Here is a 72089-nt window from a genome sequence, read left to right on the forward strand (position 1 = left end):
TGTACCTGAATGTAACTCACCTTGAGCTACTGTACTGAAAAAGGTGTGAGCAAAATCTAAATAAATAAAAATACATATGGGAAGCTTTCAATTAAATTAAAAAGCTGTCCAATAAGTAAAAAGAAAAAAAATCTTTTGTCCTCCACCTTTTAAGGCACTGCCTATGAAATTGAAATAGCTTTAGACTTGTTACAGATGAACGACAACGTGGATGCAGCAGCTCATAGGTTTGCTTGCTTTATTTTGATTGTACTAGAGAAGACGGCTGCGCAGGGGAGTGGAAACAGAGATTAACCAAATTGGCTTCCTTGCTTACAGCGGACAAGATAGGCTCACTTCCACTCTTGTCTATTAAACCTCCTTGAGGTATACAAAAGAGCCAAGCTTGGCTGACAAAGAGAAGAGGGCTTTGCAGGAGAATAGACCAATAGTGACAGACTTTAAACAGACAGGCAAGGGTGACTGCATTATGTGTGAGACTACATTACACACAATGCATTGCTCATATATCTTTGCAGTAAGGACTGCAGCAGTAAAAATCCTTAGAAGTGAGATTAACAGTGAAGGCATTAAACACATTTTAGGGACATACTATAAACTGGTGTAAGGGGGACAGAACAGGAACTATTGCTTAATTTGTTAGTAAAGTAAATTGGCCTTTAACAAAATATGACAAAAATTACTGGCAATTTGACATAATACATGACAAATTAAAAGAGAAGCCCCATTGGGAGTCAGGCTATTCAGTAGGGTTTGAAGGGCTCCCTACACAATATAAGGGAATGACGTTGAGATGTGTACCTGGGTCCTTTTATGTGAAGTCCACTGCAGCACCCCCTAGGGTGCCCCACTGCTCTGCTGGGATGTCTGTGTGGCCAGTCTATAAGAATTTTGGCCCTCCATATATCCCTACAGCTTGTTTTTGTGCATTTTTCCCTTGGACTTTTTTAATTTTTTTAATGGTTACAAAAGAAAATCGCACTAGCACAAAATGTCTACAAATGTCTAGGAAATGGCTATTTTTGAAACAAAAAGGTAGACATTTTTCATAATGTTCCCAACTTGATTTTTGGACATTTTCAGCAAAATGTCAAAATCGAATTTTTGATGTTGAAAATTACAGAAGTCAGCACAGCTCTCAGGGAGCGCTTCCTGCAAGGAGTCTGGAATGCATTCTCATCCTGCTTGATAGAAATACATGCAATTAATGCTGGCTTTGCTTAGTGCAACCTCTGATCTGGCTTCAGGAATATTTTCCTTGGAATCCAAAAGTGGAATGAGGTAGGGAGAGTGTGTGTGTGTGCGCGCGCGCAAATATTAGCATCTGTGTACAGTTCAACATAGATTGCTATATGGAGTTTGTGTATGTGTGCAAATGTACATTTCTGAAGCTGAATATTATAGATGAATGTAATCAGCGGGGGCAATTCAGTCTATTCAGCTTCACACAGTTTAACAACCCTGTGCTGGAATTCTCTTCAAACATACATGTAGGAAGTGGGTAATCTTATATATATTTTATTCAAACATTAGAACAATCGAAGAGACGCTGAAGAAATATGGAGTCCTAGATAAGGACCTATTGTCCTGACATAGCATGGCAAAACATGGCCCATGTTGGTGTGGGTCCGAGTACAATGTCTTGTGATTAAGAATAAACTAAAGACAAGTTTAATGATTTATATGAATGGATATTAAATGATGTTTGAATAAAATATATATAAGATTACCCACTTCCTACATGTGTGTTTGAAGAGAATTCCAGCACAGGGTTGTTAAACTGTGTGAAGTTGAATAGCATGTGTGTGTACAGCCGACACTGGTGTGTTTTTGTTTTATGTTTTTTTTTTTTTTTAGCCATGGTAGCATTATTTCTGGATATTCAATGCTGGGCCCTGGCTCTGACACTAGCATTGAATATCCAGGTTTATTTAGCTGGCTATCTCTTAAGTGCAATAGTCAGAACTTAACCACCTAAGTGACACAGTACAAAGATATGACTGTGTTGTATGCAGTCCAATTTGGCTGCTTAACTTAAGCGGTTAAGTGCTGAATATTGGCATTTAACAATATTAAGTGCTAACTTTGCCACTGGATTGCTCACAAAATAGCTGGCTCTCAGTTTAGTGGTCTGTGGTGATATTCAGTGGCATTAACTGTTGTGCCACTGAATATCAGCAGATAGCACCGTACAAGCGATTTAACCAGCCAGGAGCTGTTACTGGTCAGTTAAATGACTTTATATCAACCCTAAATTCTGCACAAAATGTTGAAAATTTTTTCCATAAAATATTTTAAAAGTCTGCATAGTTTCAAGTTTCTTCATAATTATTTTGCAGATTTCTCCCTTCTTAAGGCCTGATTTCTCCCCCAAACTTGAAATCCCATACTCCTACCATTTCCCTCCTCGGGCACCATCCTCCTCAGTTCTCTCTCTCTTTCTCTTTCTCTGTCTCTCTCTCGTTCCACTCATAGTGCTCTCGCCATACCCCTCAGCCTTCCTTGCCTCCCCCTTCTCTATCTCTTAACTCCCAGCGAGATCCTTAATTCTCTCTGTCCCAAGGTCTCAGGGGCGTAGCCATGGGTGGGCCCAATTTGGGCTCAGGCCCACCTAGAACAGAGGGGAGGCTTCCGGTTAGGCATGGGCAGCGTATGAGAATCACTGCTGCTGCTGCTGGCAACCCTTTGATGTTTTTGAAGGGAGAAGGTGGAAAGGGGAGATTCAGACTGAGGATCACACATGAAAAGAAATCCATAGGCATAGAGGGAAGGAAAGAGGTGCTGCACATGGAGGGAAGAGAGATGGTTAATTTTTTGAGGAGAGGAAGGGAGAAATGCTGCATGGGGTCTAGGGGAAGAGAGAAGAATTGCTGGACATGGGATGGGAGGGAGAGATGCTACATGGGTTGGGGGAGAATGGAGTATTATTGGGAGGGAGAGCTGCTGCATGGGTTGAAGGGAGAGGGAGCATTATTGGAGGTGGGGGTGAGAGGGGGAGATGCTGCTTAGAGGGTAGGGTAGGAAGAGAGGGAGAAATGTTGGACATGGGATGGGAGGGAGAGGTGCTACATGGGTTGGGGAGATGGAGAATTGTTGGAGGTGAGGTGGGAGAGAGCTACTGCATGGGTTGGTTGGAGGGAGAGGGAAAACTGTTGGAGGTGGGGTGGGAGAGAGAGATGCTGCACAGGGAGGAATAGGGGTGAGAGAGGGAGAAGTGATGGACATGGGGGTGGAGGGGGAAGAAAGAGATGAACGGGGAGGGAGGGAGAGATGCACAGGGAGAAATGTTGGACATGGAAGTGGGAGGGAAGGAGAGATGCTCTGTGGGGAAGGGGGAGGAAGAAAGAGAGAGATGTTGGACCCGGGGCACAAGGAAGAGAGAAAGAGAGTGATGTGGACAATGGGAGAGAGAGAGAGAGGAGGGAAGAGAGGTTGGACATGGGGTGGAGGAGAGAGAGGGAGAGATATGCATAGGGGGGAAATGTTGGATCCAGGGACAGAATGGAGTGAGGGAGATATACTGAACAACTGGAGGGAGGGAAGAGAGAGGAAGAAATGCTGGACCACAGGGGAGGAGAGGCAGGAACATGCTGGGAGGGGGAGTGGAAGGGACAGGGAGATATCAGGCTACAAGGGTGGGGAGGGGAGAAAAAGGGAGAAGGTGCTAAGCTAGAAGGTTGGAGGGAGGAAGAGGCTACAGATGGTAGAACTATTTGGGAGAGGCCAAAGGGGGAGTGGCAAGAAAACAAATGAGAAGAAGGTAGTGATTGGGGGGGGGGGGGGTTAGAAATATGGTAATGGGAATTTGATTAAAGATGAAAGAGAATGGAAGACTGGGGGAAGGAGTGAGATAAGGAAATGGAATTTGATAGGTAGCTAAAAAGTAAAAAGGAGAAAGATGAGAAAGAGAGTGAAATCTGAGTGAAGGAGGCAGTAAAGAAAACAAAAGAGGAAAGAGTTAAAAGGAAATATCAATATGAGTGCCTATATGTGTGTGTATAATTGAGTAGGGATATTAATGGATTTTGTGTGTGTGTGTCTGCGTAAAAGTAAGTAGGGATATGGAGGGATGGATGTGTGTTTGTATGTGAAAGTGATTAGGTATAAGGATGTATGTGTGTGAGCATGGGTGTGAAGTTGAGCACAGGTGTGTGTGTGTGTGAAGCAGAGTTGGTGTGTATGTGTGGGTCTGTGTGAAGCTAAGTAGGGATAGGGATGTGTATGTGAAAATGAGTTGTGTGTGTATACGTCTGTGCGTGAAGTTAAGTAGGGATAGGAAAGAGTGTGTGTGTGTGATATTCAGTAAAGGTAGGGATGTATATGTGTGGGTGGGTTTGTGTGTGTATGCATGAAACTGAGTAGGAATAGGGATATATTTAAGTGTGTTTTGCGTGTGTGTATGTGTGTGAAGTTGACTAGGGGTAGGGATGTATGTATATGTGTGTGTTTGTGTGTGTATTGAGTTGTGTATGTGAAGCAGAATAGGGGATGTGTATGTGCGTGTGAACTGAGTCGGGGTACAGAAGTGTGTGTTTGTGTATGTATATGCATTTGAAATTAAATAGGGGTAGGGTGGGTTGGGTGTGTTCTTGTGTGTGCAAGAAGTAGAGGTGGGGATGTATGTGTGGGGGGGAGGGGAAAAACTAGGGATAGCGATGTGTGTGAAGATAGGCACAGGAGGGGAAAGGGAAAAGGAGGGAAATGTTGAATCCAGGGACAGAAAGAAGTGAGGGAGAGGGGGGTTACATAGTTACATACATAACCGAGTGGGATGAAAGAAGTTCAGATGTGCATTGCGTGCCTTCTTGTGATTGCCTCACAGCTCTGACTATGTTGTAATCCTGGGAAGAAGGGAGGGTAGGGGAGGACTCCCTGTGCATCAGTAGCCAATTCTGCTGCAATGAAAACAAATATTTCCCAACCCAAAACCTAGCAACTAGAAGTGGTGAATTAGTACTTTCCTTTGGTGGGTCCTAGGCAAACAAGCATGTTGAGTCCCCACTGTAATGTATTACATTAAACTCCATAAACATATGAGCCTTAAGTGAGGAAAGGGAGAGAAGTTTATTATACCAATATGACCTTAATAGCTCTCTGATATGATCATCTCCCCTCCCTATCCCCTCTGTCTGGCGCTATGAAGTGATATGGAGTGCAGTTGTCTATTTTACTGATGCCATCCAGCTGATAACCTCTGTTCCACAGGACCAACTCGCTGCCATTTCCAGTTTGAAGAACTGCTTATACACTGTGTTAAATTGATTATTTCAGCACAGATGATGACTTCATGCTGATAAATCTAATCCTTTGGGAGTTTCTCAGTAGAACAGCTCTATATATCCTCTGCCAGACAGCCATTAAAACTAATTCAGCCAGTTTTAAGGTTAGGGATATGTACTAATGATCAGAGTTTCACCACGCTCAGATTTCAGCAATTGTAAGATTATGTTGGCCACAGACCCAGCCACTGAAACCATATCTTCATTACTCAGATTTGGTTACTACTTATGCATTAGTTTCGGCAAAATTGGAATATTCTAACACACTATCCCTTAGAGCTAAGTGTTTTTTTCACAAACAATTATTGACACTAATTATATTTAATTGGCATTTACATGAGTAAATTTAGGCTTGGGATCTTCACCTAAAATTTATTTGCAATCTGAAACAGGGGGCATGGAAATGGAAGGGTCTTGAGCCGGTACAGGGGTGTTCCTAAAATTAATGCGTGTTATAGAATAATGGGGATACACGCCTAATGTTGGCACATACATTTGCACCACGTTTCAGTTGGTGCAAATGGCCACGCCTAAGGTGTGTTTCCTGGCTTAAGTGCTATTTTATAAACTGCACCTAACTTTAAGTGTGGCGTATAGAATAGTGCTTTTTTCAGTGCCATCTAGCCGTATATCAGGCTCTGAAAATGGTTTGAACATCAATGATTTATTAAAGACTTTTTTGATATACAACCACATGGTTGATTTTGAATATGTTGCAGTCCATTGTATGTGTTGTGTGAGCTGGTATCATCCAAAGAACTTTATATATATTTTTACATCTTATTGCTTTGAACATTTATTGTGAGTTTCCTGTTAGGCAATTTTTTTATTTGGTTATCTTTATCTCCCTAGACAGGATTCTTGTAAAGATGCATAAAAAGCCATTGGTAGAACCGGCAAACATTAAATCGCAGCAAAAAAAAAACCCCGTAGCCCAAGTGGTTGCATCCTCTGTTGCTATTATTATGGCAGAAATTCTGATCTTAGTGCAGAAACATTACTTTTTCTTCTCAGCTCACTTTTCAGATGGTAGACTCCTTTTATCAGAGGAGGATCATCATCTATACCACTCTGGCAGGTCTCTCACAGTCACTGAAGAAAGCTGATACCCTTCTGCTTATTTTCTTCCTAAAGAGAAGTAGACTAAATGGAGAGGACCCTGGATGATGAATTGCACACCACTGACCTACAGCACGTCCAACAAGCAGCACTGGTGCATTATATTCTGACAATCCCAATAACAACAAGTAGGAATATTATGATTATATCATTACAGAATAACTGACATATGCCTACTCTGTCAATTTACTACATTTATAAGGATATTGTGCCTGGTACTTTGTATATATTTATTTATTTGTTACATTTAAAAAAGAGAGAGAGCAGCTTTTAAACTAGGAACGGGGGGGGAAGGCCGACAGTCGCACAAAAGCGTATGGTTCTGAATAAGGTATCTTGCAAAGATATCGCCCAAACAGGGAAGACAGGGTTTCTTGATAGTGAGGTTGCAAAAGATACTGTAGTAGATTCAATGTCCTTAAATAAAAATAATAAAAACCAGACAAAAGATAGTAAAATATTACTGTCAAGTAAACAATATGATGTGATAAGGAATAACAAGTCTAGATTGAAGTGTCTATATGCAAATGCTAGGAGCCTAAGACATAAGATGGGAGAATTGGAATATATTGCACTGAATGAAGAAATAGACATAATAGGCATCTCTGAGACCTGGTTGAAGGAGGATAACCAGTGGGACACTATCATACCAGGGTACAAATTATATCATAGTGATAGGGTGGACCGGATTTGGGGAGGAGTAGCATTGTACGTTAATGAGAGGCTTAAATCAAGTAGATTGAAAATTCTGCAGGAAAAAAACGACCTCTTGGAATCATTGTGGATCGAAATTCCATGTGTAAAGGGGAAAAGGACGGTGATAGGGGTGTACTACCGTCCACCCGACCAGGATGAGCAGATGGACGCAGTCATGTTAAAGGAAATTAGTGAGGCAAATAAATTAGGCAACGCAATAATAATGGGTGATTTTAATTACCTTAATTATGGAATATGTAGAATATAATCACCACAATCTTTAAAGATTCTACAATGACAAAAATGTTCAAGGGTGAATATAGACTACCAATTATGAAAGATGGTGGAAAAAAAAAGATCTCAGTGAAACCGGACACACCTCTTTTTAAAGGACACGCCTTTTAGTTAGAGAGGGGACCTCTTTAATCATAAGTCTTAAAAAAACTCCACTTGAATTACTTTCATACTGTATCTGTCATAGCACCCTTTCAAACACTCTAGACATTTGGGTGGACTTTCATGAGGGTCAACTGGAGACCTCAGTGTTTACTAAGCCTACTGATAGAAATACTACTTTGCAGTTTAACAGTATGCATCCAGATCATTGTAGGACGAACATACCTTTTGCGCAATTCTTGAGACATAGAAGGATTTGCTTCTCTAAAGAGAGATTTCAATATCTTGCTAACAATCTGGAAACAAAGTTGTTAGATCGGGGTTACCCAAGAAAATTGGTGTCAACCGCAAAAAGAGAGCGCGTCACAATCACAGGGAATGGCTGTTACTTCCGAGAACAGATTCTCAGGATATAAAAGAGGTATTGACTTTTGTAACCCGGTTCAACTCTCATTCCAATATCATGACAAAAATCATTAAAAAGCATTTACCATTACTACAGATACATCCTTGCTTGCAAAACCTCAGGATCTTATTTGCATTTCAAAGAAACAGTAATATCCAGACATATGGAATATACAGAGTTTGGGGTACATTAAGGAGGGTTCACATACAGCATGTGGGAATTGTTCTGTATGCGACAATATGACTGAATCGAAGGAATTTGTGGATCAGAGTATAGGGAAGGTGTATGCTCTCCATGCAATTACTAATTGTACATCGAAGAATGTCATATATATTATAAGCTGCCCCTTTGGATTAAATTATGTTGGACAGACTTCTCGCCCGTTGAAGATTAGATTGATCGAACACAGGCATTGTATTCAGTCGGGGAAAACATATGAACCCATGGAGGCGTATTTTCAAAGCACTTAGCCTCCCAAAGTTCCATAGAAACCTATGGAACTTAGCCTCCCAAAGTGCTTTGAAAATATGCCTGATGGTGTCACACTGCATGAGCAAACATCATAATTTTTCAGAATTGAAATGCATTGTGGTAGAGCAGATTAACATTACAGAACGAAACGGAGATACCAGGAGATTACTAAGACAAAAAGAGCAACGATGGATATTCACTCTGCAGTCCGTAATTCCGAGAGGTTTAAACGTGTCCATCGAATGGAAAGCCTTTCTGTAAAGAAATTTACATACTACAGAGTGACGTCACACGCTAAGTATTTAAGCAGCGTTGTTTGAGGAAGAAGCCGGCCGCCATTTCAACTTTGATGCCAGAAGACACATTGAAGGCGCGCTAGTTACTTGGAGGTGCTCAAGAAACAGTTTCCCCTGACTCAGCCATTTAGTGGCGAAACAGGGCTTCCCTGTCAGGAATTGAAGAGAGTGCAGGAATGGAATAAGAAACTGCACAGATACGTGGAAGAAGGCTACGTTTGTTTCACCATCCAAGATAAGTAACGGGTTTTCGTTACATTGTATTTAGTAGCAGTGTCTTCATCTATAAGTGTTTGAAAGGGTGCTATGGCAGATACAGTATGAAAGTAATTCAAGTGGAGTTTTTTTAAGACTTATGATTAAAGAGGTCCCCTCTCTAACTAAAAGGCGTGTCCTTTAAAAAGAGGTGTGTCTGGTTTCACTGAGGTCTTTTTTCTCCACCATCTTTCATAATTGGTAGTCTATATTCACCCTTGAACACTTTTGTCATTGTAGAATCTTTAAAGATTGTGGTGATTTTAATTACCCCCATATAGACTGGGTTAATGTAACATTAGGGCACACTAGGGAGGTAAACGTCCTCGATGAAATAAAGGACAGCTTTATGGAGCAGCTGGTACAGGAGCCGACGAGAGAAGGAAAAATTCTAGACTTAGTCATTTGTGGAGCGCATGATCTGGTATGGAAGATAGCGGTCCAGGGGCCGCTTGACAATAGTGATCATAACATGATCGCCTTTGAAATTTGCTTTCAAAAAGGTAAACCTAGGAAGTCAAATATGTTAATTTTAAAAAAGGAAGCTATGATAAAATGAGAAGAATGGTAAAAAAAAAAAACTTAGTGGAGCAATTGAGAGGGTAAGAAACCTACAACAGGCGTGGATGCTGTTCAAAAACACTGTCCTGGAGGCCCAGGCCAACATATTCCACGTATCAGAAAAGGAGGGCGGAAAACCAAACAACAGCCGGCGTGGTTAAAAAGTGAGGTAAAGAGGCTATTGGAGCTAAAATTGAATCCTTCAGAAAATAGTAGAAGGAACCGAATGAGCAAAATAAGAAGTGGCATAAGGAATGTCAAGTCAGCTGTAAAGTGCTGATAAGAAAGGCAAAGAGGGATTTTGAAAGAAAGATAGCGTTAGAGGTGAAAACTGATAGTAAAAATTTTTTTAGATACATTAAAAGCAGGAAACCGGCAAAAGAATCGGTTGGCCCGCTGGATGACCGGGGTGTAAAAGGGGCGATCAAGGAAGACAAAGAAATAGCAGAAAAACTAAATGAGTTCTTTGCTTCGGTCTTCACTGAGGAAGATTTGGGTGAGATACCGGTGCCGGACAGGGTATTCAAAGCTGAATAGTCGGAATAACTTATTGAAATATCTGTAAATCTGGAAGACATAATGGAGCAGTTCTGCAAACTGAAGAGTAGCAAATCTCCTGGACCGGATGGTATTCACCCTAGGGTACTGATAGAACTAAAAAATGAGCTGGCAGGGCCACTGTTATTGATTTGTAATTTATCCTTAAAATCGAACATGGTACCAGAAGATTGGAGGGTGGCCAATGTAACGCCGATATTTAAAAAAAGGTTCCAGAGGAGATCCGGGAAATTATAGACTGGTGAGTCTGGCATCGGTGCCGGGCAAAATGGTAGAGACTATTATCAAGAACAAAATTACAGAGCACATTCAAAAGCATGGACTAATGGGACAAAGTCAACATGGATTTAGTGGCCACTACCTCATGGACTACCGGAAACAAAACAGGGCACACTCTGACCCAGTAAGCAGAGGGAAAAGCACCATGGGAGTAGGGCCTACCAACTACCAACATCGTGAGCATTTAACACAAGCTAGTGGAATCACGGAGCCCAATACCCTACACCCACCTCAATGTATTGCTGATGTGACTCTGCAGTGCGCATAACAGAAAAGGTGTCACACTCACCCGAGAGCCACATCACAACCAGGGAAAGGCTGTCAGAGGATAGAACACATTCTGCTGTCATGGAGGTGGGTATGGCATTTGAGGCTGGCATACAGGCTGGCAAAAAAAGTTTGTAAAGTGTTTTTTTTTTTTGGTGGAAGGGGGTTAGTGACCACTGGGGGAGTCAGGGGAGGTGATCCCCGATTCCCTCCGGTGGTCATCTGGTCACTTGGGGCACTTTTTTGGGACTTGGACCTGAAAAAAAAAGGGTCCAAATAAAGCGGACCAAATTCTTGTCAAAAACACCCTTCCTGTTTCGATTATCAGCTAAAGATGCCCATCTCTCCTCGGCCGATAACCACGCCCCAGTCCCGCCTTCACCACGCCTCTGACACGCCCCCGTCCACTTTGTTCCTGCGACGGAGTGCAGTTGAAGACGACTAAAATCGGCTTTCGATTATACCGATTTGTTCGCCCATGGGAAAAAGATGTCCATCTCCCGATTTGGGTCAAAATATGGGCGCCTTTCTCTTTTAAAAATAAGCTGGTTGGTCTGTCCAGCATGGCGATACTTATGTACTTATATCTCACATTTTCCCACCTATTTGTAGGCTCAATGTGGCTTACATAGTACCAGAGAGGTGTTACAGACTCCTGTGTAAACAAATACAAAGTGATGTTGTGGTAAGATAAAGTTCATGTGGCACAGCCACACTAAGGAATCGTACAGCGGAAGAGTTGTGTTATGTCTGTCCATTACGTTCTTTAGTTTTGTTGTGTTGCAAAGATCATGCATTTATGTTGGATCAGTAGGGTATGCCATTTTAAACAGGTTAGTTTTTATTGTTTTCCAGAAGTTTAGGTGGTCATTCGTAGTTTTCAAGGCTTTTGGTAACGCGTTCCACAGTTGTGTGCTTATGTAGGAAAAACTGGATGCGTAAGTTGATTTGTATTTGAGTCCTTTGCAGCTTGGGTAGTGCAGGTTTAGGTACGTTCGTGTTGATTTGGATGTGTTTCTAGTTGGTAGGTCGATCAAGTCTGTCATGCTTCACCGTAGATGATTTTGTGAACCAGAGTGCAGATTTTGAAAGCAATGCGTTCTTTGATTGGGAGCCAGTGTAGTTTTTCGCGAAGGGGTTTTGCAATTTCAAATCGCGTTTTTACGAAGATAAGCCTAGCTGCCGTGTTTTGAGTGGTCTGAAGTTTCTTTAAGGTTTGTTTTTTGCATCCCGCATAAAGTCCATTGCAGTAGTCTACATGGCTTAGTACCATTGATTGTATCAGGTTGCGAAATGTTCCCCTTGGGAAGAATTGTTTCACGCGTTTGAGTTTCCACATTGAGTGGAACATTTTCTTTGTTGTGGATGTCACTTGGCTCTCTAGTGTTAATGTAAATATAGAGAAGAAAAGAAGCTTTTACCTTGTCCCCCCCCCCCCCCCCCTCTTTCCTGGGAAGGGGGCATCTTGCAGAGAGCAGGGAGACACAGAGGACAAGCTGAGAGCCAGCAACAATGCTAGCACCTTTTGTTAGAATGCTTAAAATGTTTAGAATGCTCCAGCACTGCTATAAAACAAAGAACTCAGGTGTCCATAAATGCTAGATGTGTGTTTATAAAGTTTCAACAGTTTGTAACTGTGAGAGAAGGGCAGACTTGTTACAGAGCTCCCGATTGGCTGTCTGAGAGCACAGTACAAGGCTCCTGATTTGCTGTTTGAGAACTGGAAGTAGAGGAGGGGACAGTGTGTGAGATAGCCCAATAGGAGACAGGATCTGCAAAAAGGCACGAATTTGGACCAATGAGGTGGCAGGAGGCAGTCTGATCCTTAGATTGGCGTGAATTTTGAGCCAATCCAGGGGGCAGGAGGAGTGGAACAAAGAAAAAAAAAGTTTTTACAGTGCAGAGCAGTGTTGCCAGGTGGGCGGTTTTACCGCCCAATTGGGCGGTTTTCCGCAACCCGCCGCGGGAAATTTTTGCCCGCGGCGGGTTGCGGTTTTTTGGGCGGCTTTTTGGGTTTCTGGGCGGTTTTTTGGGCGGCTTTTTGCCTTTTTCGGCCGCGGGGGAGCGGGGTTAGTGACGTTTTTTGGGCGGGGTTAGTGACGTTTTGGGCGGGCCGATGACGTGGGAGGCGGGGCCGATGATGTGGGAGGCGGGGCCAATGACGGGGAGGCGGGGCCGATGACGTGGGAGGCGGGGCCGATGACGGGGGAGGCGGGGCCGGTGACGGCGGGGGCGGGGCCGGTGACGGCGGGGGCGGGGGTGATGACGCGGGGGTGGGGGTGTCAGGGGCGGGGTTTGTGTTTGGGCGGGTTTTGGGCTGGTTTTTGGGCTGGATTGGGCTAGAAAAAAATTTTCCACCTGGCAACCCTGGTGCAGAGGCTGCCAGGGAAGAAGGCAATCGAGGCTACAGACAATGGAAGCTATAAGCATGGTCTGAGGGAAGAATGTGCTGTAAGCTCTTGCAGAAGCAGGGCATGCTCAAATAAGAAGAGGCAGCTGCAGGCTGGAATCCACAGATGAAGAAGGAGAGAGATGGTGAGTGTGGCCGGGCATTGAAGCAGACAGGAACAGAAGAAAGGGGGGCTGAGGTGAGCTGAGCAGAAGATTTGCTGTTACAGTGGTCACAGGGACGTGCTGGGAGCAGTGCATAGCTGGATAGAACCCCAGAGGAATCCACCCAGGGTAATCCGCGTGTGTGTATGTCTGTCTGTCCAGAGAGCAGAGGAGAAGACCAGCCATGTGACTGTCCTGTAAACAAGAGGCTTATCCAGAGAGGAAGAGACACCCCCCTTGCACTGAGTGCCCTGATAAGAAAAGGAACTGTGCATTTTGAGTGCCTGCCTCAGGAGGGAACTAGCCCAGAAGCTTGCTGGTTTGAGCATCCACAAAGAGAGTGAGAAGGGGCATCCCCCTGCACTGAGTGGCCAGACTAAAAGTGAACACTGTTTTTTTGTTTATGCCGGCCTCCGGGGATCCAGACCAAAGCCTGCCTTGGGGAACAGCTGCCATGCCTAAGCCTTGAGTCCTGTGAGTGCCTGCCTCTAGGGGAGTTAGTGTAGCTGTCCATCAGTGAGATTTGGGGTGGTTGTATAACAGAACAAAACAAAAGGGGTCATGTTTTGGGCGGTTGAGATAGAAATTTTCCTTGCTTATCTTTTATTTTGAATTTAGTTAGTCCACAAGTTCCACAGAAAATTAAGGTTTTCCTTTTTTGAGTTTTTTGAGTCAGAATAGTAGGTATCGGGAGTCCCTGAACCAGTGGGCTGACCTCCCCAACCGAGGAGACATGGAAGTGAAGAAGACTAAGGTACCCAACGCAAGAAAGCAGCGATGCTAGCGAAGATTTGGTATACCGGTAATATTATTGTGTGCACACAAATTGAAAACTATATATATATCAGATCTGAGTACACTAATTAGTGCTGTGTACATGTGTGGGATGTTTTGGGTTACTGCAGATGTGGAGTTGGGGTCTTGATAGCTGTGATCCTTGATAACTGTGATTCTTGGTAACTGTGATTGTAGTTTTTAAAATTGTTATTGCCTTTATTTCCTTTGTAACTTATCTCAAAGCATTTAACATCTTGCACTAATTTTATTTAATACCATCAACCTGTAAAAATAGGTACCAACATTTAAGAAACATAACCAACAAGTGTTTCTATTTACTTTACCCTCTATTCATTTTACCCTTTAATAAAACCTTTAATATTTTTTTTCTTGCTAAATCCCTTGGTTGTGTGGAGTTTATTTGGGAACCCTATTTAAAACTGTGACACTCATATATTTATTTCTTCAACTATTCAAATTTACCTGCTCCACGACTAGGGGGTTTACATTAAGTTGCAGTCCATTGTAACGTCGAGGATTTTCAGGCTGTCTGAGATAGGGAGGGTGTAATCTGAGGCGTTGATAATAGTGAGGTTGTCCGAGCTGTGTAGGGATGAGAGGATGAGACAGAGTGTTTTTTTTTTTTTTTTAATTATTTATTTATAGTTTCAAACAATAATATACAAGATATCCTTGCTTAAGTAATACAGAGAGATGAGTCCTATGTAAAGTCAATTAAGTAATTAGTAAAAAAAAAGGGAAAAAAAAGGAAAACAAATCTCCCTTTCTTAGACCACAAACATTAGAAAGGGGGGATCAGAAAAAATGAGGAGAAATTTAACACAATCAGGTTTAAGGGAAATTAAGGCCTGGACCTATCCACGGGTATGTTTAACATTGTATTGAACCTTAATCCTAGAGAGTTATTTAGCTAATTTTTTTCAATTCAACAAAACTTCTCAATTGTTCCGGTTCGAAAAAGGTATACTTATTATCTTGGTACTTTATAAGACATTTACAAGGATAAGCCAGTAAAAAGCTGGCTCCTAACTTTTTAACGTCCTCTCTCAATAACAGAAACTTCCTTCTCTTTTCCTGAGTAGATTTTATAACATCTGGATAAATCCATATTCGAGCTCCGTAAAATAATTTTTGAGAATTCTTGAAGAATAATTTCATAATGGAGCTAACATCAGGCTCAAATATGAAAGATACCAATAAAGTAGCTCGAGATTGAATCTCAGTCAACGAGTTCTCAAGAAATGCTGTCAAATCCTGTAATCCTGGAGATTGTAAATCCTGTTGAGCCTTTTTTCTCTGCTGTTCCTCATTTTTCCGGGGTATTGGGAGATAATATATTTTATTAATCGGAGGAATATTGTCAGAGGAATAATGAAGAACTTCACTTAGATATTTTCTAAATAACTCCATTGGACCCAGTTCTGTCATTATTGGAAAATTTAATATCCTCAAATTGAGGCGTCTATTGAAATTTTCAATTTGGTCTAATTTGTTATGTAAAATAAGTTTATCCTTCATCAAACTTTCAGTTGTATCCTTTAATGAGGTAAGTTCTTGCTGAAACAGAACTTTTTGCTTTTCAGAATCCAGCTTAAATTTTTCAAAGGAATCATGCAATAAATCTACCTTAGTCACTAATAAAGCCGTGTCCAAGGCAGCTTTCGAAGTTGTCTTCTGTAAATTCTGTAGAATAAGCCAAATACTCTCCAGGGAGACCTCCACACGGGCAACTGGCTCCAGATGAAAGTTTTCAGCAGTTTCTCCGGGGGTGGCTCCAACCGCTACAACTTCGCCGACGCCAACTCCGGACGCCTCCGAAGGTTCCGCCTCCCGCCGGAGTTCTGCTGGGCATGGAGGCGGGTTCAATTCAGGCGAGGATAGCGTCGTCTCTAGCCCCAGGGAAACCGCCGCTCCTCCGACCGCTTCCGCAGCAGGGCTCCTCGCCTCTCTGCTCCGTGGAGTACTCGTCGTAAACCCGTCGAGGGTCCGCTGAACTGCTTGGGTGGCTCTTGGCGCAGTTGGTAAGCCCTTAACCAAACCCTTCCTTTTTGTATGAGGCATGTTGAATCAAAAATATGTTGAGGAAATAGGATCAGAAGTCAGCAGAGCCTCGGTGAGCGTTCGCGAGCAGCGTCCGCCATCTTTGATCTCCCCAGAGTGTTTTTTCTTCATTTAGTTTTAGTATGTCCCTGCCTGTTGAACATTTATTTGTCCACTCTAGTTGATTTATCAGACTGGGCTCTGGCATCCTTCTCCTTGGCCTCCTTGCAGGGGAGACTGAGCTCTACTCTCGCTTCCCTCTTTAGTAGGGCAGTAGACTCACAGATTCTACTCGAAGGGCCAGAGGACCTCCCTCGGACTGTCATGTGATCTCCCTGTTCTAGCTGTTTCTCTGGGAATTGATCTTGTGTTTCACATGGCTGGTGAACTTGCAGGACTGAAGCTGGTTCTTTGGTTTTGGTCCCCACCTTCACCTTCCTCCCAGGTCGGAGGTTTCTTGTGGGATGGGACATAGACTCCTTAACAAAGACAATGGGGCCGATATTTAGACCGCAGAAGTTAGCCTGGCTAACTCCAATGGTCACCGCTAAACCTGGATATTCAATGCTGGGCCATTTCCGGTGACTGGCATTGAATATCCAGTTTATTTTTGGCCGGTTAGAACATAACCGGCTATGTTGATATTCAGACTTAGCCAGTTATCTTCTAACTGGCCAAAGATATTCCACGCATTAATGTGGCCAAATATAGCCGCTAAATTGTGTCTGAAAATTGGCCGGTAGCCGGTTATGTTAGCCGATCTAGCCGACTGGCTATCTGCTAGCCGCTAACCGGTGATATTCAGTGGGAGATAGCTGGCTATCTGCCACTGAATATCACTGGATAGCTGGTTATGGGGCATTAAACAGCCAGGTGCCACTCCTGGCCGGTTAAATGCTTTTAAATATCAGGGGAATATCTTTAAAAATATGCCTGTCTTGAATAAAATAGGATACCAGACTGCCTCTCCATAGGAATCATGCTATGTTCCTTACATATAGGACCAGGTCTAGCATATCCTTTTAAACAGTTTCTGCAATTTCATTTCATTTTTATTGTTTCCAACCCAGTGGAATGTTGGAAAGAAATTCTACATAAGGGATCAAAAAATGTCTTTCTCCTTGTCTTGGGACAAAATAACCTATGAAAATTTAAAGAAGCAGGACCAAATTGTGCCTGGAGGGAAAATCAGTGAAAAGACACATTGGGGCCGATATTCAGACCGCGGGAGGCAGGCCGGCTAACTATTGGACTGCTTATGTTTAAAGAATGCGAAAAGAGACATGATCTCCATTTTAAAGGTTAATCTACCATAATCTGGTGTATGTTGTTCACCGGTCAGGATATTAATATAAAGCTGAATATCTTTCTGATTAAAAAAAATCATTTGTGTCTTGCTGTCTTCCTGCAGCAAATCTTACTCTTTCACTCAAATTTATACAACACTTCTTTGTACTTGGAATTTTTCACATACACAATAGTGATTCTCACAGTGTCCAGTCCTTTAGGAAAATTTGATCACTCCAGTCCATTCTTCCAAGTGCTCAGACAGCCACAGTAGAAATTACCCTTGAGAATCATTCACAAATTATATAATTCCTCATAGAACCCCTGTTGGATGCCGTGTTTCAGAAAATTTACTTTTTCTTTCCTGTAGGTGGCGATGGAGTCCTAGATAAGATATTATACAGAGTTGTGCTATAAATTTTGCTGCTGGGTTTTGTTTTTTTTCTTTTTGACTATCTGTCCATCTGGGGGCAAAAAAGCTCCTTGAAAATTAAATTGAATGGAATGAAATTTAGCATGGGGGAGAAACAGCGAAAGACACATCAAATTCAAAAATGGGCCAGATTGGTCCAAAGGTTCCAGAAAAAAAAATGGACCAATGCATTTTTATGGATGAAGGAGTTCTGCATCTGTACCATTGAAACTTATGTACAGTGAAATGTAGCAGTTAAAGAATTCCTCTTTTCAAACTTTCTTTTCCTGTCCCCATCCTCCAAAACAACAACTACTACTACTACTACTTGACATTTCTAAAGCGCTACTAGGGTTACGCAGCGCTGTACAATTTAACATAGAAGGACAGTCCCTGCTCAAAGGAGCTTACAATCTAAAGGACAAATGTACAGTCAGTCAAATAGGGGCAGTCTAGATTTCCTGAAAGGTATAAAGGTTAGGTGCCGAAAGCAACATTGAAGAGGTGGGCTTTGAGCAAGGATTTGAAGATGGGTAGGGAGGGGGCTTGGCGTCTACCCCACAAACTGCCAGCACCTGTCAAAAACAACTGACATGGCAAGTCACATTAATTAGGTGTGTGACACACACATTCAGACCCCTTCTCCAGCTCACATGTGTATCTGCCCTGATCTCATGCATTGGCTTCCTGCCAGCAATTTGGCATTTCTTTCACTTTCCTTCCATTACTTCCCTGGCTTGGCATCTTTCACTTTCTCCTCCTTCTACCCCTGTGGTCCTTCAAACTTTCTTGTGCCAGTAGTGCTGACACATGTGGCTTCCATGCAGTGTGGAGCCTTTCTGCTGCACTTCCCGCCTTCTCTGATGATACTTCAAGGGGGCGGGGCAAGGCAGTGCTACCAGCACAAGTAAGTTTTTTTTATTTTTTTTTATTTTAACATTTTTATTGATGATAAACATATATTATCACAACAATAGTCAGGAGTACACACAGTGTTGCCCCAAGACTTCCAATCTTACAAAACAATAATAACATCCATCAACAAACTTTTTAAACATTTTCTCCCCTCCTCCCTCCCACCCATCCCATGTATCTCCCAGCCGAGCCTTGTGTTCTTATAGTCTCGGTGGTATCCCTCCCTTTCCCCCCCTCAGAGTTACATCTAATGCTTCAACGCTTTTTCCCCATGACATTACAAAATAGTTACCACATTCCATTTGAGAAAATACCTTAACTTAATCATGGAGAAACAAATAGCTAATACATTTGGTTATCCTCTGTCATCAAACTGGTATCGTTTCCCCCCCCCCCCCCCCCTTCCTATGTCCATTCACTCGTTATCTTTCTTCAATTAGTAATGCTCTGCCACTGTGCATCAATTAAATTCCAGAGCCATTGATCATACCATAACACTTCTGATATTTAACTATTCATTATCCGTTATATTGTCGTTTTGGGCTTTCCTCTCTTCTCCCCTTTCCCCATGAACCCCCATCCTCCCCCCCCCCTCTTATCCCCCCCCCTCCCTTTAACCATTGTTGAAGGGTACATGTTTTAATAACCGGTATCATATCCCAAAAAAAAAAAAAACACCTTAGAATCATATAAAGTTCCTAAAACTCACAATTTAGAATAGTAGTGGTAAGAGCCTCAAATCCGTTGTTGATGTCTACCCCCTCCCCCTCTTTACCAGGGAGCTCATCCACCCATTAATGATGTCTGACTTTTGATTATATCTCATGTTTCTAATTATATACTTTCCATATATACAGACTAACCCAATGTGTTCAAAACGTGGCTCCGTGCTCGTGGTGATATTTTGTGCAGGTATGCCCCCCAAATTTTTATGAATCGTTGACGCCTCTTTGGTGTATTACGGGCGTCCTGCATTTCCCATAACATAAGTTCATGGAGCCTATTTCTCCAATACCAATATGAGGGTCCTCTATCTGTTGTCCAGCAATTTAGGATACATTTTTTCCCCAAAATACAAAGTTTACTAAGGAACATCTTTTCTTCTAACGTTCCTTTGTGCCATGTCGTCGTGGAGCTCAGTATCACCCTTTCAAAGGACAGGTCCACCCGATATCCCAAAACCCAACCCAGAAACCTGGAGAGAGCTGTCCAAAACCCCCGTATCTCTCTACATTGCCACAAACCATGGCTAAATGATGCATTTACTTCTGCACATTTGGGACACTTATGTGTTTCTACCACTCCTGCGTGCCATGCCTGCTTAACTGAAAAATATGCCCTATGTATGATACGAAAATGGCACTCCTGCAACTCAGCACTATGCACCACCCTTACCCCTCCTTGGAGTGCCGCTAATATCTTCCCTTCTGTTATTTGGTCTTCCACCTCCCGACTCCATCTTTCCACGACCATCTTAACATCTCTTTGTGGTTGCTTCCCCTCCAGTACCTTGTGGAACCCTGACACCGAGAGCTGTCCTACTGCATCCCCAGCTAGAAGCTCCCTAATGTCCTTCTCAAAGCCTGGTAGGAGACTTACGGTGGGGAGCTCATGTATGTAATGTGAAAGTTGGAAATAGGCTAATTTCGCCAACATTCCCCCCGCATAGTGCCTCTCAAACTCTGAATAAGCCATAATGGTCCCATCCGCTTGTAGAAAGTTTTCCAATAGTATGACACCCTGCTTCCCCAGGTCTCGAAAAAATTTACTTTCTCTCCCAGGTGAGAACTCCGCATTACCCGTAATTGGCAGCAGCACACTACTCTCTGAGCTGTGCTTCCAAAGTTTTGTTATCTCTTTCCACAGATATCTTAAAGGCTGTAAAAGTGGACTATGCTTTACTTGCTGTGGAAGATTTCTGACCTTTGCATGTAATAAATAATTGAAATGCCAGGGGCTGAAATGCAGTCTCTCTAATTGTACATCTGTGTAATTGTTTGTGCCCATGACCCAATCTCCTAAATGCCTTAAGAGGCATGCTTGATTGTATATACGCATATTAGGGATCCCCAAGCCTCCGTTCGCCTGGGCCCCACTAAGATACTCCCATTTGAGTTTTGGTTTCCTTCCAGCCCAACAAAATCGTGCCACCTGTCTCTGGTGTACCCGAAGATCTTTTTTCCTTAGCCGTATTGGTAATACCTGCAGTACATATAACCATTTCGGGAACACCAACATGCGGTATAAATGGATCCGGCCCAAGAGTGTCAATGGCAGAGAGCTCCACCTGTTTAACTGCTCCCTCGTGTCTCGCAACAAGTGCGGAACATTGGAAGCATATATCTGAGCCGGGTCCAATGTCAATTGAATACCTAAGTATCGGAATGACCCCGTCGCCCACCGTAATGGGAACTGTTCCCAATCTGCCTTCCTAATGTCTGGGCTCGCTAAGGCCTCCGATTTTATCAAATTTAAATGAAATCCAGAAAAGTCCCCATATTCCTTTATACTTTCCATTAGGTGCCCCAGAGAATTCTTGGGATTTGTTATTAACACCAGTAAGTCATCTGCAAAAGCTGCTATTTTAAATTCCCGGTCTTGTATCTGTACACCCTTTATGTCTACGTTGTTACATATTTCCCGTATCAACGGGTCAAGTGTTAGGACAAAAAGTAAGGGTGAGAGAGGACAACCCTGGCGTGTACCTCGACCAATGGGGAACCAGTCCGAAGCTAAACCATTGACAAGGACTCTCGCTCTAGGTTCGGTGTACAGGGTTCTAGTCGCCTGCATGAAGAACCCAGTCATTGCATATGCTTTTAGTGTTTCTAGGAGGAATCCCCAATCCACCCGGTCAAAAGCCTTTTCGGCATCGAAACTAATTAACATGGTTGGCTGTCTTTCCCTGTGTGCTTTCTCTAGCGCTAGAAGTATTCTCCTCATATTCTTTGCTATTTTCCTACCCTGGACAAATCCTGCTTGTGGCTCTTCTACCAAAGAGGGGAGGTATCTGGCCAATCTATTAGCTAGCAATTTGGCCAAAAACTTGGCTTCTGAGTTTAAAAGCGAGATTGGTCGATAAGACTCCGGGTGTAAAGCTGTTTTACCAGGTTTAAGCAGTACTGTTATATGGGCCTGGTTCATATATAGTGGTAAAGATCCTCGTTGAACAGTTAAATTAAATACCTCAGTCAGCACCGGGCTAATTTCTGCCTGCATTAACTTATAAAACTCATTCCTCATTCCATCAGGGCCCGGTGCCTTCCCCAAAGGACTTTGCTTGATCACCCACATAACTTCATCTACAGTAATATCTGCATTCAACACCCTTAACTCCTCAGCCTCCATTTGAGGTAAATCAACGCTAGCCAAGTATGTCTCGCCAGGCCTGACCAGATCCTCCTGTGGTTTATACAACTGTTCAAAGAAGTCTTTAAATACTCCCGAGATTTCACTGTCCTTGTGTACTAGTGACCCACGGTGATCCCTTAGTGAGAGTATCTTTTGATTACCTACTTTTCTGCCCATGACCTTCGCCAGGAAGCCCCCTCCCTTATTTGCAAATTTATAGAGCTGGTATTTATAGTAAGCCTGGGATTTTTTAACTGTACGGTGCAACAACTCGTTAAGGCTCTGTTGGGCCTCTAGTAATTGCACTCGGAGGCTCTGAGTATGTCCCGCGCTGTACTGACGTCGCAATTTAGTCACTCTCCTTTCTAATCTAAGAATTTCTTGTCGCCTCATTTTCCGCTTAAAGCTTACATAAGCTATAATCTCCCCTCTAAGCACTGCTTTAGCTGTTTCCCAATAAAGCACCGGGTCTGTCCTATGATTCTCATTATTGATGCCAAATTCTTTCCAACACTTAGTCAAATGGGGTAAGAATTGCCCATCCCTATAAAGCCAAGTTGGGAATCTCCATATGTAATCCTCTCTTTTCCCTCCGTCCAACTCCAACCTCACCATTACCCAGGCATGATCGGAAACCACTATTGGCCCTATTTTCGCTGTGTCTACCTGTGTGAAGATGTCTCCAGTTACTAATATATAGTCGATACGGGACAAAGTGGCATGGGCCCTCGATAAATGGGTATAGTCCCTCTCAAGAGGGTTCAAAGTTCTCCACACATCTACTACTGCAAAAGCTTCCTCCAGTGCTGCTATTCCCTTCCCTGGCCTAGCTCTCCCTCTCCCACTTGAGCCAGACCTGTCCAGTGCCGGGTCCGCGACTTCATTAAAGTCGCCCCCCATTATAATCGGAGCTCCTCCTAACCCTTGCATAGCACTAGTGAGCTGTGTATAAAAGCGCTGGTCAAACGTATTTGGCGCATAAATATTGCAAAGCAAGATTGGTTGTCTGTCCAATACTACAGATGCCAACACATATCTACCCCCAGTGTCTCCTACTACCTGATTAACTTTCACATGTATACCTTTCCGTACTAGTGTAATCACTCCTCCTTTCCCCCCCCCCCCCCCCCCCCCACTGCCGGGGATTCAAAAATGTCTCCCACCCACCATCGTTTCAGTTTAGCATGTTCTATACCTGTCAAATGTGTCTCCTGCAAAAATGCAATTGATGTCTTTTGATCTTTAAGGATTTTTAGAATTTTCTGTCGTTTAATGGGCGAGTGGATGCCCCCTACATTCCAAGTTACTACTTGTAATGGAGTCATGTAATCTCTACTAGTTCGTTAATACTGCCCTGCATTCTTCCCACAATCTTTGTGGAGAGGTGTCCCAGCCACCACCCCTCCCGCTCCTCTTTCCAATCTGTCATTACTCTTGCACCACACCATATGTCAATCATACCATCACTACATGTATACAAACACCATGTTCCCTTCCCAAATCTTGTCCCTCCCTCCCACCCAACCCCCCCCCCTCCATCCCTCCCCTCTCCCCCTCCCCCCTCTACCCCTCCCCCCTCTACCCTCTTTGTCACTCTCCCAGGCCCCTTCCATGCCCTTGACTTCTCTCGCCCTTTGAAGCCCCCTAATTATCTGTAAACATCTGGTCCCTTAATCCACACCCCTCAAAGCAATCAACGGCATTATAAGCCCGGGACTCCTATGACCCCATCCCCCAACATGTACTGGAGTCCCTTGAACTCATCCCATATTAACCTTAACTGTTGAACAACAAGAACCTTTAAATCTGCAACTTGAGCTTTCAGTACATCCCCTACTATATACCATAGCATGCGGGTATAATCCCCATGTCCTCTTTCACCAACGGGAAAACTCCCCTAGGTGTCTGTCTCGGCTCGGACTCTACTGCAAAGTCATGTGTCTGGTTCTTTCATTTCCACGTCTAGGAACTTTTGAGCTTCTTGAACAGTTTGGAAGGATCTCCACTGGTTTCCATGCTGAATCTTTAAAATAGCTGGGTATAGTAACATAAATCTGGTGCTCTTGGCGACCAGTGTGGAGCATATGGGATGAAAACGGCGTCTTTGTTCCTGTACTCCTGCCGAGTAGTCCTGAAAAATCTTTATTGGGGAACCCTCATATTGAAGAGAGTCGCGCCTCGTCCGGAATCCTCGTAATATTTCTTCTTTATGCAGGTAGTTAAGCACTTTAATGATGACAATTCCCGGTCTCTGCAAATTTGGTTGCCAACGCCCTAGCCTATGGGCTCGCTCGATGCACACTCCCCTCGGCTATCTGATAGGGCCAACTCTTTTTTCAACCACTGTTCTAGTAATTGTCCAAGTAGCCTTTCTGGGACCTTTTCGGGGATGCCCACAATTCTCAAGTTGCATCTCCTGGCACGGTTTTCCATGTCTTCCATTTTTTCTTGTTGCAACTTAAGTTGAGTCCTGAGCCTGGCAATCTCCTGTATGTTCTGGGAGCTGGAGTCCTCCACTGCTGCTATCCGAGTCTCCGCCTCTCCTACTCTCTTCTCCGTTTCGGCCCCTGAGGATTCTAAGTTCTTTAATTGTCCGGCCAACGGGTTGAGAGCTGCGCTCACCGCTGCTGTTATTTGCGCCAGTTGTTTATCAGTGAATTCTCCCTCAGCTGTACCTTTCAAGTCCGCCATTTTATGGCTGGGCTTAGGAGGTGAGGGTCTTTCTTTATCAAATTTTGTGCCTCTACGGGTGATTCTAGATGGCCTGGATTTCAAATATTGCTCCATACATTAAGCAGCACCGCTCTCGGACACTCTCCCAGCAATTCGGCGAACAGCTCAACTGCTATTTAACAAGTGGCCTCTGCCCAGGCCTCATTTATATTCGGGGCCTCAGGTGCCGTGGAATAGTTATACTGGGCCTTCAACTCACCACCTCGCGTTATCGTATCTGCATACGCAGGGGTGTCACTTTAATTAGCGGGCAAATTCAGGCGCATAAAAGCAGTATAATAAGTCCACTCTGCTAGAATTTCTTCCCTCTAACCCGGGGATGTATCTGCCAATTGCGCGAGTGCAGCCGCCGAAAGAGCTTGCCCGTTAGCTGACGTTCCTCCACTCCTCCAGCTCCTGAGATGCCCTTTCTGCAACTTTTGCCAGAGCTGGCCTGTCGGCTCCTTGCCCCGATCCCAAGAGCAGGTACTCACTGTCTCTGTTCCTGCGACAGGATCCGGCCTTCCCCCTTCCGTCGGGACTCCCGCCTCTCCTGTTAGCCGCCAAGTATATTCTTTAAAGGCGCCGGGCTTTCTCTGCCGCTGCCATCTTGGAACTGCTCGAGTTCATTTCAAAGTTGTTTTTTGTGTTGAAGATAGCGCCAGCAGTGCCGCTTCCGTGTTCATCTAGGCCCCGGGTGCCCTCCTTGCTCACTGGGTCTTTTGGGAACGGGTCTGGCGATTGAAAAATCGGGGCTTCATTCGGGCGGAACGGAGCTCACAACGCGACGTCCATCTCGCTGCTCGTCTCCACTGGAAGTCTAGCACAAGTAAGTTTATAGGACCACAAGGGCATGGGGCACAGAAAGTGAGAGATTCTAGGCCTGGGGAATAGGGGAAAAAGAGAGAGAGGGAGTAGGGAGGAGAGAGGAAGTAACCACTCGCCTCCACCTACTCTCCTCTCCTCCCTCCTGTACACATTAATTGATTTGATTTGCTTATTTTATTTTTTGTCTATTAGACTGTAAGCTCTTTGAGCAGGGACTTCTTTCTTCTATGTTTGTGCAGCGCTGCGTACGCCTTGTAGCGCTATAGAAATGCTAAATAGTAGTAGTAGTAGTAATGTTGGGATGGGGAGGGGGAGGAGGAGAGTAAGATGTCAGTAGGGTGGGAGGAGAGAAAGATGCCAGGAAAGGAGAAGAGGTAAGGAGAGATGCCAGAACATGTGCAGAAAGAAAGAAGAGGGAGAGGTGCTGGACCCCCAAGGAGGAGACAGAAGAGAAACACTAGCTAGACCCCTGGAAAGGGGAGCAGGAGGGAGAGTTGCTGACCTGGGGAGGGGGTGGTGGACACAGGAAGGTAGAGAGAGGGAGAGATTCCAGCATGCAGGGTTGGTGGGGGTGGAAATAGAGGCACGATAGTTATGCTGGAGATGCCCAACATGATGGGAGGATAGGGGCAGAGGCACAGGAATGATGCTGGGCATGGTGGATAGGGACACAGGAAAAAAAAATGGATGGTTAATATGGAGAAAAAATGCCAAATGGACAAGGAAGCCCTGGCAAAACAGTTAAGAAAACACAGAGGAAAGGAAAGCAGAAACCAGAGACTGGGACCAAACATTAAGAAAACTAAAGTGACCAATCAACAAAGGTAGAAAAAAACATTTATTTTCTATGTATTGATTAGAATATGTCTGTTTTTGGCATGTACAGCTGCCAGAACGGGTTTTAGATATGGCTGGGGCCCGCGAGAAAAACCTCCAGCATCAGCTTTGGGATGTGCCAGTCTTAACAATTGCTGGGCCCTGTGCAGACCAGTTCAGTGGGGCCCCCACCCCTACCTAGCCCGGCCCCTACCTAGCCTCACCCCTACCTAGCCCTGCCCCTACCTAGCCTCACCTAGCCCCACCCCTTGTTGACAGGATGTGTTTTAAACATTTCAAGTAAAGACAAATCAAGCAAAACTTGTACAGACAAACTAATTCAAATAAGCACAATTCTATCATAGGAAACCTTTCATTTAAAAAGCAAAACCATGTGCATGTAAGGACTGGATAAATGAATTAAAACAAATCCCCTTAATATGTAATACTTGGTAGCAATAATGAAACAGTGATTAAATATTCACATAGCAAGCAGCCTGAGCCAACATATTTCTTTTCCACTGAACATAATTAACTTTGTATGAACTTTGCTGCTAATAGTGTGCTGAACTGGACAATGCTGGCACATTTAGACTGACTCTGGACAGTTCTGCACAAAGGAGACCCTTCCCTCATTAATCAGTACCTTCTCTGTTCCCACATGCCATCATTTTTCTTTTGATGTAGGCATAGGAAAAAAAAGATTTTAAATGCTCCCAGGTTTCAATCTAATTCATGTTTAATGTGGGATAAAATGCCATAGATAAGTAAAAAAAAATAGATAGAAACTCTGAATGTTGACCACCTGATTCTCATAACATGATGTTTGTTTAGTGGACCTTTACCAGGAGAAAAAAGATCTCAGCATGAATATAATAGTACTAGGGTATCCCTTTAACTAGCCCCTCCAAATGACACACTGATTAAGATTTATAACAAATTACTACTCTACTTATTATACTTCCTCTGTGTACAATCTGTATGCACAAGCCGGCATGTTTGAAAATCTAAGTGAGATTAAATAAAAATTTTACCAACAATAAAGAAATACAATGTGGATGCAGCAGCTTGAGTGCACAGGCATCTGGCTGCATGAGGAAGAGGGATCCGGCTGCACTAGGAAGAGAAAACAGATATTACTTTTTTTTTTCACAGTATCCATCCCTCCCTCCTACCCACCCCACCTATTTCAGACCTCCTCCCTGCTCCCCCGGTCCCTCAAGCTGCAAGGTGCCATCCCGGCACATACCTGAAGCACCCTGGTGGTCTAGTGGATTCTTCGGGGCAGGAAAGATCTCCAGTCTTTCCTGCCTGCTGCCGGCACTGACCCTCTCACTGCCACATCTTCTTGAAAATGGCTGCCGAGACTTCCAACGGCAGCCTTGCAAGACTTCAGCGGAAGTCTCATGAGGCCGCCGATGGAATTCTTGGCAGCCATTTTAAAAAGGTGATGCAGCAGCAAGAGGATCAGCGACAGCGGGCAGGAAAGACGGGATCTTTCCTGCCATGAAGAATCCACTACATACCAGGGTGGCTTCAGGTATATGCAAGGAGGGCTTGGGGAAGGTGAGGCAAAGCAGTCAGATTGCGGCCTGTGCATGAAAGGAGACAGCAATAGCAGGGAGCAGGAGGGAGCACCTCGGGGCCCCTGTATGTGCAAGGCCCTGTGCGTCTGCCCCTGTTGCCCTGCCTAAGACCGGCCCTGACTGCTACCACCATATAAAGTAACCTTATCTCCCCAAAACTGCCTCTATCCCCACAACTTCCCCTCTGGAATTCTATCATCTCCAACCCCCAAACTGCCCTGCTAATAATTAGCCACCAACCTATTATCTGCCCCAGTCCCCAAAATGACCTCCTGCTACTACCCCAACCCCACAAATTGCCACTATTACCAAAAAATACCCCCATAACTGTTCCCACTACACAAACTGACCCCATATCCTAAAGCCATCCCCAGAAACTGTGAATCATGCTCAAACTCCTCCTACCCCAAACATTATACCCCCACACCCCAAAACTACCCTCTGCAGCTGCCATGCTACTTCCAGGCTTTCCCTAAAACTACCCCACAACTGCTCCATCATCCCACAAAATTTCCCCCCTACTATCTTCCCCACTGCAAACACAGAGAGGTGTGCACAAATGCACACATGTAGAGAAAGGTTGGAAAGAATTACATAAGCCATGGTTTGCATGCTTTCCCCACTCGTTAGTTACTACTACTACTTATCATTTCTATAGCGCTACTAGACGTACGCAGCGCTGTACAGTCCCTGCTCAACAGAGCTTACAATCTAATTAGGATAGACAAACAGGACAAACAAGAGATAAGGGAATATTAAAGTGAGGATGATAAAATAAGGGTTCTGAAAAGTGAACAAGAGTTAGGAGTTAAAAGCAGCATCAAAAAGGTGAGCTTTAGCTTAGATTTGAAGACGGCCAGAGATGGAGCTTGACGTACCGGCTCAGGAAGTAAATTCCAGGCATAAGGTGCAGCAAGATTAAAGGAACGGAGTCTGGAGTTAGCAGTGGAGGAGAAGGGTGCAGATAAGAGAAATTTACCCAGTGAACGGAGTTCCAGGGGAGGAATGTAGAGAGAGATGAGAGTGGAGAGGTACTGAGGAGCTGCAGAGTGAATGCACTTATAGGTCAATAAGAGGAGTTGATTCAGTTTTAACTTTAAACTCCTTCTCCCTCTTCTCGGGGGGGGGGGGGGGGGAGGTAGACAGAAGGTTTAAGATGGGAGAAAGAGAAATGTCCAGATAGTTGCTATCCTTTCCTGATTTTCTGCAGTTCCAGAGAGACCTGGGAATTCCTCCATAAGGACTGGATTTGTGGGAATATTGAGGACCTTGGCAAGTTAGCAATAACAGATAGAGGAAATGTGTAGAAAAATTCAATATTCTGATAATTCCTTTGCCCAATGTCACAAATCAACTGTGGGAGTCCATGAGGAGAAACTACCTTGCTGCATCAAAGTCCACAACTAAATTTTGAGAGGTCTTCAATGTTTGATCTTTCAAAGCTGAGTGGGCAGAGGATCCTACCTATACTCATGAACCTGATCCATGTCATCTGTGTTCTCATTAAAAGCTGACTCAAAGAAAGTCATAATGGATCTTCTGAATACCTGCTTGAAGTTTTGCCCAATAAAAAGGTAAAGAATAGGTGTAAAACAGCTGTTGATACAAGCAGAGTAAGAACTTACAGCTTTGAAAATGTTTAGGAGTTCTGGATAATTGTCTGGATATATGCTGTATCCATAGAACACATGATAAGGTGTCCAGCACAAAAAGAAAGAGATGATGGCAGTGATGATCACCTTGAAGGGCTTCTTGGATTTGGTCAGGTTCTTCATCTTCATCTTGAAGGCTATGGTAAGGTAGCAGAAACTAATAGTGACGAATGGTAGAAGAAAACCCAGGAGGAGCCTGAACACAAACATCAGCCATTGGACTTTCTTCCTCAGATTCTGGGTGTTGAGATCCTCCCAATCATTAGAAAAAGCATAATTGTTGTAGCAGATAGTCTTGTTTTGCTCATCCCTATGAGTCTCTCGGAAGGCAAGGTATGGTGCACTGAACACGAGTGCTAGGACCCAAGTCACTGCACTGATGATGGATGCACACTTGGTGGTTCTGTGGCATCGAGACCACAGAGGATGGACAACTAGCAGGTAACGGTCAATACTGATAATGGTGAGCAGGAACACGGCAGCAAACATGCAGAGAGAAATCAGGAAGTTAATAAGTTTGCACATCAATTGTCCAAAGATCCAGTCTGGGAACATTAGATAATAGATCCCAATGAATGGCATGAGGATGACAAAGATGAAGTTGGCCAAAATTAGGTGGAAGAACCAGATGGTATTGATGGTATTTTTCATCTTGAAGCCCAACACCCAGAGGAAGAGACTGTTGGCCACGATTCCAAAAAGGAAGGTAATGTAATAAAAGGCAGCAAGCAACAGGTTGACCAATTTTATCTTTTCAGGGACCACATGCATCGCTATCCTTGTAGTCATTGTGTTAATTGATACATGAGTCACATTCAACAGATTCATAGTGTCCTGAAAAACAGAAAAATATTAACCAACACTGAAGACTGTGACAGTGACTTTCAATATCTGCAAATGTTCAAAGCAGGATGGAACCACTATCTTAGGGGTTTAAATCACAACTCTGCCACTAACTGTTTGTAACCTAGGCCAAGATGCTTTATGGCCCAGTGGCTATGTTGTAAGTTTGTGTCTGTCCCTCTAGAAAACTGTCACCCCAATGTTCAGCTTGCAGCAGTCTGCATTTTGTTAAATACTGGGTTTTTATACCAGAATCCAGATACCAGCCGGTGCTGAATATCTGATATAAAGTTGGCCAGCACAATTTATTCAGCTTAGCAAGGTTTAAAGATGGTTTGGACAGCTTCCTAAAGGAAAAGTCCATAGACCATTATTAAAATGACAGGGAAAATACACTGTTTATTTCTGGGATAAGCAGCATAAAATGTATTGAACTTTTTTGGGATCTTGCCAGGTATTTGTGACCTGGATTGGCCACTGTTGGAAACAGGAGGCTGGGCTTGATGGGTCTTTGATTTGTCCCAGTGTGGCAATACTTATGTACTGCAATATTCAAATTGGTACCAGATAGATCACTAGATAAAATTAAGACAGCCTTGTTTCTGTCCTAACTTTATCCAGGCAGTTACCCAGTTATCAGACTGAATACCGCTACTAACCAGATAACTCCCAGCTCTGTATAGGCTCCACCTTTTGGCCATCCCAGCACTACCCAGATACTACCAAGACAGTCTGAGCAGATCTTCTGCGGTATTATCTGGATAATACTGCTGAAAATCTAATTATAGACACAGTCAACGGGATTTGTCCTGGTAGAAGCTGTTTCTACCCAAATAAGTTCTACTGAATTTTGACCACAACATGTAGACTGCTTCATAACCCCAACCAAGGCAGAGTACAAATATACAACCATGTTATATGTGCCATCTCATAGTAACATACAGGCTGTTATTTTAGAAGCTCTATTCATGTTTTGGGTGTCTGAAAACTGGTATTTAGACATCCATATTGCATGGACATCCAAATTATAACTTTATGAAGACAGGATTATGGACATCTAAAATAGCGGTATGTCCTTATGACGGACAGATCCGGGCATATTTTGGATGGGACTTGGGAGGGGTAGAAATATGGATCTCCAATTTCAGAAGGGAAGGAACATCCAGGGCTCCCAAGGGGGGGGGGGGGGGGCAAAATACCGTGGACCCGGCTTCCAAGGAGGTCCTGATGCTGGGGTCTGTCTTGCTCCTGTCGGGACCTGCGTTAATGCGATAACCCAGTCCCAGCACAGAGCAGGAGAGAGACAGACCCCAGTGCCGCAGGCCCCCGTTGGAGACTGGAGAGGAGCAGACGCTCTGACGGAGCAAGGTAGACAAGGGGCGGTGGCTGCATACCAAATGGCATGGCAGGGTGGAGCAGGGCGGGTGCAGCAGTCCTACTCCGGGCCCGACTCTGTCTCTTGGCAGCCCTGGGGACATCTATGTATAAAATGATTGACATTGTAATCTAGACCTGATACATGGCATGTCCAGGTTACAGTCTGAGCAGCTATTCACTGAAGGGATTAAGGCATGCCACCTCCTTAATCCCTCGGTGGTTGCTGTCCCCCTCCTATCCATGAATGTGAAACTGGCAAGGAATAACAGGCTCTATGACTGCTTCAGAAACTATGGATGTTTATAGTACTAAAATCTGTTTTAAATTAATAGACCTTGCCCACAGAGTTGAGGAGTAGCCTAAAGGTTAGTTCAATGGGCTAAGAACCAAGGAAATCTGGTTCAAATCCAACTTCAGCTCTCTGAAGCAGTGTAAATTCAGATATAGTAGGTATTTTTCTGTCCCTGGAGGGCTCACAATTAAATTTTTAAGAAAGCTGAAGTGGGATTTGAACCCAGGCCTCCTGGTTCTCACCCATTGCTCTATTAGTCCACTCCTCTACTCTAGATGGATGTCTAAGTGACCATTTTGTAACAGGAACATCCCAACATCCATATCTTGTTTTTCCTATTCATAACTGGGACATTTCAGTTTGTAAAATGGATGTTCATTCTGAATAAGCACATGGAAGTCCATTTCTCATGTATTTTAGAACAGGCTGTATGTCAACATATCCAGTTCTAAAATATGTGAAAAATGGATGTCCATAGTCGAGTTAGACTTCCTTTCTAAAATGCCCTTCACAGTGTCCAAGTAAATATGAATGTTAGGGCATATTGGAAGGCAGTCCATAGCAATTATTGGGTCAATATTTAAACTGCACAGTCGGTGATTTTTTTTTTTTAAACACCGGCCACTAAACAACACTAAATATCTGGATACGGTAGGCAGGGGAAATTCTATAAGAAGCTGCCTAGATTTGGTTGCAAGAATTTACATGCATATGTAAAAAGCAGCTAGTGCTATCACTAGTACAGAGTTTCCCCGCAAGCTGAGGCCACTTTTAGCATGGCTGTAAAAAAAAAATGTGATCATGCCACTCCATGTTTGGGTAGGCTGCATTAGCTTCCCACAGATGCTCAAATTTTATTTAAATTGGCCTGTTGGGTTTATAAAATGTTTGATGGCTCATGTTCGGAATATTTGATAAAAACCTTTTTCTTTCCCTTCAGCTCCTACTTTCTGTAGAACTGGAGATCATCGTCTCCCTTATTTCTCATCCTTTATTGGTGTAAAGTACAAAATATCTTTACAAATATCTTTTCCATATCAAGCCATTCAATTATGGTGTTCTTTACCTATTTCAATGAGGACAGCACCTACTTCTCTTTTTGGAAAGGTTTGAATACTTTTCTGTTTCGGAAATCTTATTTGTAACGTTTAGGTCATTTTGTAACTGTACTTGGAATCTGCTTTGAACCTAATTAGGGAGTTGGCAGAATAAAAGTACCATGTCATGCACAGGTGCCAACTCCGTGGGTGCTGTGGGTGCTCAAGCACCCCCAATAATTGAGGCAGTGGCGCATGGGCATAAGTGCCTGTCCTTCCTGCTCCCTGTACCGTCCCGACTCCCTGCCCTAAACCGCTGTCCGCACTCCATTGTCCTGCAATGTATCTGGGCCGCCACACTGTCAGTGACTGTGTCAGTGCAGTAAGCACACTGCCTTCGGTGGCCTGGAAGCTTTCCCTCTGTTACAGTTTCCGGCCCCGCATAGGCGGGATGCTGCAACAGAGGGAGAGCTTCCGGAGTTGCCGAAAGTAGTGTGTGCTTAGTGCTTACTGCCCAATAATTGAGACAGTAGTGGTGGCACGTGGGCATAAAGTGCCTGTCCCTCCCGCTCCAGTCCCTGCACCGTCCCGCTCCCTGCCCTGTACCGCTGTCCTTCAATGTTCCGGGCCGCTGGCAGTGTCAGTGCAGTAAGCACACTGCCTTCAGCGGCCTGGAAGCTTTCCTTCTGTTACAGTTTCCTATCCCGCATAGGCAGGATGCTGCAACAGAGGGAGAGTTTCCAGAGCCGCCGAAGGTAGTTGTGTGCCTACCGCGTTGACGCTGCTGGCAGCCCGGAACATTCAAGAAGGGCAGAGAGCGAGCCAGAGAGGTACAGGGAAGGGAGCCAGCCCACCCCAGAACAGAGCCAGTCAGTCAGCTCCCAGACGACATTAAAAAGCTGAAGAAGGAAACTTTTCCCTAATTCCCTCTCCTCTGCGCAGCTGTCGGGTCAAGGTTTGTTTTCAGGCCAAAAAGCATTTGTTGTTTATAGCTTTATTAAAAGTAAGCTTGCTTCACTCTGAAATGTGGAATTTTTTGTATAGCAAAAATGTAGGAACTTGCTCCTTTTTGTTTTATGGAATGCAATGGTTATTATAAAAATGCACTTGCCTTTTTTATTACTACTGTTTCACAGAGAGATATTGAATAATAAGGGGGGAGGGGGGAATGCACTACCTGTTAAAAAACAAAATTTTCAGCACCCTCAATCATTTTGAAAAGTTGGCTCCTATGATATCTTGTTATATACATGACCGCAATTACTATTTTCTCTAATAATGGTCACATGCTAATTTCCCCACCTAGTTTCTCAGCCGTATGCACTAATCAGTTAGTGTGTACCAATGTACCTGTGCTAACGGATTAGTGCTGGACATCCCCAGAACCGCCCCAGCGTTGGCCAGTGTACAATTAGCAAAAACGTATGTGACCTTTTTAGAACATAAGAGTAACCATGCTGGGTCAGACCAATGGTCCATCTAGCCCAGTATCCTGTTTTCCAAACAGTGGTCAAGCCAGGTCACAAGTACCTGGCAGAACCCAAATTGTGGCAACACTCCATACTACAAATCCCAGGGCAAGCAGTTGCTTCCCATGTCAGTCTCAATAGGAAACTATGGACTTTTCCTCCAGGAATTTGGCCAAACCTTTTTTAAACCCAGATACAGATACACTAGCTGCTGTTACCACATCCTCCGTCATAGAATTCCAGAGCCCAACCACTTGTTGAGTGAAAAAATATTTCCTCCTATTTGTTTTAAAAAGTATTTCCATGTAACTTTGAGTGTCCCCTAGTCTTTGTACTTTTGGAACGACTAAAAAATCAATTTACTTCTACTCAGTGCATTTTTTCTAGCAAAAAAGGTGTCGGTACTCAAATGCCAGGTCCCCCCTTCAGGGGTGGGGTGATCATTCAGGGACCCATCCCACAATAGCCAGGCCCCCTGCAATCAGTCATAGAATCTATGACAAGGCAGAATTGGTGTGTAGAGCCTAAGCTCTTTCATTAAAACTTGGGGACCATGGATCAATTTTAGCAGACAATGGAAAAGGTGCTGGTACTCAGTACCCCCAAGTACCCCCTCAAAAAAAAGCCCTGCTTCTACTCGTTCTGCACCACTCAGGATTTTGTACACCTCAATCATATCTCCCCTCATCCGTCTCTTTTCCAAGCTGAAGAGCCCTAACCTCTTTAGCCTTTCCTCATACGAGAGGAGTTCCATCTCCTTTTTCATTTTGGTCGCTCTTCTTTGAACAGCTCCTGAACTAAACATTAAGGTTAATTTGAGTCACAGAATTTTTTGAAAATCTCCTCCCCAAGCACACACACAAAAGCAAAGATATGACAACATCAAACATGAATTGCTCAAGTTCTCCCCATGCAATCACTTTCATTCCAATATTCTGTTGTACCCAGGGGCGTAGCTACATGGGGCCACGGGGGCATGGGCCCCCGTAGATTTGGCCCTGACCCCCCCTCCCGCCGCCATCGGTTGGTTACCTTTGCTGGCAGGGGTCCCCAGCCTCCGCCAGCCAAAGTCCTCTTCTCCGGTGCGGCCGCGTTGCTGATCTGTAAGGCTTCTGTTTCTGTGAGTCTGATGTGCAGGACATCAGACTCACAGAAACAGAAGCCTTGCAGATCAGCAACGTGGCCGCGCCGGAGAAGAGGACTTTGGCTGGCGGGGGTTGGGGATCCCTGCCAGCAAAGGTACCCGATGGCGGGAAGGGAGGGTCGAAAGTGTTGGTACCGGGGGGAGGGGGTCAAACGTAGTGGCGGCGTTGGGGGGTGGGGGTCAAAATGGCGGGGGGTCAGCGGCGCCGGGGATGCTAAAATGCGCCCCCTCACCTCGGGCCAGGGGCGTATCTGCGTGGGGCCACAGGGGCCTGGGCCCCCGCAGATTTCGCCCTGGCCCCCCTCCCCGCCGTCAACCCTCCCCCGCTGCTTACTTTTGCTGGCGGGGTCCGACCCGCAATCTCCATATTTCGGCTTCCTCCGTGGCCATGTGCTTCCAGGAAGTAACGCTGCAGCGCTGATTCGTTGAATCTAGTTCGGCGTCTGACGTCCCAGCACGTGGAGAGAGGCGGCGGCGGCGGCGGGGGGGGGGGGAGGCAAAAATGTGCCCCCCCTCTCTGGCTCTGGCCCCCCCTACCGCCGGATTCCAGATACGCCCCTGCCTCGGGCAATGAACTCCCCTCCCGCCGAAGTCTAGCTACGCCCCTGGTTAACCATTTTATTTTCAGTGGCAGCGATGGCAGTGAAGAAGAAAGCACTGCGGGCTCGCCTCCAGCTTCTCCCTTCCCTCACACAGTGTCCCACCTTCTGCGATGATGCATTTCATGTTTCCACGAGGGCAGGACACTGTGTGAGGGAAGGGAGAAGATGGAGGCGAGCCCGCAGTACTTTCTTCTTCACTGCCATCGCTGCCACTGAAAATAAAAGGTTAAACGCGCCGGGGGAGAGGGGAAGGAACGGAGAAGAGGGCTGTCGGTTGGGGAGCTGAGGGCAGGACGGAGAGCTGCCTGCAGCATTGCGCCGGCCCTGCGTTTTGGGGGGGCAATGCCCCCTCGCCCCCCCAAACTACGCCCATGATGTGGAGATAAATGCAATGTGGTTGTTTCCCAGGTTTGAGGCTGAGTCTGTGAAAGGAACAGACTGTGCTACTTTGATTGTTCAATAATAAAGCTCTTTCTTTGACTTGTATTACATCCTGCCTGTGAGGGTTCCATGCCTGCCCGTCAACCGCATTGCCACAGGCAGGTACATAATCAATTTGTAGGGTTTATGGCCAAAATGACTATAAATTCTTCACTCTGAATCTCATGGCACACAGAGTATTAAAGGTTCCCCTCCAATTGTTTAGCTCACTAAGGCAAATAGAGTCAGGCACAGTAGATCAGCTACAGGAGACCAGAAGGACTTTAAGATAAAAGTTCCTTAATTGATACCCTACTACTACTACTACTACTATTTAGCATTTCTATAGCGCTACAAATCGTATGCAGCGCTTCACAAACATAGAAGAAAGACAGTCCCTGCTCAAAGAGCTTACAATCTAATAGACAAAAATAAAGCAAGCAAATCAATTAATGTGGGGGAGTGGTTACAAGTCAAAAGCAATGTTAAAGAGGCGGGCTTTCAATCTAGATTTAAAAATGGTCAAGGATGGGGCAGTAATATTCCAGTAAGATGTGTAAATAAAAAACTTAAAGCAAGACGGTCAATATATTGTATATGGATTTTCAGAAGGCACTTGGCAACATGAAAGACTCCTCGGGAAAATTTATGATGAAGCCACAACTTAAGTACTGCAAGCAGTTCTGGGTAGCTGCACCTCAAAACAGCAGAATGATGAGAAAAACAATTATAGGGCTGATCAGTCCTCTTATAAAAAGAAAGGCTCAACTGGTTAGGAGAAGAAACAAGTGACAGCTGATACCAACAGAGGTCTATAAAATTCTGTATGGTGTGAACAAGTTATTTATACTATCAAACAGTACTAAGACTAGAAGATGCTCCAATGAAACTATCCAGCAGTATATTTAGGAAATCATGTTTTGAGCCAACATGCAAACTCCAGAATTAATTCTGCTAGAAATGTGGTCAAGACTTATAGAATAGCTGAGTTAAGACCACCACAAAAAGGGCTGGACAAGTTACTGGAAGAGAGGTCCAAGAATAATCGTCAGCCAGACAGACTGGAAAGTCTCCAACATTTTACTTCCAGAAAGGAGCAAAATGGAACGTTCCTATTGGGATCCGACGGATACTTTCAAACAACTCAGACTGGTCAGTGTTGGCCTAACCCAGCATGGCTATTATACATTTTAAATAATTAAAGATCATGCAGAGGCCAGAATTCAGCTGCAGTGCAACTTGGATGTTCCTAATTCATACATATGGCTCAGCAACACTATTCAGAGGAACTAAACAAAATAATGGAAAATAAGGTGGTATCTTTTTATTGGACTAGCTTTCAAAGGCCAAAACCTCCTCCCCCAGGTCAAGTAGTATGAGCCAAAGATGACAATATTAGAGTACATAAATTGACTAACTACCACCATACCTACTCATTAATATTTATGTATAACCTGCATTGTCCAAGTCAGATGTTTCAAGTTATATCTTCGATTTGGAGTGTGCCCCTTAGATGCATAATACATGCACAGGGGAATTCTATAAATGGCGCTTAAAACTGTGTACGCAAGTGTGTATGTGTGCCCAATGTGCATGCACAAGTAGCGAGCCTATCAGGGCCAATAACTGGGTGCTATCAATTACTGGGGCTGACTACAGTTTGGATTTACGCACGCCTCTTGCTAAGCGCTACTCTGTAAAGATGAGTGCACACATTCTTTAGCATGCAACTAAAATGTAGGCGTGGCCTTGGGAGGGTTATTCAGTTAAGATGCGTGCACTGTTATAGGATTTGGGGGATCTGTGCCTAATTTAGGCATGGGGATTTACACCAGGGTTCAGTTGGTGTAAATCCTCACGCCCAAAAGTTGGGTGCGGATCCCGTCACCTATGCACTACTCTATAAATGGTACCCAACTCGGAGCACTGTTTATAGTGTTCTGTGCACAGTTTTTTTGGTGCCCAAATTTACTGAATTTAGTCCTTCGTGTTACCCCCATAACTTTTATATCTAAAAGTGAAAATCTCCTTTTAGGGGTCCTGATGCTAAGCAGTGAACACTTAGTCCATAATGGCATCTAGGTGGCTAGATTCTGTTATACTAGTTATACTAGTGCAACCCCATTATTTAACAATGATGTGCAGTAGAAGAATAATGAAAAGTATAAGGCAAATTGTCCATAGGCTTAAAATGAATTAGTTGCAACATTGCACATAACACTTCATTAAAGAAACATTTCTAGGTCTGCTTGGTGTACCTTCACTGACTTCCACCTCCAGCATCTTTAATATTTTAAGCAGACTGCACAGATGGTAAAATAGAACTTCTCAATCCTTATGATGGTGTATCAAAGTCTCTAGGGCCCTTTTACTAACCCGCAGTAAAAAGTGTCTTCTGGTAGTGTGGGTGTGTGTTTTTGGTGCGCTGAGCCATTTTTTTACCGCGGCTGGGCTATTTACTGCCTGAGCCCTTACCGCCACCCATTGACCTAGAAATACGGGCTCACATGCTACACATGCTGTACTCATGTAACGCACGCCAATGTGGCTGTGCTGTTGACTGCCACCAGGCCCTTTTATAAAGCGGCGGTAGGGCTACAATGCATTTAGTGCATGCCAAATCGACACTACCAAGCGGTTAGCATACCCACCCAGTGGTAATTTCAAAGTTGGCAGACGCTGTTTCCCGCAGTAGAAAATATTTTTCAATTTTCTACCGCGGGGGGCATTCCTGGCAGTAATCGGCAGCACAGCCACATTGGCGCACGCTGCATGAGTACCATGCATATAGCACATGAGCCTTTACTACTAGGTCAAGGGGTGGCAGTAAGGGCTCAGGCAGTAAATAGCCATGTGCTACTTTTAATTTTATTGCACGGCCATTTACTGCTCCCATTAAGAAAAGCCTTTTCCTTGTCATCAAGCAGATGAAGCCATTACGTATGGGTTATGTCCATCAACCAGCAGGGGAGATAGAGAGCACTCAAACTTTCACAGTGCCCTCTTGGCCAGCTAGCTCCACTGCCTCTTCAGTATTCTCTATCTCCCTTAGCAGGGTGGCTGCAGCTTGTTCGAGCTCCAGAAAAATCTGCCGGGAGGTGGTTCCTGGCTTGCCAGTTGTTAACCGGGGTATTGGAGGCCATAGCAGCTTCACTTTAAAGGCACATAGGTTAGCCCTTTCCCTGCCTTACCCATACCTCTGTGGATGTGGACATATTGCCTTGCTTTCCCTGTCCTTACCCACCAACAGTGGATGCAGGCATATAGGTTCGCCCTTTCCCTGCCTTTCCCACTCATCTGAGCCTCCGGAGTCTTCAATACCTCTGCTTTCCTCACAGCTTAAAAAAAAAAAAGTCGCGTCGCGTTTTTAAACGCAGAGACGCTGGAACAGAGGTTTTTGACCTGATTTTCAGCAGGATCGTAGTTGTACACTAGATCCTTTGAGGTAAGAGTGTTTTCCAACTCCTCTGGGGTGGGCCCGCGATCGGGGCGATTTTGGCCCGAAACCGCCATTTTGGATTTTACCGCCGTTTTTTCGGCGATGGCTGCGGACAATGTAAAGTGCAATTCCACTTGTGGCAAGCGCAAATCAGCAGCAGGGCTCTGTAAATCGTGCTGTACTGGCGTAGGAGCCGGCCCGAGCATGGCGAGCGATGTTTCTTCCCGCTCTGAGCTGGCAGCGGGCGCCATTTTGATTACACCTCATGGCGCGGCCTCCGTGGACACGGAGAGACCTGAGCCGGGTGGGGCACCTCGAGATAAGGTTATTTCAGGAGTGGCTAGCACCGGACAGGATTTGGGTGCCCAGGGTGAGATTTTCTCCCCGGATTTTGTGCTTTTGCTGCATAAAGCATACATGATGAAAAGAGCCCTTCCTCAAGGGTCGCCTGAGGCTCCTCTGATTGCCCCCCCGATGGATTCTGGCCTGGGACTGCCCAGTGAGGCTTTTTTCCCGGATGCTTGGCCTAAAGATAAGCGCAGAAGGGTTAATTCCCCTTCAGATTGTGGTGCACCTTTTTCCCCCCCCCGTGGTCGGGGTGTGAGGATTCGGAGAAATCTGACAGACGTTCTTGGTCTGAGGAACCAGAGTCAGGTGCGGATTTACCACAGGATCTGGATGATCCCTCCGCGGTGAGGATTTTCCACTGTGATGAGCTGCCAGCGCTTATTTCAGATACCCTGCAGGCCTTCTCGATTGAAGATCCTGACAGTGGCATGGCCTCCTCGGGTAATTCCAGGATGGCTAGTACCAAGAAAGCTGCTCGGGCCTTCCCTTTGCATGACTCCATCCTAGAGCTTGTTTCGGCTCAGTGGGCTGACCCCGAGGGACCTTTGAGAGTTTCCAGGGCTATGGGGCAGTTATACCCTCTGCGTGAGGGACATATGGCTCGTTTTCAAATGCCTACAGTGGATGCCCTAGTCACTGCGGTGACAAAGAGAACTACCCTCCCTGTTGAAGGAGGTGTTGCCCTGAAGGATGTTCAAGACTGTAGGCTGGAAACAGCATTGAAACGGTCCTTTGAAATTGCAGGTCTCACTGTTCGGGCATCTGCATGCAGCTGTTATGCTGTGAGAGCCTGCCTAGCTTGGCTGCAACAGGCAGTGGCTCAGCCCGGAGATGGAGCGGAGCCCTTCTTGGATGTGGCTCCGTGGATGGAGGTGGCCTTGTCCTTTCTGGCTGATGCCCTTTATGACCTTGTCAGAGCTTCGGCTAAACAAATGGCAGTAGCACTGGCGGCTCGCCGTCGTCTGTGGCTATGACACTGGGCAGCGGACTTGGCCTCTAAGCAAAGGTTGGTGAAGTTGCCTTTTCAAGGACTTCTCCTATTTGGTGAGGAGTTGGAGAAAATTGTGAAAGGCCTGGGTGATCCAAAACCCCAGCGCTTGCCCGAAGATAGGCAGAGGCCTTCCTCTAAGGGCCAGGCGGTCCACTCCTTGTACAGACCTCGCTTCCGTGAAGCTAGAAGTTACCGCCCGGGGCGTTCTGCTGGGTTCACTTCACATGCCCGTGGTCAGCAGAGGAACTCCTTTCGCTCGGACAAGCGTTCCGCAGCCGGTGGCTCAAGACCAGGAGTTCAGGGGCGACCCTCTCAATGATGGTGCACCGGCCCTCTCCTCTCGATGCCTGTCATCGGAGGACGGCTTTCCCTCTTTGTCGAGGAGTGGGCCAAGATTTCCTCAGATCAGTGGGTTCTGGACCTGATCAGAGATGGATACAGAATAGAATTCAACGCCCCAGTAAGAGACGTGTTTGTGGAGTCCCGATGCGGTTCTGCCATCAAATGGGCGGCGGTGGAGGAGACTTTACAAGGTCTGATTCAGTTAAGGGCTGTGACCCCGCTGCGGCCGATACTCCATCTACTTTGTGGTGCCGCGAAAAGGTGGGTCCTTTCGCCCTATTCTGGACTTAAAAGAAGTGAACAAGTCCCTGAGAGTGCAGCATTTCCACATGGAATCCTTGTGCTCCGTCATTGCGGCGGTTCAGCCAGGAGAGTTTCTCACGTCTCTAGACCTGAAAGAAGCTTACTTGCACATACCAATTTGGCCCCCGCACCAGAAGTTTCTGAGGTTTGCGGTGTTGGGAAAACATTTCCAGTTCAGGGCCTTGCCTTTTGGCCTCGCCACAGCTCCCCGAACCTTTTCGAAGGTAATGGTGGTAGTAGCTGCTTTTCTCAGGCGAGAAGGTATCAGGGTTCACCCGTACCTAGACGACTGGCTCATCAGAGCAGACTCTGCAACAGAGAGCTTACAAGCTACAGCCAGAGTGGTCTCAGTACTGCAATCTCTAGGCTGGGTCGTCAATATGGCCAAAAGTCACCTGTCCCCTTCACAATCTCTAGAGTTTTTGGGGGCTAGGTTCGACACAGTCTCGGGCTATGTGTTCCTACCCGAGCTAAGGCGGTGCAAGCTTCAGAATCAGGTCCGTCTGCTCCTGAGGATGCCCCACCCACGAGCTTGGGACATTGTCCAGCTGCTGGGATCGATGACAGCCACGATGGAAGTGGTACCCTGGGCGAGAGCGCACCTGAGACCTCTACAGTATTCCCTACTCCGGAGATGGTCTCCTATTTCTCAGGATTACCAATGCAGACTTACTTGGCTCCCTGCGGCCCGTCTCAGCATGGAGTGGTGGCTCTCGGACAGCATGCTGCGGCGAGGAATGCCGCTGACGCTCCCCGTTTGGTGCCTAGTGGTAACAGATGCCAGCCTGAAGGGCTGGGGCGCACACTGCAAGGGGAAGCATGCCCAGGGTCTATGGACACCCGAGGAGTCGGAGTGGTCCATCAACCGCCTAGAGTTGAAAGCGGTGTTTTCAGGCGCTTCTGGCCTTTCAAGTGACCCTGGAAGGATTGGCTGTCAGAGTGATGTCGGACAACACGACAACGGTGGCCTATATAAATCGACAAGGCGGAACAAGGTGCAGAGCACTAGCCGCGCAGGCCGAACTGATTTGCCACTGGGCCGAGCTGCATCTTCAATGTCTGTCGGCAGCTCATATTGCAGGTCAGAGCAATGTGCAGTCCGATTATCTGAGCAGGCATCAGATCGATCCAGCAGAATGGAATCTGGCAGCCGAAGTATTCCTGCAGATCTGTGCCAAATGGGGCAAGCCCGTGATGGATCTAATGGCGACAAGTGCCAATACCAAAGTCCCGTGCTTCTTCAGCAGACGGAGAGATCCTCGCTCGGCGGGGTTGGATGCCTTGGCTCAACCCTGGCCTCCGGGTCTACTTTATGTGTTTCCCCCATGGCCCTTGATAGGGCGCCTGCTCTTGCGGATTCGGCTGCACCCAGGAGAAGTGGTCCTCATCGCCCCGGATTGGCCAAGGAGACCTTGGTATGCAGACCTCCGACAGATGCTCCTGGAGGCTCCTCTGCCGTTACCTCTGGTACCGAACCTGTTGACTCAGGGACCGGTAGCCATGGAGGACGCCGGCCGCTTTGGTCTTACGGCATGGCTATTGAGAGGGCGCAATTGAGGGATAAAGGTTATTCCAATAAAGTTATTTCCACTCTCCTGCAAGCCCGCAAGCGGTCCACTTCCGTGGCTTATGCCAGGATTTGGTGCCTGTTTGAGTCTTGGTGTGCTTCCAGAGCCATTGCTCCAATGCGGGCTCCTGTCTCGCCGATTCTGGACTTTTTGCAGGAAGGTGTACAAAAAGGCTTGGCCTATAATTCCCTGCGGGTGCAGGTGGCAGCGTTGGCCTCCCTTCGTGGTAAGGTGGAAGGCGTGTCTTTGGCTGCTCACCCAGATGTGGCACGGTTTCTTAGAGGGGTGCTTCGGCTCCGACCTCCAGTGCGAGCACCCTGTCCAGCTTGGAACCTGGGGCTAGTTTTGAAAACCCTGCAGGCATCTCCTTTTGAGCCGCTTCGGCGAGCATCGGAGAAAGATTTGACACTGAAGACCGTTTTTCTGGTGGCCATTACCTCGGCGAGACGGGTGTCAGAGCTCCAGGCGCTGTCCTGTAGAGACCCTTTTCTTCAATTTTCAGAGTCCGGAGTCACGGTTCGGACCGTGCCTTCCTTTATGCCTAAGGTGGTTTCAGCCTTTCACCTAAACCAGCCTATTTTCTTGCCCTCTTTTTCAGAGGAAGAGTTTCCAGAATCTTTTGGGCAGCTGCACCTTTTGGATGTGCGCAGGACTCTGCTGCAGTATCTGCAAGTTACTAACTCTTTCAGGACTTCTGATCATCTGTTTGTTTTGCTATCCGGTTCTCGCAGAGGGTCTCCAGCGTCTAAAGCCACTATTGCCCGCTGGCTCAAAGAAACTATCTTTTCAGCTTATCTGCTGGCCGGCAGGGTTCCGCCTGTAGCCTTTAAGGCACATTCTACTAGAGCGATTTCTTCCTCTTGGGCTGAAACTGGAGCACTCTCTCTTCAAGAGATATGCAGTGCAGCAACATGGGCTTCTAAGCTCTCCTTTGCCCGACATTACAGGCTGGATGTGGCTGCCAGGAGGGATGCGCGTTTTGGTGCACAAGTGCTAGCGCGTGGTGTGGCTTGTTCCCACCCTATCTAGGGATTGCTTTGTTACATCCCATACGTAATGGCTTCATCTGCTTGATGACAAGGAAGGGAAAATTAGATTCTTACCTTGGTAATTTTCTTTCCTTTAGTCACAGCAGATGAAGCCATGAGCCCTCCCTGTATGATTGTCTGTATGCTGTGAATCTGTTTTTCAGGTTCTGTTCTAATTTCCTGAAGTTCCTTCCTTGGGAGAAAGTTGGAAAACAATCTTCAGGATTCATGTTCAGTTTAAATTTAGGAGGATGTGTTCATTCCCTCCAGCATGTTTTTTTTGGAGGATGTGTTGATTCTCTCCAGGAGGCGCGTGTGTTCCCCTCCAGTTCTATAAATAGGAGGATGAGTTCATTCCCTCCAGTGTGTTGGGAGGATGTGTGATTCCCTCCAGGAGGCGCGTGTGTTCCCCTCCACTTATACAATAAGGAGGATGAGTTTATTCCCTCCAGGAGGATGTGCATTCCCTCCTTTATGAGTTCCTGCCCTTGTGATGGGCCATCGTTCGCTGTGAGGAAAGCTCTTGTGATTCCCATTGCGGTTTGCCATACTGCTTTGGAAGCTTCAAATACTGAAGAGGCAGTGGAGCTAGCTGGCCAAGAGGGCACTGTGAAAGTTTGAGTGCTCTCTATCTCCCCTGCTGGTTGATGGACATAACCCATACGTAATGGCTTCATCTGCTATGACTAAAGGAAAGAAAATTACCAAGGTAAGAACCTAATTTTCCCTTTTCCCAGCTGCAGTAAAAAAAAATGGCCCAGTGCGCCCCAAAAATACACACCCACGCTACCGCAGGCCACTTTTTACCGTGGCTTAGTAAAAGGATTTTAACCTGCATTATCTCTCACTGTCTCTCCTTATGATGGGTGGCAACAAGGTGCTCTTATCCCAGTGGTTTTAAGTAGTTATTTAGGTATTTATAGTGCTCCCTGAGTGCTGTAAATTTGCCTTGTGAGTAGGTTAAGGATAAGCCCTTGGTGGGTGAATTTTCTGTTCCACTTCTTTCAGCTTTCAATCCCTTCTCCTGATTGGGATTTACAGTTGTGAGCAGATTCAACCTTTGCTCTCTTTCTTATTAAAGTTTAGGATCCAGCTTTCCAGTGACCAGACCTTCTGCCTTAGGGCATTCTCTGCAGGGCAACGGGCCTCCAAAGGGTGCCCGGCACCGCAGTCCCACCCGCCTGCCCTCAGCTCCATCGTCGACCGTCTGCCACCGGGATGGGACCCTGCATTGAAATCACAGCACCTCTTACCCCCGTGTGAAAGTGCTGCAGGCAGCAGGGCAGCAGATCGCCTCCCTTCGGTCCTCCTTCCCTCCCTGTGTCCCGCCCTCGTCTGACATAACTTCCGCAAGGGCGGGACACAGGGAGGGAAGGAGGCCCGATGGGAGGTGATCTGCTGCTGCCTGCAGCACTTTCACACGGAGGTGAGAGGCACTGGGATTTCAATGCAGGGGTCCCGGCCCAGTGGTGGACGGAGGGGGGCGGCGGCCTTGGGGGGAGTGGTGGCGACCTTGGCGGGGGCGGGGCCTTGGGGGTGGCCTTGCCCCGGGCCCGGCCCAATCTCTCGGCGGCCCTGATTCTCTGTTTCAGAGAAACGTGTGAATCAGACTGACCTCTCTGAAGAGTTTGATGCAGATGGAAAACATTTGGCTCTGTTTCTTAGTTCTTATGGTTGCAGGAAACAGCTGATTAACAGGCTGTCCCTAGTGGGGTTCCTCACTTATGACTCTTCTACATCCTTCTGTATTGGATTCCCCCTAAGAGCAGAAGCGTAGCCAGGATTTGATGTCAGGGGGAGCAGACCTTTTGTAAAATAGGTGCTGGTGCCAGGCTGCAGCCCCAATTTGCATAGGTGCCATTTCATTCAAAATCTGTTTGGAGGAACCGCTGCTCCCTTTGCACGCCACCTACATATGCCTCTGCCTAGGAGAGGAATGACAAGGCTCCTCCCTTGTTCTTAGATGTTATACTTCCCTCCAAAAGCTCATAATGAAATCAAAGACATGGGATTTATCCTTCACTTGTTCACAAACGCAAGCGTTCAACACTCGGGGGAACCATAGTATCTGAAGGGGAATTTAATTACTATTACCACTGGGATAAGAGCACAGTAACCCTGAAGTGTTATTAATGTAAATTGATGGCAACAATTATCTTACCCTATGGACAGTGTGCCATTTGCTTTTTATTTCACTTGTACTAAGAGGCTCATTTTCAATGTACTTAGATAATGTAACTTTGTAAGTCTATTTGCTTTGAAAATGAGCACTGTAATTGTTAATTACTGAAGTTCCCATTAAAGGGATTAAAAAAAAAAAAATCACTCAGGTCTCCAGTTCGTTTTATCATTTTTCTGTGTCTGTTACCAAAGTACACTCATTAACTAGCAGGGAACCCTCAGCTGTCTGTGTGGCCACATTTGCAGTAAGCAGAGAAGGAAAATATTTTGGGCATAGACATTACAGAAATGATTATTTGCCTGTGGAGTGACCCTCAGGCTTGATGACCTAGGGGGCTGCTACACACTAGTGGAATGGCATGGTTAAACAGGAATAGTGTTTAACTTTTCTCTTTTTTTTTTTTAAGATTATATACATGGGGCACTTTTACCAAGCTGCAGTAAAACGGGCCCTGTGGTAGCAGGCAGCAGCCATTTTTGCTGTACGCTGAGGCCCTTTTCACCACAGCGGGTAAAAAAAAGCTGCAAAAATACATGGCCATGCGGGGGGAGGGGGGTACTTACCACCACCCATTGAGGTGGCGATAAGGGTTCCTGCCAAAACCCGGTAGTAACTGGTTAGTATGTGGCACTGCCTGATTATCACTGGGTAACCGCTGTGCAAACAACTTGAGCCCTATTTTCCCCAGCATGGGAAATGGCGTGTGCTGGGGCTGGAACTACCGCCGGCTCCCGTGTTGGGCCGGCAGTAGCTCCAAATTGGCACAAGGTAAACCCGCGTTGGACTTACTGCCACTTTGTAAAAGGGCTTCATAATTTGTGAGATACAATTTTGTTACAGAGAAAAAGGGGAAAGAATACAAAAAGTAAATAAGAAACAAAATGCAAATAGGAAAAATATTGACTCTTTTCCTATATCCAGTCCACAAATATTAGAGTGGAGCAAGGACAAATTTCAGGAAAATAAAGATAACATTAAAAAAAAAATCAAAACGGATTCATCCAGGCCCCCCAACTTTGGCGCAAAGCCAGATGCCATATGTGTGAGCTGCTGCATATGGAGTGTCTCTCTATGGATTCCCAGGGAATCCATGCTAAATGTCATTTCCTGAAGCTGTGGACACCCTTTCGGGACACTTTTGACTGCGAAGGTTCGCTCTATGTTGTTGAATGATTTGGAGGCCTAGCTGTTTATTATTCCTTTGGTAGAGCTTGCCTTTGAGGTGTTGGGGAATTATGGGAGGGCACTCTGACTACAGCTGTTGCTGCTTGTTCTGCTGTACTATGGAGCCTCCTATGATGATGCTGCGCTTGCTTGTCCCCTGTTTTGTTGGTTGTTCTGTTGATAATTTAATAAAGATATAAACATTAAAAAAAAGAAATCAAGGAAAAAGGCTGCTGATGTTGCCAAACTTTCCTATGGAGTCAATGTAATTGCTAGACCTAAGGCTCCAGGTGCATTTCCCACTTCTGTGAAGTCCAAATGTGATGGATCATAAAAAATATACTTAACAGAACGATATTTGGCTACACATTTACAGGGGTAATTTAACCAATATAAACCACCTAATTTTACAACACCAAGATCTCAAAAGTAAAAATTGCTGACACCTTTTTTTGTATAGGCTGTGAGACATCTGAGAAAATCCTAACATTACAATTCAAAAAAGGAATATCACCCTTTATAAGGTGAGTTACATTCAGGGAATCAAAGGAAATGTGATGATTGGCCTTCCCTTCCTTTCCTTTAGCATATGAAGGTAAATAGTATCGTCTAGAAACAAGAGGACATAAAGCTTCTGGAATTTTTAAAACTTCAGAAAATATCTTTTCAAAGTCAAAGCAAGAGCAATTGAAGGCTACTTAGGAAAATTAATAAATCGTAATGTACAAGCACAAACTGCATTTTTCTAAATTCTCAAGTTTCTTATGAATGGATATATTATCCTTCATTAAACTAATTTGTTGATCCAAGGTAACCTTAAAAGAGTCTTCAAACTGAACCTGTTTATTCTCCATAGAGGCTACCTTTGTCTTTAAGCTCTGATAGTCTTGATCAGACTGTTTCAATAATGAAGAGAACTTTTATGAAATAGAAAGTTCATATCTTGTGAAGGCTTCACAGAAAGAATCCACGGTTTGGTTTAACTGTAAAAATCAAATGCGCCTTCCTTCACGGAGGGCAAGCCCCCAACAATGTTCAACTTTTCAAACAACAACAACAACATTGGTATGTCTCGGTATGTTTTTTCTTGTGTTCTTATATTCTTACCTGATTCCAACACAAGGGAAAGGCAGATCTTCTTTAACACTGCACACTGATTCCAGCATAGGGTAAAAGCAGATTTCCATACCATGCACACCATGCACAGCATAAAGGAAAACAGGGCTCCTTTCACATCATGCTGATAACTAGTCCCTAAAAGGCGAGAGTTGTGGTAGATGTGTTAATCAGCAGAATCAGTAAGAGGAAGCTTCTGGCTTTTATAAGCAGCATATTTATATGGCCAGAAGACAGTTTTATTCTGATCTCACATAGACATGAAGAAGTGGAGGAGTGGCCTAGTGGTTAGAGCACTGGTCTTGACATCCAGAGGTGGCCGGTTTAAATCCCACTGCTGCTGCTTGTGAACCTGGACAAGTCACTTAACCCTCCATTCCCTTAGGCATGAGCTTAGATTGTGATCCCTCCAGGGACAGAAATACCCAGTGTACCTGAATGTAACTCACCTTGAGCTACTACTGGAAAAGGTGTGAACCAAATCTAAATAAATATATGCTATAGTTTGAGAATTCCCTTCACCTGCTTTAGATATTCCTCTTTCTTTGACTCTTACAGCAGATGATCTAGCTGATCATTTTTGAGGAAAAATGTTAACTTTACATCAACAGATGATGATATCAGGTTCTTCTTCATGCTGTTTATCTTTGCCTGTTTCTTCTGATATTCAACTTTCCGGGGGTACTACTCTTTCAGTTTTTTTTGAATTTCAAAGAAGTATTTATTGTAAATACAGAGATAACGGAAAAGGCCATGGCTGCTTTTGAATGGTTTCATGCTTCCTCACAGAAAAGGTGGATACATCTGGAACAGGCCTCGGTGGGTTTGTGCCCTTTGCGTTCTTTGATCTGGCTACTGCGGCGTTATCGTTCCCTGCATTGTGGCATTTGTCCTTCGATAGGAATGACTTTTTATTACTGGAATGGTTTCTTTGACAAGCCTAATTTGGTTCTTTCACAACATACGTCCTTGTTATATAATCTATTATTCCGCCAGGTCTTGGTACAGGCCCTTTCTTGAGTTGGTCATCAAAGGGTTTAGAGACCTGGGGTCAATTTTTTGAGGACGCACAGTTTGTATCTTTTCAAGCCTTAGTAGATTCTTATTCTACCTCTCCCTTGGATACCTATGCCTATGTTCAAGTTAAGCATTTTCTCACTTCTAGTGACTAGGGAGGCTTCCTTTTTGGAAGACTTGTGTGAAGATGCAGGAACTACAAGGGGTCTTATCTCTTGTTTATACGCTTCCCTGCGTGGTTTGGGGCGCTATTCTGTTGAGCATTGGCATCTGGAGCTGGGTTTGACATTGGATGATGATGTTTGGGCTCGTCTGGAACATGCGCTGTTCAAGGCGTCTGTTTCGGTTCCATTTAAAGAAAATGCGGTGAAAATTTTATATAGGTGGTACTTGACTCCTGTTCGTTTGCATCACATGTTTCAGGCAGTTTCGCCTTTATGCTGGAGGGGGTGTGGTTGGAGGGGTACCATGGGTCATGTCTGGTGTACTTGTACTAAGGTGCGAGCATTTTGGAAGGCGATTCAATATCGACTTCAGAAATGGCTTTCAAAATCTATTAAGTGGTCACCAGAATTTTTCTTATTTCCAGGTCTGACCACATCCCAGGGTGTTTTGGTTCGACATGCTATGTCCGCTGCCAGGTTTACGCTGGCAGCCCATTGGAAGTCTATACATGTTCCATCCTTGATTTCATGGTTAAATAAGCTGTGGTATGTTTGTGAAATGGAGAATTTGTGGGCTATTCGACATCACACATTAACAAAGTGGGAGGATATTTGGGCGCCTTTTATAACTCACTGTTCGTTTTGAGGTGGTTTTTTTTTAAAGTTTGTTAGGTCTTTCTCATGCCTTGACAGTTGTTTGACCTACTACTGCGCCTCGTGATCCGTTTCCTACTCCCTTATTGAAATAATATAACACAATTTTTCTTCCCTTCATCCTTATGATGATTAAAGGGAGTTAGTCTTGTGGATGTGTGCTTATGACCTGGAAAAAAGCAATTAGACCTCATCAGAAGGATTTTCAAATAAGTAAGGATGTAGTCTAGAACTATCGGCCTGTAACATAGTGAATGACAGCAGATAAAGACCTGTATGGTCCATCCAGTCTGCACAAAAAGATAAACTCATTATACATGGTATGCGATACTTTATATGTCTACCCAAGTTTGATTTGTCCTTGCCATTTTCAGGGCGCAGACCATAGAAGTCTGCCCAGCACTGTTCTTTGTTAAAATTTCTGAAGTTAACATTGAAGCCTCTTAAAATTTACACTCCAGCCCATCCATATCTATTCACTCACTATCAGGGCACAGGCTATAGAAGTCTGTCCAGCACTGGTTTTGCTTCCCAATTACCTGTGTTGCCACCCAATCTCTGCTAAAATTCTGTGGATCCATTCCTTCTAAACAAGATTCCTTTGTATTTATCCCACACATGTTTGAATTCCATTACCGTTTTCATCTCCACCACCTTCCATGTATCCACCACCCTCTCCATGAAAAAATACTTCCTGACATTACTCCTGAGTCTGCCCCCCTTCAACCTTAATTCATGTCCTCTAGTTCTACTACCCTCCTGTCTTTGGAAAAGCTTTGTTTGCGGATTAATACCTTTCAAATATTTGAATGTTTCTCCTTTCCTCCAAGGTATACTGTACATGTTCAGGTTGGCAAGTCTCTCCTCATACGGTTTGCAACACAAATCCCATACCATTTTTGTAGCTTTTCTTTGCACCACTTCCAGTCTTTTTACATCTTTAGCAACATACGGTCTCCAAAACTGAACACAGTACTCCACCTTCCCTTCATTTCAAAGATTGTGGAATTTTTGGACTCCTTTATTGAACAAAATGCTGTTCTCTATCCCAATCAGATGGGCTTCCGTCCTGGTTACAGCACTGAGACTGCTTTAGTAGGTATGGTCACAAATATCTGTGAGGCTCTGAATGGTTCATCACCTCTTCTTCTTGATTGAGTCTTTGACTCAGTGCTAACATGGTTTCAATCTTATTTGCAGGATAGCATTTATCAGGTGCTTTGGGGCACAGGATATTCCTGGACCTTTTCTCTTCTGAGTGGAGTGCCTCATGGCTCTCTATTGGTGCCTGTTTTATTTAACATCTTTATGACCCCATAGTTCCCTATATATATGCAGACAATATTTTAAAATTGGTCACCTTTGATACATGGGATGCCCGTGCTCCATGCTTGCTGAGTTCTTATCTTTCACAAATTGCTCAATGGTTGCAGGATAATAAGATGCAGCTTAATATACAAAAAACAAAGGCTTTGTTTTTCTTAAGGATTGAATAATCCATGGATCTTTTTGCGATCTGTGGGTTTTAGATCCCAGTTTGTACAGAGATCAAAGTGTTGAGTGTACTGTTAGGTTCAGGTTTGACTTTTTGTCCTCATATGTCTGTGTTAATGAGTAAATGTTTTTTTAGATTGTGGCACATTTTTTCAGCTTATGCGGCTGTTGACTGAACGAGCTCTGTGAATTATTTTATATGCCCTTGTCCTTACCCAACTAGATTATTGTAATTCCTTATTTCAAGGGCTCAGGCAGAGGGATCTTAAAACCGCTTCAGTTAGTTCAGAATATTGCGGTAAAATTGCTCTTTAATACATGAAAGTTTGATCATGTTACCCCATTTTTGCAGGCGTAGCATTGGATACCAATTGCATTCATATAACTTTAAAATACTGATGTTGCTTTATAAACGGCCTTCAGATCAGTTCTCATCGCTTCTTGTCACAATTTTTGACACCCTACATCCCTGCTCAGACTCTACGATCAGCTCAGCAGGTCCAGCTGGTGGTGCCATCTCACTTCCAGGTTTCATTGGTCTCGCTGCAAAACTACTACTTATCATTTCTATAGCGCTACTAGACGTATGCAGCGCTGTACCCTTGAACATGAAGAGACAGTCCCTGCTCAACAGAGCTTACAAATTAATCAGGACAGACAAACAGGACAAATAAGGGAATTACTTACGGTGGGAATGATAAAACAGACATGGGTACTGAACAAGTGAATAAGGGTTAGGAGCTAAAAGCAGCCTCAAAAAGGTGGGTTTTTAGCCTAGGTTTGAAGACGGACAGAGATGGAGCTTGACGTACTGGTTCAGGAAGTCTATTCCAGGTACAAGGTGCAGTGAGATAAAAGGAACAGAGTCTGTTTTAATGTAATAGGCCCTATGCTCTAGAATCAGTTGCCTATCACTTTACGTATGGAAAGTTCTTTGTTATCTTTTAAAAGGTTATTGAAGGCCCACCCTTTTTTTGTGAAGCCTTTAATATGGGTTTTTGATTTACTTTGTTTGGGCATTTTTAGTGGGTTGATTGGAACTGTGAACTGGGGCTTGGAAGCACGGTACCTCAGCTATATTTTATCTTTTTTTTTCTTTCCTTTTATTTGTTGGAGTTCCTTTTTGATAATGATTTTTTTTTTTTACTGTATGCCGCTTTGACTGTTTTCCCTAAGCGGTTTTTCAAATAAATTTAACCTGAACCTGAAAGCATGCAGGTCCCTGGAATAGTCTAGTAGTGGGTGCAGTACACTGCAGATAGGTGGACCCAGGCCCATGCCTCTCCCTACCTGTTACACTTGTGGAGGAAACTGTGAGCCCTCCAACACTCACCGGAAACCTACTGTACCCACATATAGGTGCCCCCTTCACCTGTAAGGACTATGGTAGTGGTGTACAGTTGGGGGTGGTAAGTTTTGGGTGGGTTTGGGGGGCTCAGTAGTCAAAATAAGGGAGAAATTGTGAGACGTGTACCTGGGTGCATTTTATGAAGTCCACTGCAGTGCCCCCTAGGGTGCCCCATTGATTTCCTGGGATGTCAGGGGGCCCAGTCTACTAAATATGGCTTCTCTTACATCCCCAATAGCTTAATTTTGTGCTCTTTGCACTTGGACATTTTTTTGTTTGAAAATGGACCAAAAAACAAATCGTCCAAATCACAAAACCTTGTTGAAAACAGTATTTTTGAAAACAAAAGATAGATGTTTTTCTTTTTTTGAAAATGGCCTTCTTTCCTATTCAGTATTTGGACGTTTTTTGCAAAACATCCAAAGTCGGACTTAGACGTCATATCGAAAATGCCCCTACACGTGTCTTAAAAACAAATTGAGGTTGGCTTTGAGATCACCCATGCAGCCAAGCAGCATTAAACTGAAGCTATATTCATGGGAGCTCATGTCATCCTTGGCACTTTTTTTTTTCAAAAGAAATGCAGCATGCATGCACTAATCAGCTTAAATTTGTGATAGTGAAAGCAAATCAGAAAAGTTGTTATCTGGCTTGACATATGAACATCTTGGGCTGGTCCTGTTCACCATTCCTGGAGAGCTGAACTGCATAGCACATCAGTGCACCAGACTGCTGTTGAGAAAACAGTTGGTTACTGGGTACAGTGGGTGCTTGAGTATCCTTAATATTGTTTATGTTTATTAAAACTTAATATCCTGCTCAACTTAAGACCAAAGCGGTTTACTATGATCAGGGAGCATTCACTTGTGTTGAGTTTAGCACCCCAAATAGAACTATGGTTACTGCCTATTATGATGTGTGAGGAAGGTCTCATACAGAAATTGCTTTATTGACTAAGTGTTTGCAAAGGAAATCAAAGGAACTGATTCTATGGCACTCACCAGGATCTGAAAACTTCTTGTGCTTTTGTTAAAAAAAAAAAAAAACACCATGCAGACCTCTGTATAGGAGAAAGGAAGTGAAAATATACTGCCTGGACTCCTCCTGCTGCTTGAACACTGCTGCCACTATTGACTACTTTGAAAGACTCTGGGACCTAAGCCTAGAACAACAGTCAGAAGGGAAAGAGAGGGCTTGGAGACGTGCAGGGGTGCAAGAAAGTCAGCTTCAGGAGCTCATGCACGACCTGAAAAATCACAAGACATAATTTGGACTTCACCAAGCCACTGGATACTTTTGCTACTGTATCTCTCACAGACAGTGGAAGAAAAGAGAAACTCAAACTTCTTTGGAGAAGAGAGAGTACACTACTCCAGAAGAAAGAAGAAAAAAAATAAGGTATTCTCTTCATCTAAATTTAAACATAGAAGGGATATATCTGTCCTAACTATAATATAGAACTGAAAGGGTTATTATACCTGCTGTTTGGAATCCTGTCTGAAAGCAGTAAGAGCTCCAACTGGGCCCCATCAGTCTGCTATATTATTACTGAACTGAACTTATTTAAGGAACACATTCTTTGTCAGAACAGTCTGATAACTAACTGACAGTAACATTTGCTACTTAAAAGAATGAACTATTTATCTTATCTTATGCTGCTCTTCTTTTCTCTTGTATAAAAGCCTCATTGCCTTGTTATTCTTGTTTTTTTTTTAAGTTGAACCTCAGTACCTTTCAGTAAAGATATTGTTGTGAATTATATACATCTGCCTCTCTGGTTAATTTTTGTATGAAACTGACAGAGAAATCCTTTGAGCAGCCTGTTATACCTATACTACTACTTAGCATTTCTATAGCGCTGCCAGGGTTACGCAGCGCTGTACGAGTTTAACCTATCTATCTTACTCCAGTGGATCAGTGTCCCAAAGTCTTATTATTTCAGGTAAGGGAGGAAGTGTTCTTGTCTTTTCACACTCCTTCTACATCTGGATGTGACATCTGGCCTACCTCCCTCCTGCAAGCATAAGTTGGCATAAGATACCATAGGAGGCTGGGGGTTACAGACAGGGCAGCCCACCACAATCTGCCTCCTGAGGCAAGGAATGATCCCCCACCGCCACCTCCTCTGAGGTGAGGAATGAGCCGCTGCCTCCACCCCCCCCCCCCCGAGGCGAGGAGTAAGGCACTACCTCCGCCCCCCCAGGCGAGGAATAAGCCACTGCCTCCACCCCCTGAGGTGAGGAATTGACCACTGCCTCTGCTTCCCCTGAGGTGAGGACTGAGCCACTGCTTCTGCCCCCCCCAGGCGAGGAATGAACCGCTGCCACCGCCCCCCCAAGGTGAGGAATGAGCTGCCGCCTCTGCCATCCCCCTGCCATGGTCTGCCATCTCCCCCCTTCCTTCCCCAGCCCTCTTCCACCAATTTACCTTTTATTTCTTGTTTTTCCAAAGAAGGCAGCAGTGATTCCCAGCGGCTGCCCTATCGACGATCCCGGCCCCTTCTCTCTACTGCAGCCCGCCTCTCTGACCTAACTTTCTATTTCCTCGGAGATGGGCCACAGTAGACAGAAAGGGCCAGGGCTGGCAGCAGGGCAGCCTCTGGGAATCGCTGCCGCTGCCTTTGAAAAAACAAGAAAGAAAAGGTAAATTGGTGGAAAGGGGTTAGGGAAGTAAGGGCGGGAGGCGATGGTGCCTCACAAGAGTGCCACCTGAGGCCCCCGCCTCAGGTGGCCTAGTGGTAGGGCTACCCCTGGTTACAGATGTCCTTCATGGCACAGTGGAGTCTGTTCCAGGAGAAGTCCATTTTGAACTTGATCCTGGTGTTTCACCAGTGCAATGTGCTCCACACAATGTACCAGTTGCTAGAGGTGAAGGCCCAGTTAGAAAGCATGAAGCACCTGTAACTGAACCAACTGATTGGATTAACAATATGGTTATAGTAAAAAAAAAAACATCTGAGAAGCTGAGAATTTGTATTGATCCAAAGTTTCTAAACCTTGCAATGAAGAAACCTCTCTATATCATGCAAACACTCAAAAATTTGTGGATGCACATGATGCATTCCTGCAATGTAAGTTAAATGAATAAAGCTGTCGCATGACCATATTTTGGACCCCACGGGGCAGGAAAAAATGGCTCAAATTACTATTTGGAGTCTTTATAGCTACCAGAGGTGTACGAGTGGAAGCAAAATGGACTTTTGGTTGGTCTCAGTTGCATTGAGTCAGTAGCAGATGACATCTTCGTTGCTGGCTGTGGTGACTCGGGTAAGGAATCAGAGCATGATCATGATAATGTGCTCTTAGCCCTAATGGATCACTACAAGTAGGGAAAGCTTTGGCGCAGTGTGAAGATAGAAATTACAATTGAAAGCAGACCTGGAGAAGATTAAAGTCATAAAGTATATGCCAGTGCCTATAGATGTAAAATCAGTGCAGTGCTTCATTGGGTTTATAACTTACCTAGTTGTGTAAGAATGAGTGGTGTGGTGGAAGGTTTCTTTAAGTATGTTTCCAATGATTTATCCATACACACCCCTGAACTACCACCTATTCCCTTAGATGTTATTGCTATTAATATATCAGTTAGCCTCTGAAATAGAGAATATAGGGAAACATTCACAGAGTATTTTTCCTTGGAATGTCAAACGCTGAGAATAGTGACTGAATAGATTGTTCCACCCCATTGCAGTGGTATAAATTGGTCAATTGCGCACTCTCATGCTATTGATTTGGCTAGCATACTGGGTAAGATATCATGTGGCATCAACCTACGCCCCTGAGCAGGTGACACAAAAGGAGATGGTCTCTGGGAAATAGAGCAAAATGGCACTTGTGTGGCTGAAGTCATATAAAGTGTACTTGCAATCCTATTTTAAACCAGAGCAAAGCCATACTCTGCCACCTGACTGAATGGAAGTCTAATGAAACTGACCACAGAAAACTTAACCCTAGCAGCCTAAATGTAAGTCATGAGTAAACAAAAGTAATAATGATGAGTCTTTTTGCTTATAACAGTCATATTCCAGCTAAGGACATATTCCAAGATTCATAGTGATGTGACATAGTAGATGACGGCAGGAAAAGACCTGCACGGTCCAGTCTGTTCACTGTCCACTATCAAAAGATTCACCTCTTCCAGTACACATGCCCATGTAAACAGTTCAGTACCTTTGCTATTGTTCTTTTGAAATTATGCTACTGTACTAGGTTAGAGTTGGGTTTTTTTAATTTTAGCTTTTATAGTTCATTTTATGGTTCCTCATTCCAATATATTAAAAATTTATTGTATCTCGGAACCAAGAGAGGGACTGTTATGGTATAAGCCAATCATCACAATTAAATGTGTAGCATGATGTTGCGTTGGATCAGATACATATATATACACCAATATATTTTTGCAGCTTTTAAAAATATATTTTTGACACTGCAGCAGAGAAAATAGTTTCATTTCAAGCCCCTCTCTCCCTATCCCTTTTTCTGGGAACTTCTGATAGCAGGGATAGTCAATTACAAACACTTAACAAAGACAAAAGAGAGATATATAGCTTCCTCTGCCCTCCCACCTAACAAAAGCTTGACTAAGGTGGGCACCTGAATACCCCATTGAAAACAAAGAACTCAGAGGAAAAGCATAAACAGAACATTTGCCTGTCATCAGAGGTATACCTGCCCCTCCCATCATCTATCAGACAAATGGACGCCAGGACATCTGCAGAAAGAAGGACTTATAATGTGGTCATGTGAACAGACTACATTAACCATAATGCCTTGCAAAATATCCAGGACATGCACACACCATGCTTCTCTGCTAACATTATAAAAGGCCTGGAAACAGCCCAGCTCGCTCTCTTGGAACCTACCTCCTCTTGGGACCTGCTGCTCTCTTTGGGGTCTGCTGATGCCTTGCTCCTGAACATGTGCTCATCAATCAGCTGGGCCACAGCATGCTTGTAACAAGGACTGTGAGTTAACCTACCTGCTACTTTGTTCTATTTTATGCACAAATTCTCTGTTCTAAGATCCTTTTAAAAACCTACCTCTCGTGTGCAATTGTATATTAAATCAACCTTTTTGAAGCTAAAAATATGGTCTCTTTGTGTTCTGAGTATATGGTATCTTTTATATATACTTAATTTATTTAACTTATTGCAATTATCACCTTTGCTGATTGGTGGAGAAATTAATATCCTAAAACTTATAAATACAGCGCCTGCTCTTAAATTATAAACAGTAGCGAGTGCTCTAGAGCTCTTTCCCCCAAGATAAATCATTTCTTGTAACAGTAAGTAATGTTTTAAATCACATTTTTGGGAGTTGGGAGGGTTTAGTGACCACTGGGGGAGTAAGGAGAGGTCATCCCTGATTCCCTCCAGTGGTCATCTGGTCATTTAGGGTACCTTTTTGTGCCTTATTCTTAAAAAAAAACAGGTCTAGCTCAAAATGTCTTAGTTTTAGTCCTGGGTGATTTTGTTTTGTTCCATTATGGCTGAAAAACGTCCAAGTGTTAGGAACATCCAGATCCCGCCCCTAACATGCCCCTGACACACCCCCTTGTGATTTAAACGCACTTCTGACGGACTTCATAGAAAAATATCTAAAAATTGGTTTTGAAATTACCAATTTGAACATTTTTGAGAGAAAAACATTCAAATGTAGATTTATGCCACTTTTTGGACGTTTTTCTTTCTTGAAAATGAGCTCCTTGGTCACAGATGCCCTATATTGAAGCACTATAATGTTATTAAAGCCCATTGCGATACAGACTGGGTTGAGAACACCTGCTTTAGTTGTAATACAGCATGGTTCCTGTGCACCAGCTGTAATATGTTTTTATTTCTTAATCTGAAATACTGAAAGTTAGTAAGACTGAAGATCTGACTAAGGAGCCCAGTACTCTTGCGCTGGACCTGCCAGTCCCCATCTGCAGGAACACAGGTGGAGAACGCCCGCACTGCATACAGGGAATGTTTCTTGTTATCTTCCTTTTCTAAGGGAATGTGGTTGGGAAATTGGAACTACAAGTTCCTGCATGCAGTGGGGTTATACCAGGACTAGATTAACACTGCTGTGCAAATCTGGATCTATATGGACCTATTTGAACACTTTAACACTGTTGGAAAAACACCCACAAAATATGACACTACTAGACCTTACATTTCTCCTTTTCTGCTTCTGTTGCACATATATCAGTGTTAGTAAGAAGTCACCAATTCAAAGTCCCAAGATAAAATTATAACATTGACATTCACATACGCAGCCAGTAACACAACTATACTTTTCAACATTAAACTTTAAGAATGACAACTCATCAATCATCATAGATTTGGAATTAAATTTTGGCTGCAGTTTTATTAAACATTTAATTCATTTTCATTAAATAAAATGATTGAACCAATATAACTTACTTGTACAATAGAATACTGACAAAAGCAGCTTACAATAATTTGGAGCCATTCGGTGCGAAACTAGCTCCCTTCAGATACACAATTTTCCCCCCACTTCTGTCCATGTGACTTACAGTACCGTTAAGCCACACATCCCCCTCGTGGCGGTGCCACCCACAAGTTACCCTTTTCCATCAACATCACCCTTCGCTCATGGCAGTGACGCCCACGAGTTACCCATATCCGTCGAACCTCATTTCCACAAAATGATATATTAACTGGTGTCTTGGTAGCAGCAACTGATGCCTTGGTATCCTCAACATCAGGCCGAGCCCCAAAGCTGCGACCTACCCCCCCCCCCCCCCACCAACCCCAAACCTCCCCAACCCAGTTAAACCACCCACATACAACCCCAGAACAACCAACCAACAAACCCAACTTAACCATAAGAACCAGAACAAGTTAAAAAAAAACATCCAAAATACCAAGGGGAGGGAAGGGAAGGACACAAAAATTCCCACACTACCACTTCACCCTCACCTGCTCCTACCCACTCATTAAATGCTCGAAATCACCCAAAATTCTATTATCCCAACCCAATCCCCATCCCAATCAACCAATCACAACTCTCCAAAACTTCCACCAGTCATAAACTCCTCGCTATCATCTCGTCATCTCATAATTCTCAAAACCTTTCAAACCCTTCTTTCTCCCCTTTTCTCATTTATACCTTATCTCCAACTTTATACTAACCAGAACACCTACACCCTTACCTCCCCACCCCTACCCTATTTATTAATCTTAAAAAATTGTTTCTGGCTGTCATAGTCAATGTCATCAACCCCCCCGGTCAAACCTGAGGGGGGTCTCATTATCTCCTACAAAATCATATCAGAAAATCCCACTATCCCCCAGTTTCTAAGAAACATTTTTAGCTTCTGGTTTAAAGAATTCTTGCACTGAGGGACATCTGGTCTATCACTGGCAAAAGCCTTCATCAGACAGTACTCATTCATCCTTACACACTGTATGTGATGACAGTATGAGATTGGGAAAGTCTGGCTCTGGATGTGATAAAATCATGTTGAGAGGGTTTTCTTCTGGTTTCTGACATAGGTAAGAAGAAGTACAGATCTAGCTGATGGGTGGAGAAGGAGCCCAGGTTCAACAAGGGGTGGTGAGGGAAGGAAAGGCCCAGACCCTGAGTGATGGAGGCCTAGTGGTGATGGAGGAGTCAGATTTGTTTGGGGTTCAGAAGGAAAGAGATGAACAACCCATGTCTAGAGTTGGCCAGGGTTTCTCCATGGCCATAGTAGGCAATCCTAAAGGATTCAATTTGTTCTCGGCTTTCACCTAGTTTACAACTAGTGGTCTACTGTGCATATCCCAGGTTCTCTTGAATTTTGTTATTGTTTCTACCTCCTTCATCTTGACTGGGAGGCCATTCATGCATCCACCACCTTTTCTGAGTTGCATCATCCAGTTTCCTCTTAGTCTCCAAGTTTCTGTTTATTGCCCCTGCTTTACCCCTATTTACCCACTCTCTCTTCCAGCAGTTCCTGTGTTTCTGTTATCCCCCTGCTTTTCCTCCCACCTTCCCCTCTCTCTTCCCAGTATCCTGTTTTCCAAATAGTGGCCAAGCCAGGTCACAAGTACCTGGCAGAAGCCCAAATTGTGGCAACATTCCATACCTCAAATACCAGGACAAGGAGTTGCTTCCCTAGTCTGCTATTGAAAAACAGGATACTGGGCTAGATGGACCATTGGTCTAATCCAGTATGGTTACTCTTATGTCTTTCCCAGCTGTTCCTAAGTCTCTGTTTATTGCCCTTGTTTTTGCCTACCTGCCCTCTCTCTTCCCAGCAGTTCTTGTGTCTGTTATCATTTTTGTTTTCCCCCACCTGCCCCCTTAGCACTTATGTCTCTGTTCATCACCCCTACTTTCCTCTTACCTGCCTTCTACTTTTCCTAGCAGTTCCTGAGTCTAGTGGACCTGAGTATAACATCTGAGCTTGACATAGAGGCTGGCAAGTAATGTTTTTAATCACATTTTTTGGGGGGTGGGACGGAGTTAGTGACCATTGGGGTAGTAAGGGGAAGTCACCCCTGATTCCGTCCAGTGGTCATTTAGGGCACCTTTTTGTGCCTTATTCGTTATAAAAACAGGTCTAGCTCAAAACGTCTTAATGTTAGTCTTGGACAGTTTTGTTCTGTTGCATTATGGCTGAAAAGCGTCCAAGTGTTAGGAGCGCCCAAATCCCGCCCTTAACATGCTGCTGACATGCCCCCTTATGATTTGAACACACTTCTGACAGGCTTTATAGAAAAACATCTAAAAATTGGTTTCGAAAATACCAATTTGGACGTTTTTGTGAGAAAAACGTCCAAATGCAGATTTATGCTACATTTTGGACGTTTTTCTCTTTTGAAAATGAGTCCAATAACACCTTTTCGCAGTAGCATTTAATACTTTATGCGAATAATGGAAGATAGATAATTGCAGCAGTCACTACATTCCCCTTTCTTCTCTTACCCTCTCTTTTTTTTTTTTTTATTATTGGTGTGATTGTTTTGCCATTTCTGTCTTTAATGGAGTTATTTTCAGCTTTCTTTTATGAATTTTAATTATGTATCAGTCTTGACCAGTCCAATTTTGGCGATAAATCAAGTCTTTTTAATAAACACAAACATGGTCATGTTACCACAGAGTCCAACTGACAGGGTCTTACCATATTATTCAGTCTGAGATTCAGTTGGCATAGTGCCAGAGCACTCCTTTGAGAAAATTGCACCAGTTCTGAGGCAAGTCTGCCTCATCTGACTCTTATCTCTTCCAACTTATGCAGCTTGCTTGCTGTCTTTTGTTTCCTATTTAATAGGCACAGCCACAATGATTTGGGCTATTGCATAGCTGACATGTTTTCCCATATTCTGCATAGTGTTCTTTCACTTGCATATTTCCAAATGAGGACATTATAATGCCTTTGTATTGCAACATGGGGTGACCGCACCATGAATATTGTGTTTAATTCTGATCACCGCATCTCAAAAAAGATATAGTGGAATTAGAAAAGGTACAGAGAAGGGCGGCAAAAATGTTAAAGGGAATGGGACAACTTCCAAATGAGCAAAGGCTAAAGTGGCTAGGGCTCTTCAGCTTGGCGAAAAGACAGCTGAGGGGAGATATGATAGAGGTCTATAAAATGAGTGGAGTGGAACGGGTAGACCTGAATCGATTGTTTACTCTTTCCAAAAATACTAGGACAAGGGGGCATGCAACGAAGCTACAAAGTAGTAAATTTAAATCGAATCAGAGAAAATTTTTCTTAGTTCAATGTGTAATTAAACTCTGGAATTTGTTGACAGAAATTGTTGTAAAAGCAGTTAGCTTAGCGGGGTTTAAAAAAGGTCTGGGTGGCTTCCTAAAGGAAAAGTCCATAGACCATTATTAAAATGGACTTCAGGAAAATCCACTGCTTATTTCTAGGATAAGCAGCACAAAATGTATTGAACTTTTTCGGGATCTTGCCAGGTATTTGTGACCTGGATTGGCCACTGTTGGAAACAGAGTGCTGGGCTTGATGGACCTTTTTTGTGTCCCTGTGTGGCAATACTTATGTACCTTATATAATTATGTACGTTATGTACAATGTCTCTGATTACATTTGCTATTTGCTGCCATTATCATCTAACAAAACAACTTTCTATTTTTATAATAACATCTGAACCTTGTGTCCTTTTATGTCAGTATTTCTTTGGGCTAGTGTGAGCTTGGTTGTCGCTATCTAGAGGGACATATAATTTCATATATCATTCCAGAGTGCTACTGTTTATAATTTGATACTTGTGTCTATGTCCCCTTCTTGCCTGTCTCTACGGAAGGCATGGTAATATGTGTTTTAACCCCACACTCAGTTCTGTATTTCTGTTCAATTGCCTGCTGTACAATTGCTGTATTGTATGTATACTGCTCTGTACTATATTTGTGCTCAAATTCCCTGCTGTTCAATGTTTTTCTTTTTTTTTTTTTTTTGCTGAACAGTGTTAATATTTTAAAATTAAAGATACCCTATGCTTGTTCTTGATGCATGAAGTATGTTTTCCTTGCATTTTTAAGGGGTTACTCATTTTTTCCGTATTATCCGACTTTTCATTTATTCGACAACAGGTCTGTCCTGTTTACGTTGGATAATTGAGACTGTATTGTAATTACATTCAACCAGGGCTTTAATTTCTGGGGGAATGGTGCAGAACACAGTTCTACCACTTCTTTTCACAATACAGAGTAGAGAGTTACATGTGGATGGAAATCTTACCCATCCCCACCTGTCCCCGCTGGAATCTTACCCATCCCTGCAAGAATTTAACCCGTCCCCACCCATCCACGCAAGACTTTAACCTGTCCCCTATCAGTTCCGCAAGAACATTAAAAAAAAATTCTGATCAGCTCTCTGTCTCTCTCTGGGTTCGAGCCACAGCACTGCAGGCAAGGAAAGAACAGAAGTTGGAACTTGGAACGCTTTGGTGTGCACATGTAAGACTTGTCTCTGATTCACTGGCACTGTGTGCTGAGAGGTCACCACATGCACACGCCAGTAGGTTAGGTGGCATCTGATGTTTGTGCCTGTGTCAGAGCTGAGGTCTGCACATCAGCCTGGGAGCAGAGAGGATTAATAGTAATATAGTAAGTGACAGCAGATAAAAACCTGAACAATCTATTCATTCTGCCCAATAGTCACATTCATTATCAATTCATGAATAAATCAACAATGAACGTAATATTATATACTTGATTATGGTCTTCCTTTGGTGTTTCTGGGACACAGACCATAGAAGTCCACCCAGCCCTATCCTTATGTTCCAACTGCTAGAGTTGCCATCGAAGCCCACTCCAGCCTATTCATCTTCTCATTTGCGGGACACAGACCATAAAAGTCTGTCCAGCACTGTCCTCATGTTCCAGCCACTAAAGTCATTTTATTAAATTTTTTGCACATCTTTTTTATTTATTTCATCCTTCCTTGGGGGTAAAAGGGATTTCATTGAAGAGTGCTGGAAATGGAGTAGAGAATAGAGATTAGTGGAAGAGATCTGGGAGATGAGGGAAATAGAAAAACGATTACAGGTAGAGGTATAGGGGATGGGGGCAATGAGATGGTACAGGGAGCCAAAGAAGGAAAGAAATAAGGAATATGGAAAAGAAAAAAGGGATACTGGATAAGGAAGTGGGATCAGGAGAGGGAGAAATGATTCCCACAGCCACTTCAATCAGCTCACTCTATCTGCACCAAGATAGGGCCAGATGAGGATTTCCAATCCATACACTAGAACTGTACTACAAGTATGATATGCCCAAGTCATGGCTCAATGGGGTAAAAATTGGAAATCATGGCTAACCCCACTATGGACAATTTTAGCTGAAGAGGTCATGCAATATGGCAATCGCTTTGTAAGATGGGAGCAGAATGGCTTCTATAGGGTGCATCAGCTGTTTGGTCAACACAAACTAAAATCTTTTGAGTAATTGCAGAAAGAATTCCATGTAAACAATCACTTTCCAAATGTTCCACATCTTGTAAAACCAGTTGTTTGAAGATCATGAGGGCAGGATTACCAGGACCCGGAGGAACCCACTTACTTTTAGCAACACAATCAGAATACGTGCCTTTGGAATCAGCGGCATCATTAAAAAATAATTTGAGTTGAAGTGACCGAATGAATCTTTCAAAATCCACCCGGAACTGGAAAGGAAGATGTCTGGAAGTAGGAACAAAAGAGAGACCTCGGGATAGAACCCTCTCCTCAATCTCTGACGGTAATCTGATAGATTAATTACAGCGAGTCGTCTCTCTGTTGGGATCTCGTATACCCTCTGTAATTCGAGTCCCCCCCCCCCTGATTCCTGGTTCTCCAATTGCCTCTTCCTCGTTGGCTTGATCGTCTGGTGGACATTTCTCAGTTCCTTTCCCCCTCTGTCTTATCTTCCTTGTCGTCATCTCCACTAGAAGAGATAGATGACAAATGAAAACCCACACATTTTCCTTTTTCCATAATTTCTTCCATATTTTTAGGTTTCTGCCAACTATAAACATATCCCTCACTAAAGGAGTGTAGCTACGAGTGGGCCCAGGCCCATCCAATTTCGGCTCAGGCCCGCCCACCCAAGCACACACACTGCAGCAGCCTTTTTTCACATGTTTTCTACTGTGTGACGTGAGTCATCGCGTAATGTACCACGGCAGACAGCACCCGCTCAGCTGTTCTCCAGGCTCCAGCGAGTCCAGCCCACCTACCTTTCGGGCTTGCAGAGGCGGAGTTGGCAGTCAGCACTGAAATGCAGGTCGCAGCGCAGCTCATTGTTCCATCCTACGCGGTATGACCCGACCGTATGACGTGGCTGTGTGCGGCGGCGTGTTCAGCCACGCTCTCGCTCCGTCCGCTCGTGGCCATCAGGGCAGGCTAAAAAAATAGCTGCACACAGGGTTGAGCTGCTGAGCATTGAAGTAGTGCGAGCCTGGCCCTGGAAACATGGGAAAGGTTCTTTGAGAATCGAGTTCCAGTCTCGTCGGTACCGAACCGTGGTGCAACATTACTGCCAATTTTAATATCATTGTCCGTCTCTCTCTCTCTCTCTCTATCTATCTATCTATCTATCTATCTATCTATCTATCTATATATATATATATATATATATATATATATATATATATATGATTTAGTGCCCAGCCAAAATGTCAGGTCTGGCTACACCACTGCCTCACTATAGTCCTTCTGATCCCTTTGGATCTTCTTGATCTTAACTGCCTTGATTTCTTTCCTGAATTTCTCCAATTTATTATCAAAATCCTCCTTGAATTTGTCATAATCTGCCAGAGATTTTAAATGAGTCAATTTTTCTTTCAAGTGCAGGTTTGTCTTGAAGCAATTTACTTTGTATTGTTTGGATTAACAACAACATTAAATCCAGAGAACAATGGTTGAGAATGCTGTTCCATTGCTTAATAAAATCCAAATCGTCTGGAAACAACTTGGGAGCTTTGGTCATTCGCAATCCTCTTAGAATGATCTCATAGCTTAGGACTTGCTGCCTTTATAGTGGTTCCCCTGATCTCTGTCTGTCTTAATACCTATGGTGAGTTAGGCTAAAAGCGCAGTCAATTACCTGCAAATATGAGTACAGCAGGAATAACGAGTCTATGTAAGCCTGGATGAGATCATGTGGATCATTTTGCCCTATCTCATTGATAAATGTAGATTTTTAAAATTGTGTCAAAAATCTTGGCTGACTGCCTGAGTTCTATTTTGCCTCAAATCATTAATCCTGATCAAGCAGGATTCATGCTAGGTTGACAAACCACTGATAATATAAAGTGAGTATTATATCTAGCCTGGACAGCCAGGACAAGCTATCATTATTCTTGAACTGGCATCTTAATATCCCCCTGCTCAAGCCTAGACTGCAAGCTGTCTGGGATGGGTGTACGAAGACAATGTTAATTATCATGCAAAGGTGTGTGTATCTGAGCACTGATATTAAATAATTGTAAGGCTCTAATTTCAGCTTTATTCCATCCAATAGGTTCAAAAAAGCAGCAGTTTGGAAACTGTGTGCCAAGTTGGCCTGGAAATATTAACATGTCTGGAGTAAATATTTAGCTGGCAGCGGTTAGCATTTTATTACCCATCACTAGCGTTACTACCTGAATATTCAATGCCAGGCTATGAACAGGCACTGGCACTGAATATCTGATTGTATACAGCCAGCTATTGCTTATGCAGTTAAGTGCAATTTTCAATACTTGACTCCATAAGTTAAATTGTGTTTTATGTAGTCTGATTTGTCTGGGTAACCTAGGCAGTTAAGTCCTGAAAATCAGCACTTAACCGCATAAGTGCTGAATCCACCCCCAGACCACCCACAAAATTGCTGGCTACAGCTTTAGCAGTTAGTGCTGATATTCAGTGACGCTAACCAGTTAAGTGCTACTGAAAATCAACAGATAGCCCTGCACAAACCAACGTCATTTTGAATATCGACCCCTCTCTTTATAAAGTCTAGAGAACAGATCCCAAAAGTCCTGGCACAATTCTGACTCATTCCCATGAGTCCTAGATACAGTTAGTGAATGACACTGCAAGCTCAGCTGCTAATTCTTACTTTGTAATTCATAGAGCACCATCATCTCTACAAGATCTGCAGGCATAGGCGGTCCTTGACTGGGCTGTATGGGGAGGCTGAAGTGGGCGTGGCTAGAGAGGGTATGGGGCTGGACTATGGTCAGTATATGGGGCAGAGTGAAATGGAATGGAGCATGTTAAAATCCTTGGAGTGGGGGGGGGGGGGGGGGTAACAGCCACATTAGCAGTAAAAGAACAGTGGAGCACTTCTGAATGCAGCAAGGAAGGAGTCCTTCACTGTGTGGCTCTGGTGCAGCTGTATCAGCTATCTCGTCTCCAGTACCTCTGTTACTGCTGGTAAAATGCGACCGCACCTTGAATATTGTGTTCAATTCTGGTCACCACATCTTTAAAAAGATATAGTGGAATTAGAAAAGGTACAGAGAAGGGCAATGAAAATTATGAAGGGGATGTCACGACTTCCCTATGAGGAAAGGCTAAAGCGGCTAGGGTGCTTCAGCTTTGAGAAAAGGCAGCTGAGGGGAGATATGATAAAGGTCTGTAAAATAATGAATGGAGTGGAACGGGTAGATGTGAATCGCTTGTTCACTCTTTCCAAAAATACTAGGACTAGGGGGCATGCAATGAAGCTATAATGTAGTGAATTTAAAACGAATCACTCAACATATAATTAAAATCTAGAATTCGTTGCCAGAGAATATAGTAAAAGCAGTTAGCTTAGCGTGGTTTAAAAAAGGTTTGACAGGCTTCCTAAAGGAGAAGTCTGTAGACCATTATTAAAATGGACTTGGGGAAAATCCACTGCTTATTTTTAGGATAAGCAGTATAAATTGTATTACTTTTTTGGGCTCTTGCTAGGTACTTGTGACCTGGGTTTGCTACTGTTGGGAACAGGATGCTGGGTTTGATGGACCTTCAGTCTGTCCCAGTATGGCAATACTTATGTACTTATGACTACATTCCAGGAATTGTGTGCCAAAAAAAAACAACCCAAGATAAGGCACTGTATTGAACAATATTTGCAGTATTCTGGAAATATATGCCAGTACTTTGACACTTGGCTCCCAGATAGTCCTAGCTCTGTACTCCAGCATTTTCCCGTTGGACATGTGTACAGTGGTGTTCAGCAACACTGTAATAAAAATCTTACGGTTAATGGCAACCATAAAATGATTTACCGATCAATTTTTTTTGGTGGGTGGCCAGATGCCCACCAGGCTTCATATCTGTTGGCCTTTATTGCTGAATTACCAAACATGTTTGGAATATGTTTTGTCTGTATTAGCTGTATCTAATATTTAGAGCATAGGGCTGAGAACCAGGGAAGCTAGGGTTCAGATCCCACGGCCATTCCTTGAGATCTTGGACAAACCACTTAACCTTCCATTGCCTCAGGTGCAAACAGATTGTTTTGCTCAGAGCATAGGAAAATACTTATTGTACCTGAAAGTAACTTGTACTGAGCTACAACTGAAAGGCATGAACTAAATCTAAATCCAAAATCTTGTACCAAGCATATTGGGCCAGATTCAGTAAATGGTGCGAAAGTTAAGTGTCATTAAGATTTGTGCTAATTGGCAATTTTTTAACGGTTGGGTTGTGGAAGTGCGGGCGAAGTTGCTCGTGGTGCTGGACATCAGTTTCTCCTCTCCACTCCAGGACCCTCTCCAAGGTTTATAAGGAAGTCAATAAATTTTATTCCAAGCAGTCTCTATAATTCCTTTATGGAATGAAATACAAACTTTTGGCAAGTTCCCTTAAAATACTATCAGGATGGACTGACTTCCCCTTGAGCTCAATCTGACCAAACAGAAACTGTAGCAAGCTGCAGCCTTCAGCTGCTTCTCTCTGATTTAAAAAAAAAATGCAACAATCCCAAAATCACACAGTCCCTACCCAAAAGGGCTGACTAGAACAATTAGGTTTATATCACTGGTTCAGTCTTTGAAAGACTAGCTACAGTTCTTTGAGTATCTTGGCCTTGCTGGTCTAGGTTTTCTCTCAGTCCAAATTCATTTTAAACTGCCAACAAGAATAAAACTCTCAGCAGCTTCCCCCCCCCCCCCCCCCCTTTCTCTTCTTCTTCACCCAAGGCAACAATAGGAGAACAATTGTTTAAGAAAAACTCCTAAAAGGAGGGGTTAGAAAGCAGGATTCATACAAAAGCTCCCACCCTACCCAGAGAGAAAAAAAACATTAGTTTGGGGATATGAGGGTTTTCTCTCCGAGTAGGATGGGAGGTTTCTTATTATAGGGTTACCATATGGCTCCAGAAAAAGGAGGATGGATTGAGCCAGCTGGGTTTTACTTCCATTGCTTTGAAAGCAATGGAAGTAAAACCCGACTGGCTCAATTACTTCCATTGAAAGCAATTGCTTTCCATTGAAAGCAATGGAAGTAAAACCCAGCTGGCTCAATCCGTCCTCCTTTTTCTGGAGCCATATGGTCTTATGATCCTGCTTTCTAACTCCCTCCTTTTAGGAGTTTTCCTCAAGTAACTGTCTTTAATAAAGACTTCATTATTTTCCTTCCCAGATTAAGGTTTTACTTCTCTAAATTGCTTTACCCAGCTTCCTCACAAAGGCATCTTCCTCCTTTTTAAACATACTTTCAGAGATCCCCGTGTAAACTTAACCAGATTGCTTCTGTAATTCCTTGGGCTTGGCTGCTTGCCTGACTATGACTGGGATTGCACCCCTCTCCCCTTGATTGCCCTAATAATCCCCTGGGTTTCTAAATCTGAACCCAAGATTCTCGCTGCAACTCTCACCTTAATCCCTGGTAATACAAAAGATTCTGGTGCTCCTATGTTTTTTACATTCCTTTCTTCTCGACTCCATAGGAGTCACAACAAACATTCAGTGCTAACAGAATACCCAGATTTGTCACACACAAACACAAGTAGACTCTGTCTGGTGAGGTAAGAGCATTTTGTAGCTCCTCCGAGGAGGGCCCGCGTTCGGGACGATTTTGGCGCGAATCCGCCATTTTGAATTTCCGCTGGTTTTGGCGATGGCTGCTGAGAAAGTAAAGCGCTGTTCCATTTGTGGCAAGCGCAAATCTGCAGCGGGGCTCTGTAAGGCGTGCTTTTCAGACGGTAGAGCTGGTCCGAGCATGGCGAGCGATGTTCCTTCCCGCTCTATGGAGCTGGCAGCGGGCGCCATTTTGGAACAGCATGGCACGACCCCTGCTGAGGCGGAGGGGTTTGAGCCTGGAGGGGCGCCTCGTGTAGAGGCTAATAAAAGAGCTGTTTCCCCCAGACTGGAACCGGGAGGCCAGGGTGAGCCATTTTCCCCTGAATTTGTTTTATTGTTGCATAATGCATACATGTTAAAAAGAGCTCTTCCGCAGGGGTCCTCTGCGGCCCTGCTTTCTGTATCCCCTCCAGTGGAGTCTGTCCTTTGATTACCGTCAGGTGCGTGTTCCCCTGACAGATGGCAAGACAAGCGCAGAAGGGTGGATTCCCCTTCAGAGAGTGGTGCACCCCCTTTTTCCCCCCTGTGATCTGGATGTGAGGGCTCTGAAGGGTCTGGCAGGCCTTCGTGGTCTGGAGAACCAGAAGAAGATGCAGGATTGCCACCAGATCCAGATGATCCTTCCGCAGTGAGGATTTTCCACCGCGATGAGCTGCCAGTGCTTATTACTGATGCCTTGCAGGTCCTCTTTATAGAAGACCCTGGGAGTACTGAG

At 44.3% G+C, this 72089-nt stretch overlaps 1 protein-coding gene across 1 annotated transcript; it reads right to left on the reverse strand.

Annotated features, from left to right (window-relative positions):
• Positions 1-29341: 29341 nt before the first annotated feature.
• On the reverse strand, positions 29342-30304 carry LOC115476788 (probable G-protein coupled receptor 33). Its single transcript, XM_030213367.1, has one exon. It carries the CDS (start codon positions 30302-30304, stop codon positions 29342-29344), a length of 963 nt encoding a protein of 320 aa, XP_030069227.1.
• Between the last annotated feature and the right edge of the window lie 41785 nt (positions 30305-72089).

Source organism: Microcaecilia unicolor, chromosome 8 (genome assembly GCF_901765095.1).
Source record: "Microcaecilia unicolor chromosome 8, aMicUni1.1, whole genome shotgun sequence".
NCBI lineage: Eukaryota > Metazoa > Chordata > Amphibia > Gymnophiona > Siphonopidae > Microcaecilia > Microcaecilia unicolor.

Coding starts and splice junctions, on each gene's coding strand:
- LOC115476788 (XM_030213367.1), bottom strand. CDS start 30,304: ATGCATGTGGTCCCTGAAAAGATAAAATTGGTCAACCTGTTGCTTGCT.